The 72,089-nt window shown below is 42.0% G+C and overlaps 1 protein-coding gene across 5 annotated transcripts; it reads right to left on the bottom strand.

Annotated features, from left to right (window-relative positions):
• Positions 1 to 13,238: 13,238 nt before the first annotated feature.
• LOC123097412 (transportin MOS14) lies at positions 13,239 to 40,491 on the bottom strand. Of its 5 annotated transcripts, none has more exons than XM_044519125.1 (21): positions 39,775 to 40,491; positions 39,595 to 39,678; positions 39,449 to 39,508; positions 37,197 to 37,325; positions 28,686 to 28,747; positions 28,488 to 28,544; positions 27,969 to 28,089; positions 27,665 to 27,799; positions 24,417 to 24,497; positions 23,406 to 23,519; positions 23,030 to 23,109; positions 22,807 to 22,942; positions 22,418 to 22,567; positions 17,653 to 17,738; positions 16,607 to 16,794; positions 16,434 to 16,526; positions 15,800 to 15,987; positions 15,533 to 15,644; positions 14,635 to 14,792; positions 14,121 to 14,237; positions 13,239 to 13,601 (listed from the first exon to the last, which is right to left on the bottom strand). In XM_044519125.1, exons 1-21 carry the CDS (start codon positions 40,420 to 40,422, stop codon positions 13,410 to 13,412), a joined length of 2,991 nt encoding a protein of 996 aa, XP_044375060.1. In that variant the 5' UTR covers positions 40,423 to 40,491; the 3' UTR covers positions 13,239 to 13,409. The 5 variants fall into 5 exon arrangements, 4 of the variants coding, with proteins under 4 accessions (XP_044375060.1, XP_044375058.1, XP_044375061.1 ...); XM_044519123.1 differs by having other exon boundaries at positions 13,239 to 13,670; XM_044519127.1 differs by having other exon boundaries at positions 13,412 to 13,651.
• Between the last annotated feature and the right edge of the window lie 31,598 nt (positions 40,492 to 72,089).

The following is a 72,089-nucleotide window of genomic DNA, read 5'->3' on the forward strand; positions in this document are numbered from 1 at the left end:
GAGCTGGGGGGCCTACACACACCGTGGGTGAACGACCTAAAGTGAAAAGACGAATTTGCGCGATGGAGCTAGAGAATGCTGAGGGAGGGTGAGAGGGATGCGGGCGTGTGCATGCACAAGAGAAAGTTAGCACTAGCTACAAAGATAAGAGGGTTGTGTGGGTGTAAAAGACGAATAGAGATCATATATACTTCATTATAAAAAGCGAATTCAGATATTTGAAGAATTTATCATAGTGTTTCAAACCGACGCATGTGTGAATATATATAACGGTGATACACATGGTGTGGTTATGAACATGTTATACTACATTTAATATATTTTATCTCTACTCTTATAAAAAACAGAGTTATTGATGATGGTGTGCCTGCCATCCTGCATTACAGGTCGTCCGATTTATATCTGGCAGATAGCAAGGAAACTATGATGGTTGAAGTTGGCAACAATCATGATTGTAGATTCTTATTGAAATAGAGAAACGAATTCAAATTTAGTTCGAATTGCAGCGGTAGTATAGACATTTGGAATGCACTAAAATGTTGGTATGAGTAGGTTACATGCATTATACAGCAAGCGAAAAAAATTAATCGGACATAACATGGACTCATACTCCCTCCTTCCATCTATATAGGGCGTGATGAGATTTTTAAGACCGCCTTTGACTATTGACAAGATTAATAGTACATGACATGCACAATGTGAAAATTATATCATTGAAAGAACCTTTCATAGACGAATTTAACGGTGTGCTTTGTGTAAGTTGCATGTCATATATCATTGCTCTAATATTTGGTCAAAGTTAGCATCGAAAAACGCATTAGGCCCTATATAGATGGAAGGAGGGAGTAGCTTTGAATAGCATTTGTATAGTAAAACGGGGCAAGACTCTCTCTTTGTGTGGTGTAAAATGGGGCAAGACGCTGATAGTAGTGTTACTATCTACAAAGCTCTACTTGTCGAAAAGGGTTTTTGACAAATTCAAGATGTTGACTACGATGAGATTTTCTCACTCGTATCGATGCTTAAAGTCTGTCCGAATCATGTTAGGAATTGCCACATTTTATGAAATCTGACAAATGGATATCAAAATTGTATTCCTTATTAAAGAAGAGTTGTATATGATACAACCAGAAGGTTTTGTCAATCCTAAAGGTGCTAACAAAATGTGCAAGCTCCAGCGATCCATCTATGGACTGGTGCAAGCATCTCGGAGTTGGAATATACGCTTTCATAAGTTGATCAAAGCATATAGTTTTATACAGACTTGCGGTGAAGCCTGTATTTACAAGAAAGTGAGTGGGAGCACTACAGCCTTTCTGATAAGTATATGTGAATGACAAATTGTTGATCGGAATGATGTAGAGTTTTTTGAAAAGCATAAAGGAGTGTTTGAAAGGAGTTTTTCAAAGAAAGACCTTGGTGAAGTTGCTTACATATTGGGCATCAAGATCTATAGAGATAGATCAAGACACTTGATAAGATTTTTCAATAAATACATACCTTGACAAGATTTTTGAAGTAGTTCAAAATGGAACAGTCAAAGAAGGAATTCTTGCCTGTGTTGCAAGGTGTAAAGTTGAGTAAGACGCAAAACACGACCATGGCAGAAAATAGAAAGAGAATGAAAGTCATTCCCTATGCCTCAGCCATAGGTTCTATAAAGTATGCTATGTTGTGTACCTTTCCATGAGTTTGGCAAGGGGGTACGATATTGATCCAGGAGTGGATCACTTGACAGCGGTCAAAATTATCCTTAGAAGACTAAGGAGATATTTCTCGGTTATGGAGGTGATAAAGAGTTCGTCGTAAAGAGTTACGCCGATGCAAGCTTTTACACCGATCCGGATGACTCTGAGTCTCAATCTGGATGCATATTGAAAGTGGGAGCAATTAGCTAGAGTAGCTCCAAGCAAAGCATTGTAGACATAGAAAATTTGCAAAATACATACGGCTCTGAATGTGATAGACCCATTGACTAAGCTTCTCTCACAAGCAAAACATGATCACACCTTAGTACTCTTTGGGTGTTAATCACATAGCGATGTGAACTAGATTATTGACTCTAGTAAAACCCTTTGGGTATTAGTCACATGGCGATGTGAACTAATCACATGGTGATGTGAACTATTGGTGTTAAATCACATGACGATGTGAACTAGATTATTGACTCTAGTGCAAGTGGGAGACTAAAGGAAATATGCCCTAGAGGCAATAATAAAGTTGTTATTTATATTTCCTTATATCATGATAAATGTTTGTTATTCATGCTAGAATTGTATTAACCGGAAACTTAGTACATGTGTGAATACATAGACAAAATAGAGTGTCCCTAGTATGCCTCTACTTGACTAGCTCGTTAATCAAAGATGGTTATGTTTCCTGACCATAGACATGTGTTGTCATTTGATGAATGGGATCACATCATTAGAGAATGATGTGATGGACAAGACCCATCCGTTAGCTTAGCATAATGATCGTTTAGTTTTATTGCTATTGCTTTCCTCATGACTTATACATGTTCCTCTGACTATGAGATTTTGCAACTCCCGAATACCGGAGGAACACCTTGTGCTATCAAACATCACAACGTAACTGGGTGGTTATAAAGATGCTCTACAGGTGTCTCTGAAGGTGTTTGTTGGGTTGGCATAGATCGAGATTAGGATTTGTCACTCCAAGTATCGGAGAGGTATCTCTGGGCCCTCTCGGTAATGCACATCACTATAAGCCTTGCAAGAAATATGACTAATGAGTTAGTTGCGGGATGATGCATTACGGAACGAGTAAAGAGACTTGCCGGTAACGAGATTGAACTAGGTATGGTGATACCGATGATCGAATCTCGGGCAAGTAACATACCGATGACAAAGGGAACAACATATGTTGTTATGCGGTTTGACCGATAAAGATCTTCGTAGAATATGTAGGAGCCAATATGAGCATCCAGATTCCGCTATTGGTTATTGACCGGAGATGTGTCTCGGTCATGTCTACATAGTTCTCGAACCCGTAGGGTCCGCACGATTAACGTTCGATGACGATTTGTATTATGAATTATGTGATTTGACGTACCGAAGTTTGTTCGGAGTCCCGGATGAGATCACGAACATGATGAGGAGTCTTGAAATGGTCGAGAGGTAAAGATTCATATATTGGAAGGTTGCATTTGGACATCGGAATGGTTTCGAGTGGTTCGGGCATTTTTCCGGAGTACCGGGAGGTTACCGGGACCCCCCGGGAGAAGTTATGGGCCATAAGAGGGAAGCACACCAGCCCACAAGGGGCTGGTGCGCCCCCCTTGGGTAGGAGGCCGATTAGGACTAGGAGAAGGGGGCTGCCCCCCCCCCCTCTCCTTCTCCTTCTCCCTTCCCCCTTTCCTACTCCGTGTGGGGGTGGAATCCTACTAGGACTAGGGAGTCCTAGTAGGACTCCACACCTTGGCGCGCCCCCCTAGGGACGGCTGCCTCTCCCTCTCCCTCCTTTATATACGGAGGCAGGGGCACCCCAAAGACACACAAGTTAATCTTTTAGCCCTGTGCGGTGCCCCCTCCACAGATACACACCTCGGTCATATCGTCATAGTGCTTAGGCGAAGCCTTGCGCCGATAACTTCATCATCACCATCACCACGTCGTCATGCTGAAGAAACTCTCCCTCAGCCTCAACTGGATCAAGAGTTCGAGGGACGTCACTGAGCTGAACGTGTGCAGATCGCGGAGGTGCCGTACGTTCGGTACTTGGATCGGTTGGATCGCGAAGACGTTCGACTACATCAACCGCGTTAATAAACGCTTCCGCTTTCAGTCTACGAGGGTACGTGGACACACTCTCCCCGCTCATTGCTATAATTCTCCTAGATAGATCTTGCGTGATCGTAGGCAAAAAAAATTAAATACTACGTTCCCCAACAGTACACATCAGCATCTAGCTAACCATTCGTAGGCATAGGAGTTTTGTGGCGCTTATGACTGCAATCTTGCATTTTGAACTTCTTTAGATAGTCTCTCAGATATTTCTCTTGAGAGATGAAAATGCCATTGTCATGTTGATGAATTGCAGTCTGAGAAAGAACTTGAGTTCACCCCTCATAGACATTTGGTATTTCTCGGACATCATTCGCCTGAATTCCATGCCGGAAGCAATGTTAGTACAGCCAAAAATAATGTCATCCACATATATTTGACACACGAATAGATCACCATTAATAGCACATGTGAATAGAGGGAATCAATGGATCCTAGCTTGAACCCTTTTTCAAGAAGAAACTTCTTCAGAGTGTCATACCAGGCCCGAGGGGCTTGCTTGAGCCCATACAGAGCCTTTTTCAACCTGCAAACTTTGTTAGGAAACTGAGGGTTTTCAAAGCCAGGTGGCTGCCTCATATAAACTTCCTCATCAATTTCACCATTGAGGAAAGCACTTTTCACATCCATTTGATAAAGCAGAATATCATGGTAATTTGCATAAGCGAGAAGAATGCGAATTGCCTCAAGGCGAGCAATAGGAGCATAGATTTCACCAAAATCTATACCTTCTACCTACCCTTGAGCAACAAGACATGCTTTGTTTCTCACCACAATGCCACCTTCGTCTTGTTTGTTTTGAAAGATCCATTTGGTACCGATGATATTGTGCTTCTTAGGATTTGGTCGATCGACCAATTCCCATACATCATTCAATTCGAATTGCACCAACTCTTCTTGCATGGCACTCATCCAATTTGGATCATTCATGGTTGCTTCGTACTTGGTAGGGTCTGTTAATGAGGCAAAAGAGAAACTGCCACAACAGTTAGCCAAATGAGTGTGAGAATGAGTTGTGGGCCAATAACCTGGATTCTCTAGATCTTCGAGAATTAATGCAGGATCAACTCAATTTGCCACTCATGGGTGAGGATTTCCTTCTGGATGCTCATTTTCATTCTCCTCAGTATCAGCGTGTGGCTTTGCATTGCCATTGCCATTTTCATCAGGATTGCCATTAAGTTCGACCTTTGCATTCGGATTGCCATTTATGTTCGGAGTGGCATTTTCTTCGGCAGTAGCTTGACGAGTTCTTCTTCGAACAGTAGGAGCACCATCATCGGAGGAGTCATGAGCATTTACTTTGACTGGTCTGACATCGCCAATAGCCATTTGCCGAATAGTATCCGAAATCGGTGGTTCATCTATCACATTTGGTAGGTGCTCTTGTTGAGAGCTGTTAGATTCATCAAACCGCACATTCACCGTTTTCATAACTTTCCCATGGTGAGAGTTATAGACACGATAAGTATGCGAGTTCGAGCCGTAACCAAGAGAAATCCTTAATGTGCTTTAGGTGCAAACTTAGAATTGTGATTCATATCACGAATGTAGCAAGGTGCACCAAGAACACGTAAATAAGAAACATTCGGTTTCTTGCCAGTGATAAGCTCATATGAAGTTTTTTGAAGGAACTTGTGAATATAAACATGATTCACAACATGGCAAGCAGTGTTAATAGCATCAACCCAGAAGCGAATGGGAGTTTTGTACTCACTGAGCATTGTTCTCGCCATTTCAATGAGAGTTCTATTCTTCCGCTCAACAACTCCATTCTGTTGGGGAGTGTATGCAGCAGAGAACTCATGAGTGATACCATTTTCGTCGAGAAAATCCTCAATACAAGTATTTTTGAACTCAATACCATTGTCGCTTCTGACATGCTTAATGCACACATCATATTCATTCTGAGCTTTCTTGGCGAACCTTTTGAAGACGTCTTGGTTGCATGTCATGTCTTCGAGAAAGAACACCCAAGTGTAGTGAGAGAAATCGTCAAAAAGAACCAGACCATAATGACTGCCATCGAAGCTAGCATAGTTCTAAGGCTTGAATAAGTCCATATGAAGAATTTACAGAGGTCTTGTCGTGGTCATGATAGTTTGTGACGAATGGTCCTTCTTGGCCAATTTTTCGGCCTCACATGCACCACAGAGACGATCATTGTTGAATTTCACATTAGGAAGACCACGAAGATGATTTTTCTTCACAAGAGTCTACAAATTCCTCATACCTACATGACCAAGTCTTCGGTGCCACAGCCAACCTTCAGCTGCTTTTGCAAGCAAACAAGTTTGGACTGGGGGACCCTTAGAGAAATCCACAATATACAAATCACCTTTTCTATTTCCCTCGAAGACGAAGAAATTGTCAATGGCCATAAAGAACAATGCATTTGGTGATGGAAAATAGAACTAGCATGCCTAGATCACATAGCCTGCCAACTGACATAAGATCGAATCCAAGAGACTGAACGAGTAAAACATAATCAATGTTCTTGTCTTCGGATATAGCAATTTTACCTAGCCCAATTACCTTTCCGTTGTTGTTGTCGTCGAAAGTAATGTACTTCTGAGATGAAGCAGTTAAGTTGGGGTCGACAAACAATGACTTGTCTCCGGTCATATGACTAGTGCATCCACTATCCATGATCCATTCGGTACACCCAGAGACATAGTCCTGCAGGAGAATCAGACTTTCTTAACCACCCACATCTTTGCAGGTGGCTTCGAAGCATATGAGCGAACATGATATGATTTCTTTCGATAACCATAAGATTGTTTCTCGAAGAAGTGCGAGCATAATCAAAGTAATATGCATTGAAATTCTTCCCGGACAAATGAGGATAGTGATTTGAGGAGGTATGCATGTACTTATTTTGTTGAGCCTTCTCGAGTATGTATCGAGCATTTTTAGCTTGCATGGTTAGTAACATGGTAACAGGCAATGCCTCGATAGTTTTCTTAGGCACCTAGATGGTTTTCTTTGGGAGACCATTCCTACTGTTTGGTCCAACATAGCGAGCAACTGCCTCACCACGCTGGTTCTTGAACAACTTATGGTTATCCATAGAATCATCATACGAGTATTCAGGAATGGGACATTCATATCCCGAGAGTAAAGTAGGGTCGAGAGTTTTATTCTTGGGCAGGCACCCACATAGTGCGAGGATATTGATCAGGTTCCCAATAAGAACTGTTTTCATTCAGTTTCCTTTCGAAACCAACACCTTCTTTTCTGTGATTTTTTGTGAAGAATGGATTTCTTTAGGACGTCATAGAGGGTTTGATGACCTTTGAGACTTTTGAACATTCCTGTCTGAACGAGATCGTTCAACCTAGCATTGTCATCAGACACAGATACATTTTCCTCGACCGAGGGGTTAGCATTCACAGAGGATTCAACATTTCTGTGTTCAAGACACTTTAAGCAAGGTGGTAGAAACATTTCAGTTTTCTCCTTGAGTTGTTGGGTGAGAAGAGAATTTTCCCTGATCAAATCATCATGAGCCTCTCTCAGTGACTCAAGTTCCTATTTCCTTTTCAGGTAATCATAAGTTAGTCTCTGTGGTCGGCCGAGAGAAAACCATGATGATTTGTCAGTTCTTCCATTTGAGACTCGAGAGCATAGTGCTCTTCAGTCAATGACTAGTTTTTCTCCATCTCCTCAACCAACAACCCTTTGGATTTTCTGATGGTTTTCTCAATTTTCTCGAGGTTAGTTTGGCATGGTCATCCTCATTAGAAGAAAATTTATCACTAGTGTAAACCTTGTGATGTTTGGAGGGTACATTTCCTTTCGAGGCTTTGGACATAAAGCAGAAGGCAGGAGACTCGTTGTCGCATGAATGATTCTCTAAGAAGTTTGATGTTGGGGGTTGAGGCACATGCTATGCCGGCCATGCCAGAGTCAGAATAATCATCGGATTCAGCAACTTCTTCAGAGTCAGATGACTCCTCCTCATCAGAGTCCATCTCCTTGCCGATGTACACCTTGGCCTTGCAAAATGTATTTTTCTGGTTGGATGGGGACTTGGAGGGATTTCGTGAAGAAGATCTTGATGACGACTTGGAGGAGGAATTGTTCTTTTTTTTAAGAACTTCTTCATTTTCTTCTCATCATACGGGTCGTAGTTCTTGCTCTTCCCTTTTCCATGGTTACTATTTCCTGAGTTAAATCTTCCACTGGCACGAATCTCATCTTCCCAGAGAGGGCAATCCGAGATGAAATGTCCTGGTTTTTTGCACTTGAAACAGGTGTAATCTCAAGTAGGTTTTGGTGAAGACTTTGAGCTACCAGAATTGTTGGATCCTTTTCTATGAATAAGATTTTTCTTTTAGAAGCACTGGAATATTTGTGTGATCAATGTGAGAACCTTTCTGATCCTTTCTGGGTCAACAGAATTTTCCTCGGCAATATCTTCTAAGGAATAATCAGCCATAGCCTTGAGCGCGTGACTCTTTCGGTGAATAGAGACATAGAGATCTCTCTTTTCTTCTTCATGTTCCTCATGGGTATTCAGCCTTTCCATGATATCAGTAGAGTCAAGAACCTTGAAATCAGCTCATTCACGAATCATCAGAACCGGGATGTCGAAAGAACTATCTAGAGATCAGAGCAACTCCGGGATCAGTCATGTCTTTGGCGTCGAGACCTTCAGCTCATTAGCGATGTCACTCAGACGATCAAAGGTTTGCTGAAAGCTTTCATTGCCAATTCTCTTGAATCGGTTGAATTTGCACGAAGGGTATCAATGTGAGCTTCTTTCTGAGTTGAGACACCTTCTTTGATCTTCTCCAGAATGTCCCATAATTCCTTCGGAATTTTACACTAGCGATAGCGAAGAAATTGAGCACGAGAGAGATGGCCAGCAATTTCATCTTTGGCTTGAGCATCCATCTGGATAAGCTTCTTCTCGTGGTCCGTGGGAACTTGAGGAACTTCAACTGAGCACCCATTTTGCACCACATTCCACATCTCATCATCAATTGCTCAAAGACAGATCTTCATATTGTCCTTCTAGAAGGGGTAGTTCGTCCCATCGAACATGGGGATCTTCAGGTGCGACTTGTAACTCACTAAAGACATACTTAAACTCCAAGGTTGTTAGACCAAAATGAGCAGAGTTAAGGAGTACCTTGCTCTAATACCAATTGTAGGAACAAAGTATGTCTACCAAAGGGGGTGAATGGGAGTTTTAAAATTTCTACGAAAACTTCAAAACTATCGGAACCAGCAGCAGAGCGAATGAAAATAGATTACAGGGAGCGAAAACAAACTAGCGAACATGAACTAACCGCATGCATCTAAGAGAATCACGTGATCAAAATTTATCATACAACACAGACGAATGAAAACAAGTGTAGAGATAACCGGTGATGCTCGATGGCGACAAGGGATTTGGTAGACCAGTTCGCCCTTCTGCAAAAGGACTACGTCTAGTTAGAGGGGTTGTGACTTAACACGGAAGATAAACTCTCTTCGCCCTATTCTCCTCGACAATTGGTTCGTCAACCAATGTCGATCACTCATGGTAGATGCTTGAGGTGATCTTTGAACCTTTACATACTTCTTCTTCGAGAACCACAATTAATCTTGGTCTCTGAAGAAACTGACACCTAACAGTCTAGATAGTTCGCAGCTCTCAAGAGTAATAGGTGGAGCGTACTGGACTTAGATTCGAATGATGCTAAACCACTATCTAATTTTTTGGCTCTGGGGTTTTTCTCTCGATGGATTTTAAACTCAAATCACTCTTGAGAGAGGGTTGCTCAATATTCTTCTCGGAATCAAATGGAGCAGCCACCGGACAAAGCCGGTGCAGAGTGGCTATTTATAGTCGCAGCCTTCCCTGATGGGAAATGACCATTTTACACACACAGTCCAGCCAATGGCCAACCGACATGTTCTCAACGGTCGGATTTTGGATGCAACGGTAACATTACTTGAGGAACAAGTAATGCTAACTCTTCAGTCAGAGACAAGTCTCTCGCAGTGAAGAAGATCACAGTCACTTGCTAGCAAGTACTTGCTCGGAACACAAAGGTATTTCTCTCTCAACTCACATTGGATTGGGTTTAGCATCAGAGAATCAAAGTTTCAAACACTATACCCCTCTTCCTAGGACGGTGGTCCTATGACTCAATAGAGAGAAAGAAGAAGAACGAAATAAGTGCTTCATCTTCAACTTCTCGGTTGCAGACAATTCCTTCAAATGGCACCGAACCAATTGATTCATTTTTGGGGGGTCACTCTCGACAGCATAATCTTCGATGATAATCCTCGTTGCCACACTGGAGACTATCTTCGGAGTTTGTACCAAACTCCCCATGACTCCAGGGACCTGTTACTCTGTGTGCACTAGCAAACACATCAGTCCCTTACTGTTTATGTCAACAATCTCCAAAACATAAGGAGGCAAATTATTGCACCAACAAAAGACTTCGTTGTTAAGCTAACTAGACGAGGTAAGGGTCTTTGGAACCTACAATACGAAAAATACTTCTCGGGAAGAGCTCGTTTGGGGCTCCTCGGAAGTCCAAGGTATATAACTCCTCAAACACAAAGCCATGGTTGCATTGGAGGAAGTTGAACCAATTTGCAAGACCGGAGACCAATGAAGGAGAACAAATCATCTCAGGATTGTCCTCGGCTTGGAAGACCATTTCAGGGGCTACTGATGGTGTCCTAGATAAGGGGGTGCTAAGCACGTCGGTCCCCAAGCGCGGGTTGGGCCAAGGACCCCCAAACTATCAACCAAGTGGGCCACGTTTGACAGGCCCCACAGCATACTCAAGATGGAATCTTTCGAAGACTTGGCGCACACTCCAAGGCATGATGTAATCCTCAGCATATTTACCCCTCGATGTAACCGACTTAGGTGTAACCCTAGGTACTCGTGGTGTCTATATAAGCCAAGGTGTTTAGACCATAGAGGTAAATTCATTCACACATATAATCTCGAGGTAGATCAACCTGTACTCTGTACTCCATCCACAATCAATACAATACAAGTAGGACGTAGAGTTTTCCCTCTTTGAGAGGGACTAAACCTGGGTAAACATTGTGTCTTTTTTTCTTCATGTTACCATCTAGCCAAGATCACCAGCTCGGGGCCCCCTACCCGAGATCTTCCGATTTAGCTCCATCAACCGGACCGTCGCGACCCCAATGAGGCCACGACCGTTGTACCTCAGGATTTTCATCACTCTTGGTCAGGCCTCGACATCCGAGCCCAACAATATCATTTCATTTTTTTTATTCGTCTCCACCTGCTCCGATGAAGAATATTCACCGTTCTCCTATGTCCTTGGCTTCTTCTTATTCTTGTCCTTCTATGGAGTACTCACACCACCTTTTCCCGCAACGACCACTCTAAGCGGAGGTTCAAATTTAATTAACATATTTGCCGCAACCCCCACCCACTTCAAGTGTTTCTGTGGTTGAGCGTACAGTTGTTCTACCATCAGCTTGCCTTTTGCCCAACAAAGTTTGATTTTTTTGTCTATATCTTGGTACCATTGATGTACCATCATTCTTGTCCCCATCCTTTCCAGAGCCATCCAGGTCCATACCCTCCAGATCAGATGGGTTCTTTGCAGGTGCATAATTCCATTGGCAAGCTCTTTCACCAAATCTTCCATCCATGCCTCTGCTTGATAGTCCCCCCCCCCCTCATGTTCATATCTCCACGACCAGCACCCAATGACCGACCACCACTCACACCGCGACCACCGCCTCGCCCCCTTCTCGGAGCAAGAATAAAGGGACCCCATCCAAATTTTGATTCATCGTGTTCTCCCATACCACACTCCTCATGCCAATGTCCCATCTTCCCATAGGCGTGAAAAAGCATCGGGAACTTCTCAAATTTAACTTGGTAGAATTCGGTCTCACCCTTTACTGTGAACCCACAAAACATGAAGTTTTACTCCGATTCGGATATCAGGGAGTGTAATCTGAATTTCTTGCACTTCCCCTGTATGTTTCGCCAAGTTTTCCAAAAAAGGGTTTCTTCTTCAAGACTCCATTGGGGAGTTTATGGATCTAGCACCATGTCTCAAGTGGATTCAACTTGACTCTCAGGGTTTGTGAACCCGTCATATTCAACCAACAGAGCACAATCTTTGAAATCCCACGGTCCTTGATGCATGGCCTTGTTCCAGTCCGCCAGGTAGTAAAATTGTAATAAAAAGATGTTTGAATTTATCCTCCTCCACACTACCTCCTGAGTGGGTTCCATGCCGCACGCATGTCACCAATTAGCGCACTCTGACTGAAACTTTTCTTCGTCAAAAGTTTTTGCTAAGCTTCTCCTCCATCACATCAACCTCATCTTCCCAGGTTAGTTCATCAATCTCTTCATCCTGTAAATGCAATCTCTCTAGAAGCTTGCTTGGATCCTCCACTACTAGGCCCTTCGACCCTGATGCTTCCGTGGAGTTTGAGATCCCACTCAAAATCTTGGCTCGTCTCCCCAAAAACCTCCAATCTCAACAACCTGAGACACCACCTAGGGTGGTTCTAGATCAGAGAGAAGTCCACCAGTCGTCCTTGTCAACAAGGGGGGCTCACGACGTCCACCGCCGAGAGGACTGGAAAACCCTAGGGGATCCCGGCATCTGCTGGTTCTTAATCAATCCTACTCCTACGTAATCTTTACTACTTCACTATTTTAATGATCTAAACACTCTTATATTTCTTTAGAGAGGGAGTACTTCTAAAGTTCCAAATTGGTGATCATCTGGCCTTCCAATACCCCACCTCCCTCTCCCTCAATCCTAGATTTTTGCAACGTTTCAAATTAACACCTCCCAATAGTCGATCCGAGTCCACCGGAACATCTTGTTTGCTTGGTGTATTCTCTCCTTTAATCGATTATGGTGCAATCTTTTTTCTTTTCTTTTGCTCTTACCTATCGTAGGCTGCCCTGGTGCGCCATGAGGTGAAGATGGCACAGCTAGAGATGTCCGCATCATGCATTCCTCAACCTCTACTTAAATCGACTAAATAGTGATTTTATTAAATGCCACTTTGCCCCATGAAATTCAAAATTCGAGGTATACATATCAACATTGTGAGAACTCTCTTGGGTGTAGCGGTGCACGCACATGCATGTGCACATGGATGCCAACCTCCTTCTACCATAAATTCAGAAGTAAAAAATGCAGATAGATGTTTGGTAAAACGCCCCAACTGTAAAAGAATAATATGCACAACTATCACATCTACCTTCTTCACTTTCTTGTTTCAAAATTCTCAGCATAATTGTTGCCGTAGCTGCTCATCAGCACTAGGTTGCATGAGGCTATGGATTGCTTTTTTATTTTCTGAAACTTAAAGAACGGTCAACGGAACGACCATTCTTTATTGACCTCTCATACTTCACTACATTGGTATAGAACGCAGGACAGAGCTCCTAACCCAGTCATCACATCTGAATAACACATATCCTTAAAGTTAATAGAAGGATAATACAGAGACAAAACCTAGGGATCAACATTCTGTATTGTGCCACCAAAGCGAGCTGTTGCATTCCACACCAAAGCAAGGACCTTTATCGCATGGAAGCTATTCCAAACGGTTACGATTCAAACTTCAACAAATTTAACTTAACTGTTGACGGCAGCTCCACCTGCTATCAATATAGGGGGTGGGAACATTTCGATGGCTTTCTGCAAAATCTCGAATTACGCGTTTAAGGGTTCTTCCACCTTTTCCTTGCATGTAACCAGGATGGTTTCTGCAATTGTCGCCAGTCCTGCTGTGAAGATAGTCCGAGGCGGCATCCTGAAGCACCTTGAGCCATAATGGAATTATCAGCTCGGCTTCCCCTTGCCTTAGGTACTCTGAGGACAAAGAACTCACCTGATCAAGTTTTAAAACATTCAGCTAAATGAAACAGATATACAAAGTAAGCTTCAGCAGCAAATATACAAGTAAGAAGTATTATTACTACACATATAGCCTCTATATAACACAAGAACTCGGGAAGGTAGCAAAAAAATCTTCAGTGCCAAGTTGCAGCATGCAACTAGACTACCATGACCACATTCTATGACTACATCGACAGATTCTCCTTGCATCAGATGTCAAGTATTGAACACCCTTAGTTAGGTTTAAACAGTTACGAAAAATAGTCTGCAAGAATAGCGCTGCTAAACCTTTCCAATCTTGAAGAGACAAATGTACGGTAAGCGGATGGCACAGATTACAGCATATGATATTTTCAAAGTTATATAACTAAAATGTAGATGAGAAAAGCATGAAGGCATGCCTAGCATAATTACAGCAAAACAGTGATCATGGGAATGGTACCGTTGTCTGCAGCCACCCACAAAGGGAATCCCAACAAAGTATCCCCTTCCACATTGTTCTCTCACAGAGGCTACACAACGCCGCCAACTTCTGCAGCATTGTTGCAGATTTATGTACCTGTTGAAGAAAAAATTCAATACTCTGAAACATTTCTATTATCACCTAATTTATCTCTGGTTAGAGCAAAATTAAGAAATATGTAGTATGCAGAACAATTAAATCATTAGTATGGCTGTAGTACTAAAATAGAAGAACAGAAGCAAGTTATTATAAGTAGCATCATCAATATGCAAAGGAATTAATAGTCGACTTAGTAACAACAAGAGCATCAGCATGCTAGCTTATGCCACAGGAAAATGCAGATAAGCTCCAGATTCCAGAATTTATTGAAAGGCTTTGAGGCGCAAGCATAACACCATGGCCAGTTTTGACACCTCACATAACAAAATGGTGAGTTATAGCAAAAACTGTGCCAAAAAACAACTCAAAAAAGTATTCTTCAAAATCTACCTACCCTTGACAAGGCTGATACACCAAGTAGAGCATAAAATACGTTAAACATAAGACCTTCACCACAGCGTGCCAAAATTTGAACCAGCACCGCACCACGTGATTCATCAGAGGGGCATTCTGGAGATTCCAGCACATCAGTAAGGCTAGCATCAAAAAAACCTGCAGGTGTGTATTTCCAAATATTACTTTGAAGTGATCGAATTAGCAACAAAAAAAAGTGTTACGCCATGTTAAGAGCAATAGCATGTCATAAGGACTTCATCAGTCAATGATCCTCACTGAACACGAATAATTCAGCAAGTACAAATAGAATTTTGAAGTTCACACAAAAAAAGAAAACTACCCAAGGTGCTTTCCAAGCTCTAAGTGATATACCAACTTGCTTCGCAAAAATCCTGTGCATAGTTGAAAGTACTACGAAAAAATTACTAAATGTGATTAAATGATGCCCTACTGTTGCTATACAAATTGGCTGCGCTATCCAGAAGACAAGAGGGATAGAAACTAGATAGAAGTACATTTATGCACTTGAAGTAAAAAAACATTAACTTGACACAATTGTGCTACCAGCAGTCTGTCCCTTGCACTACTTCATTGGTCACAATTCCAAAAACACTCTCTGTCCCTACTTGTCTCTTGTACTCGTACATTCGCAGTAAATAAACTAACTTGTAAAGCTTATTCTTCTACCAGCAGTCGACACTCGACAGCCCACGCTCTAGTTTATTGTGCACAAAGCATCAACCCTCCCTCATTCTGCGTATCTCTCACTCTTCTTTTGAATGCAACCCGCAAGTTTACTCATTGTACACCTATCTAACGAACTATGGGAGTAATACGAACATTCAACTGATATATAGCAGAAGGCCATATGCAAAAAGTGGTCAAGTGGGACTCACATGACATATATGAAATTGCTACAAGTGCTGCTCCTTGGTGCATTGCTGTAGAGCATATAGCTGCCTTTTGAAATGACAGCTCAAGCAGCGAGCGAGATGCGACAATAGCTTCCTTGATTAATCATGCAATCAACAGAAGAATTAGTGTCATGTGACGACAGCTTCCTTAATTAATCATGCAATCAACATAAGAATCAGTGCCGTACTGTCAATCCATATTGTGCGACAATAATGAACGAAGAACCTTAACATAATATAAAATGGAACCTTTGGACAGCAGCGGATAAATGCAGATGTGAAGTTTGCATAGGCTTCGATTAGATCGGGTTCTTGATCACATGTGTAAGAAGAATTCAAATTTGATAGTGAAGCTGCAGAGCTAAACGTTTCAATAGTTCTGACACATACAACACTGTATTCTTCCTTGTGGCCAAATTCTTCAATCATGTTGGCAGCTGAAAATGTCAATAATGTCAATGTAGAGTAGACTTTCGAGATACTCCCTCCGTCCCAAAATAAGTGTCTCAGCTTTGTACTAACTCTAGTACAAAGTTGTACTAAGCTTGAGACACTTATTTTGGAACGGAGGGAGTATACTGGAAGAAGGTGCTGCGGTAGTAAGTACACTTCGGTGCTATCAGTCTATTGTATGGCACCGTTATTTCTTTTACAATGCAAAACTATAAAGTAGGTCAAAAATGAAGTCCTATGAGCATGGCATGTCGTTTAAGTAATCAAGAGAACATAGGTAGGGGCATAAGGAAGTACTAAGTGGTAGCCATTGATCTTCATGGATGCTCTAACTAAACACAGGATTATGCAGGACAGCTAAGTTTATTCTTGTAGTTGTAGGTGCAAATTGCAGGCCAAACCCCCTTGTGAATAAAGTATCAACCGTTACCTGTTCTTAAGAAGCAGTCATGCCTTTGATACAGCAAGAAATTCATAGATAAGCATTCAAGAATTTTAGGTAATAAAATTTGGAAATGTTGTCCTGCAAAATGCTTGATCAGCATAATGATCTATATACCATACAGCTTGAAATTTAGCATTTTAGAGATCAGTTGAACTTACCACAAGAATGTATGGCCGAAGAAAGAGAACGACAAGCAGCAGTAGATAAACTAGTGTTCTCCATATGAGATGACTGCGTAAGTTTTTCAAGGAGTGGCCAGAATATACCGAAAAGAACCGAAATCGTATCATCATCAATTAGACCAGATGTAATTGACATCGCCAAATGACTGAACAATGCACCCATTCTGAAAACATAAAAGTATATTTGCTTATACTGTAGATCATATCGAATTTACAAAAAGAGGACTTGGAGAGAGCATGCAAAAGATTTGCATGAAATTTCTGTTAAGAGAACCAATAGAACCTACAACATATTGCCAACAAGTGGTAAAAAATATGTTAGATTAGTAGCAAGTAACTTTAACTGTAATACCCCTTCTCATGTTCGATCTAGTCAAATTATATCAATACTGCCTCTGATAGTTATCAATGACCATTAGTTGAATATGCCCACTTTCCCATGATACAAATTTTAGCTATGGTCACTAGCGGAGATTCTATCTCTGCATTTCAACAATTTCACTTCAATGAATGACCGAGCATACATTCTTGACCATCACGAGATGCCTGCTACCATGCTTTTGCTCTTCCACTTTCTTGTTCTGTTCTTCACTTGTTAATCTCAACTGGTTTTAGTTTCTACAAACAAAGTTGCCCGCATATCTACAGTAACTTTTCTTTTGATGATAGCCAGAAAAAACACTACTCCTTTATGTACACACCAATGTCCACCATATATTTTCAATCATCTAGATCTTACCAACGTGTGCCATTTGCACAACTTATAAGTACATTAGTCTATAACTCGTTGATGCAAACCATAATTGTACCCACATAATATGATTTTCGTTTCTTCAAACTAGAAAAAAATTACTTTGAAATGGCAAACAAACTCGACCCACCATTAACTGGACCATGCTCGAAATAATACATCAAACTTGTAGCAGGAGCGCTGGAAAGTGTGGCACGCTTGAAGTATCATTTCTATTAAATCTAAAAAGAACACCAGGGTGGAGCATACAAGAGTCAAACATTGTAAGCACCTGTGAAGTCCACGAACTGCGATGTTCAAGGCTTGTGCGTAAGCACTAGAATTTTGCCTTAGCAATTCATCTCTGTCTATGTCAATCTGCATAAGACGAAAACAAATGCATTGTGATTTTAGATAAGGACTTTAATAGAGAGCAAACATGAGCCCTACAGCACTGTGCGACCACAAAATCTCCTTCTCAATTGCATGCATGTGAGGAGGACAAGGCAGATGATGTCATCATGTGACCCCAAACTTGAAATTTCAAAACAAAACAAAAAACTCCCAAACCACAAATCTAATTTACGATCCGTGAAGAGATCCGTCTTCACGGTTGGGTTTTCCACGACGAGGGCTTCGATACTAGATCACATGTGTATGTTTTAGCGAAAAAATTCAATTTAAAAGTTGCAGCCCAATGATTTTAAAGCTGCCACCCAATGATTTATAAAGTTGCCACTGTAAAAAGGGCAGCCCGGTGCACGTAGCTCCCACTTGGAAAGGGTCTGGGGGAGGGTCCGACCACTTAAAAAGGTTGTCACTGTATTGGTGGTAAAGTCGCCACATGGTAACTTGTTGCAAAATAGGTTGCACTATTGCTTGGTAACAAAAGAGTCCAAAAAATATTCATAGAAAGATTGCAAATCGAACATACGGTTTAGCCTACAACAGGGTCGTGGCCCATATATCCCAGTTCATTGTTGTTTATCCCCAATCTTTACAATATCTTGAACTTCATTTTGCTTGATTTTTGCCTACATATATATGCCTTGTGTTAGGTGTGTGAGCTCTCATACAAGGTTCATAACCAAGCCCCGCTCATTTCCATGACAATTGAGGTATTGGTCCTTCAAATACATCGGAAAGAAGTAACTAAGCATATTTCATTTCCATTTAGCTGCTCACACCTTGCTTAGTGTCACAATGTCTAGGGAAAATGGATCTCATCCGGGCCTTCGCGACCAACTGCGTCTTCAAAGCCGTCAAAGATTGGGAACTCCAGCTTGTGAAATTTGGGTTTCCATTGTGGGAAGGTCATTTTGTGGTGTCCATCTTCATGCTCGTCCATGTACTAGCCCTTGCCGAAGTCACCCTGCTCCAGACACTCGATGGCCAGGCGATTGACTGCTGCTTGCTCCCAAACTTCTTCAATGTCCTCTTCAAATTTCTTGAAGACAGCGCCCTTCAAAGTTCTTTCTGGTGGGCAGACAGCTTCTCATCTAAAAGATTGTTGGTCTCTGCAATGGTGGCCATGGAGGATGGTTGCGGAGATTGGCCAAGGATCAGTACGTCGATAGCAAGTTGTCACGACCTAGATTACATAGGGTATAGTCGTTGTTGGAATTTCGCCCTCAGGATCGATCACATCAAAAACATGACGAACGCGCGCACGCAAAACTTGTAGCCAAGGGCCCTTGTCATGTCCTTTTTTTCTTTTTTTTCCTTTACTCTTTTCCACGATACAATATTGGAGCCCTATGCATATGTATATATAAACGCACGTAGCCAGACTACCAATGAGACACAGACCGACTCAAATAACCTAGACGTACACGGACTCTAACTTAAAGCCTACCTGGACTAGTACTCGTACATACACAACTTTGCTTCCCTAATCTAATCACCAACAACGCTGATCAACTACTAATCCTAACTGGACTCAATACATATGTGCTGCAAGATGGCATGCAAGCCAATCAAAGCACGTATGCCTAAACTTACCTAATCATAACTAGCACATGTTTGAATTATTCTAACAGTCATGGGTGGTAGGAAGGCGAGGGGGGGTTAGGCTTGGGCGTCGTGGCGGCTGGGGAATAAACTGGTTCTGGAGGTAAACATCCCATTTTCTTTGTTTATTGCTTTGATGCCTGATTACATGTGAACTGCCTTTGCTTTATAAGGCAGCTTGGCAGTAATTTAGGGAAGACTTGAACTGACTCCACTAACAAGGAAAGGCCTAAACAGAAAGGGAAGTCCCTAAACAGAATCCAAACTAACAAGACTAGGAAACCAAGGAAACATATTCGGCTGGGTCCAATACCCTATGACGTGACATAGATGACCATAGTGGTGCCACTAGTTTCTTCAAGATTGAGTTGAAGAGTGGTCCATATGCAATTCGGCGATGAATGGAAAATGACTTTGAAAACCAATTTTGGGCTTTTTGGGTTTGCTTAATGCGCACTTTCATGTGTCTCATGAATCATGTGCTTAGACACCTTACAAGAAAATTAGTTGTTGTGTACTTTGATGGCATCTTGATATATAGCAAGTCTACTAATGATCATCCTATGCATGTTGCCTAAGTTCTTGAGGTGCTAAGAAATAAGAAACTTTGTGATAATCTTGAAAATGCACATTTTGCACAACTCAACTCATTTTCTTAGGATCCGTTGTTTCCTCAAATGGCATTGAAGACAATGAGTCTAAACTCGACGCGACTAAAAGTTGGCCTCAATCCACTAATGTTACACAAGTCCGTAGTTTCCTTGGGTTCGCCGGATTTTACCATTGTTTAGTCAAAGACTTTATCACTATTGCTTTAACTTTGCATCCTCTTTCAAACAAGGATACACCTTTTACTTGGGTCCATTGCAAGACAAAGCTCTTTTCTTGAACTTTAGCACAACTTAAACTTTAGAGAGCTTTGCTCATCTATCTCCCTAAGGGGGGCAAGGCCTCCCTCTTATGTGAGAAGACTTCATTGGAGTTCAAGACCTCCCTTGTGGAGAAGATTGATGAGTCTCGTCCCTTCTACCCACGCCCTGGTGGCTGCATGTACACCTCCTCACGCAGCTCACCATTAAGAAAGGCATTCTTAACATCAAGCTGAGATATAGACCAATGGCGTGCAGAGGCAACGGCAAGAAGTGTACGAATAGTGGTCATATGGGCCACAGGAGCAAAAGTCTCGTCATAATCACGACCATGCTCCTGCTGAAAACCACGAGCCACAAGACGAGCTTTGTGACGCTCAAGAGAACCATCGGAGCGAGTCTTAACCTTGTAGACCCACTTACAAGTGATGGGACGGACTCCGGGAGGAAGAGAAACAAGATCCCAGGTACCAGTGCGTTCAAGAGCAGCAATCTCCTCTGCCATCGCAAACTGCCATTCAGGATGAACAACAGCCTGACGGTAAGAAGTCGGCTCAAGAACAGCAGCACCAGCGGTGGGAAATCCAAAGCGATCAACAGGCGGACGAGGACGAGAACGCAAGCCATAAGTAGGCTGAGAGGAAGAGGACGACTCATCCAATGAGGCATCCACAGGTCGTGAACGACGAGTGTAATGCTGAGGAAAAGAGGGAACAATAGAAGGAGGAATCGCCAAGGTAGAATCAGGGGGTGGCGACGAAGAAGTCACCGGAGATGAAGGTGTAGAATCCGGTGACATGCTAGGCGAGGAGACCGGAGAAGATGGTGGCTGCAAATCGACTAGAGGTGGAGAAGCAGAGGGAGTGGAACGAATAGGCACAGGCACGACGGGGGTGATTGGTGAGTCAGGAAAAGTCATGTCGATTGAATAATGGTCCCTAGTAGTTTGATTTCCATGCCATTATATGAAGAACTTTGATGGGGCAACGAAACCGTCCGCGACGATGTTTGATTACTTGGAAGTATGGGTGCGGCTTAAGGACCTGCTGTTGAATAAAATAACATACATAAGGATGGTTCGACATGAAATAAAACGCATGTGCATGAGTCATTGGTGCGAGGATTCATGCTCAAATCTTCAACAAAAGGTCTTGAAGGAACTTGTATGACTTTTAGTATGAGAAGGTTACACACTTATGGTTTGACTACAGTCGGTTAGCTCATGTTAATGATCGATGGGAGGCCCCAAAAGCGGTCATTGTACAATGCACAGGGAGTGTTGCGTGCTTCCTCCGGAAGAAATAAGAAGCCTGTCGATGCAGCACACAAGCCATCTTTATCCGACGGCTATAGCTTTAGTAGTTCGCGATTTAGGGAGAGTGATGGTTAAGGCAAAGCAAGGGCGACTATGTGCGATCTCCTTTTGAGCCATAACTTGTTTCGAGACCAAGCGACTTCGAGTGGCTCTCGCACTGGCAGGGGTAGCACCGAGGAGTTTAAGGGTTTGCTACGTGGCTTTCAGGAGATCGCTGTCAAATCAGTTAGGAGAGCGGCGAATGAGGTAGCTCATTAAGTTAGCAAAGTATGGCTACATAAATAAAAGGTATACCACTTGGCTTAGGTTCCCACCAGATTGTATTGCCGACATGCTAGGCACGGAATGTATGTCCATGGAGTCTTAATAAATTCCCAGCATGTTCTCTCATAAAATAGCAGTTCAAACTTTTTGGCTTTTGGATTGGGAAAATATGCTGCTCAAATAGTCAAATTCAAAAAGAAATTGTTCGGATTACTTCACAAGAGTGAGTATAGAGAAGATATGCTCAACATATATAAGTAAATCTATTCATGAACATGTCACTAGTTATCATAATGTACACAACTACACATTCACCAACACAAACTAGCAGGCGCAAACAAAGACTAGCATCTGGTGGGATCCGCCAACATAGGATATGGTTATAAGATTATGATCCTCCAAATGAAGAAGATATAACTGAAAATATAAGATTTCAGACAACACTCCAAGAAAGGCTGCACTAGGGAAAGAAAACAAAGAATCTTGTATGTGGTAATAAGATTATGAGCCCATAAATGAACACAATGTGACAAGATATAATTGAAAATATAAATTCCAGACAACCATCCAAGAAAGGCTGCTAGGGGAAGAAAACATACAATCTTTTCAACTGCTGAGTAGCTTGAACAAAGTAGTCTGGCCAGTGAAGTTTTCCTCAATTCTTTGTCGAGAATAGAACATAGAGCATGTGTAATTGCACTAATGATCTCTTCCTCATCCTCTATCCGCAGGTTCCCCTCGCCCATACCCTAAAGAACACTGTTCTTTGAATACTACATTGGATACATTATACAAAGCCCAAATTGAATGTATATGCTAAATTGATAAGGCAGTGTGTCATGGCAAGTGGTAGACCACATTCATGGAACTAAATTAAATTAAACAGAGCTAAAACATAGAACTGCAGGCATTTTGCATGAACTGCATTTGCCCCTAGCCATCAAAGTATCATGCCAGATTAAATTCACTATGATAAAAGTATGTTTACCTCACTAATCCAGAAAAGAATGTCTAGAATCGGAGGCTCGTGGATGAATGACGAAGCATCCTCACAAAGTTTACGTAAAGCTACAGAGCAAGAATTTGATGATATGGATTTTGAAATCCCTGAAGCGCAGAATAGGCTGTCCATGGTGGCAAAACATATTCAAGTATGTATGGAAAATAAATAAAATTGATGTTAAACTTCAGTACATACTGAACATACTTACAGTAATGGCTTAATATTACTTTTGGAAGATGATAACCACTTTGAATAAGAACCAATGACATCACCAAACGATTTGTATACCTAGAACAAATAGGAAAACACACAAGAGAACATTAGCTTCACAAGATACAATCAAGAAATATCCGATCATCTTAAGGCCTTGTACAATGCAAGGTGCTTAGGGAGGTGCTTAGAAAAATAAACCGGGTTTTTCTGAAGCACCAGTGCCTATTTCTACAGAAGAGACGCCTAATTAAGCGTCTGCCCTGTACAAATAAGCACCGGTGCTTAAGGAAAGCCTGGTTTATTTCTCCAAGCACCTCTCCTAAGCACCTTGCATTGTACAAGGCCTAAGAAGCATATTGAGGAAGTCTTACCAAGAACTGGCATCCATTCAGTTCAGCAGGTGTTCTGCTGGACAGAATGTTCACAAAGTGCATTACAACTGAAAAATCGAAGGGGCTTCCATCTTGTAAAATTGTGTCAGCAACCTGAAATTTGGCAACTTATGAGAATGCCATGTAGATCCAGCAGACTAGTATACAGTTCTGTATGCTTATATCTAGCACCACAGGGCGGTGCATATGCCAACCAACAAAAATGGAAAAGGTAAGGCATTTTAACTCATAAATGAATCGATAGCACAAGAGTCCAAAACAGAACACGAGGAAGCAAGTAGAAGAATTTACTCAAGATGGGATCACAAGATTGATATGATCATTATTCATGTACTCCCTCCGTCCTAAAATTCTTGTCTTAGATTTGTCTAAATACGGATGTATCAAGTCATGTTTTAGTATTAGGTACATCCGTATCTAGACAAATGTAAGACAAGAATTTTGGGACGGAGGGAGTACATCACCAGTAGAGCTAAAAGCTAAAAAGACAGATCATAGTAGTAGTAGTAGTAGTAGTATTGGTTATTTTCAAAGCATGTGGATTTTCCTGCCTAATGCCTATTTCTTATGACACTGTTTCAGTAGGAGAAAAATCAGGCATCCCCAAAGTAGACCGCTTTTCTAGCGGTGCTCTGAAAAAGCCTAATAAACCCCCAGCAAGATTATTATTTGCTTCTTGCAGATTAAAATCATTTGTATTTGTAGTGAGAAGCTTAAAGGGGGCTATTTGCCAATGGACTAATAGACTTCTGAAACAACCATAAGCACCTCCGAACAGATCATATCATCCTAGAGACCAACTTAATGGTAAGCGATCAAGACTACTCCACATTTGAACCAAGTAAACAGAAGGACCGTGGATAAGCATATCAAGGTCAGCATAATCAACGTCAGGATCAAATTACATTACAATCTATAAGAACAAAATGATCATGTGCATTCTGTAGAAACTTATAAATCGAGTTAACCAAATAGATGTGGCCCACTTACCATGCTAAGTGCGTACATTCTAACTTCTACCTCTTTCCAAGGTATTGATTGGCTAGCCAGTCCCCATCCGCTAGAAAGAAGCTACGCAAAATGCAAAGGTATGAGAATGAAAGTAATCCACATAATGAACACACAAAAAGGAGTAGAGTATAGGAAAAAAACATTAAAACAATTGTCACAGAACAGATTCAGTGCTCCCACATGACAGAAACATTGTCTCTACTATCTAAAAGAACGTAAGGTTCCCTTTCCTGCCAGACAGAACGCGGTCTTCCCAACATTCGTCCACCCTCCCTTCTCCCACCGTTTTTTTGTTCGTCCGCCCCACCACGGTTTAATTCCCTTGCGTGATCCCTCAGAACAGCCCGTCTCCCATGTTAGAGAAACAAGAACAACCCATCTCTTCCTCCCTGCCCATCTTGGCCTCGCGAACCCTAGCCGCCGGCGGAAGTGCTTCTGCATAAGTCATATCGCACGACTACGTCGTGGACTACCACCACAAACAACCATGCATCCTCTCCCACCACCAGCCCTCGCGACCACGGTACACAAACCGTCTCTCTTCCTCCCTGCCCATCTTGGCCTCACGAACCCTAGCCGCCAGCAGAAGTGCTTCGGCATGAGTCATATCGCTCGACTACACCATGGACTACCACCACAAACAACCATGCATCCTCCCCCACCACCAGACATGGCGATCGCGGTGCACACTGTGTGTCGCCTCCCTCTCAACCTCACGCCCACGCTCGTCCGTGCCTTCTGCGCCGCTGCCTCCGCCCAGGTCGCCAAATGCATCGAGCCCGTTCTCGCCATCGCCCTGGACAGCAGGCACCGCGAGGTGATCAGGCCCTCCGCGCGCTCACCAACCACACGGTCGGTCAAGCAGTGCTGTGCACGCCAAGGCAGTCTGCAGAGCAGAGGCCCCGGACGCCCGACACATCCAGCTGCCCCCCCCCCCCCCCCCGGCGGACGGTGATGAGATGCCCTACAAATGTGTATGCATCTTGTCAATCCCCTTCCTATTCTGCTGGTTTTATCTCACAGCCCAACACATATGAGGCAGGAACCACAGCCACTCGCTGTCTTCTATCTCACTGCATTAACTTCAACTACTTGTAGACAGTGGGACCTATGCTGCAAGGGAACGGACATGCGTGTATTACTATTCTTTTTCTGTTGGTTCTGGTCTTCTTGATCCTTTTCATGAGAGTACTGTGCATGTTTCACTGTGTGTTTGTAGTGCTCCTATCTATTCTCAGCATTTGCTGTTTTTTGCACATCAGGATCTTTGTTTTTGTCCAAACTGCTGTGGAAAGATAGACCAATATCAAAGATAATGAAGTGTTTAATTTTAGGGGATTAGTGTGCTATTATGAAGTTGCATAGGAGAATCGGCTGTGTAAGTGGAATATATACTCTGGTATTTTTGTTAGTTGGTATGGCATCCTTGATACTACATATAGTTTATTTCTTTAACAAGACATGAACAATAGCATATACCACATATACAGATATACTTTGATATTTTCGGTAACACATGATCATGGTGATGATTGAACTGCAATAGTATATGAAAAAGAATGGCTTAACAATACTGTTATTAATGCGAGTAAAGATTTAAAACTATATCTCTATAATCTGAACTGAGCTAAGCTTTCATTTCAATCAGCTATATCTCGTATCTTTGTATGTCCAAATCTCCATGTGTATAGAAATAATTCCGATCAATGCATTAACTTGCAAATTCTCTGCTTGTATAACCTATTATGTTGTTCATATTTGGGCAGGCAACTCTGGATACTCACCCAGACAGCCTTGCTGGCTCGCATGACTCTGGGTGAATGGCCCGCACCAAATATCAGCCCATTTGCTTTTCATCCATCAGTCACAGGTACATGACCTTTTTAATTTTGTGGTTTCCCACAATATAATAGAATTGCGCTCTCTTCAGATGTACTGTGATATCATACTCCCTCCGATCCATATTAATTGTCGCCGATTTAGTAATTGTGTCACCAATCGGCGACAATTAATATGGATCGGAGGGGGTATCATGTTTGGGATAGATACTTTTAAATGACACCAATTTATTTTACAGAGGAATCATGAATACAGTTGAGCTAAGGAAATAGAAATGAAGCAGTGGCAGTGTGCAGTCCACAACTGGACAGACATATGACTCGCAGCGATCACATACACATGCTTATGGAATCTTCTCACTTATAGTGGGCTATAAGAGATATGATTTAATTACCACACTGCCTGATTTGGTTATGGAAGCACCACATGGATGTTGTGCTTGATGTGTGGGTTGATAAGAAAGAACAAAAATTCGATCAACGGAAATACTACATGTTGTTTTGTACCAATGCACGGGCGCCTTTTCCTCAGAGATATGGTCAAGATCGGGCTACACTTTTTCTTAGACTGAATCATGATAATAAACATGTCACTCGACATTTAAGTATTGAGTCACCTAAATTGTACTCCCTCTAAAGAAATATAAGAGTGTTGGGAGTACTTAATATGAGTATAATGTGATATTTATCGCAACACAATCATAAGCCCCATGTGACGTGCAACATTGTAAATTGAGATCTCTTGTAAATTGTAACGATGTATTGATCATTGTCTTTATTTCTAATTTTGTTATTCCATGGCAATGCACTGGCAATCACCTATATACTATAAAAAAGGATAATGTTCTCGTTTCCCTCCTTCATTCCTCTTAAAATCCTTACATACAGACCGCCAAATATTGTGCTCCCTCCGTCCCATAATATAAGAGCGTTTTTGACACTACACTAGTGTCAAAAACGCTCTTATATTATGGGACGGAGGGAGTAGATACTATGCCGGTGGATACTGATTTAGGAAATAGCAGAAGGTTCTTCCTTCTCCCCATCCCCCCCCCCCCCCCCCCTCCATTGGTTTTTTCCAGCAGTTTTTCCAACCACCCAACCAAACATAATCATGTTTTTGTTAAGTCAATAAGTGATGATTCAATTGGCCGTTAAAACCCATTTTTTGTCTATACAATCACATTAACTCAGTAAGTATTTGTACTGAAGAAAAACCAGTAAAATATCTGTGCCTCCCGTTGCAACGACCATGAGCGGGGCACATTATCTGGACATTACAAGACGATCTTTTTTTCAGGAAAATGCAAAAACTTTGTGTTTTGATGCATTGCTAGAAGAAGAGAGTAGCCATGGGAGGTAATGCCACCTTTAGCAAAACAGACATACCTTATTAATGTATGCAGGAGCACCTAGAAGCAAACAAATATCAACAAGAAGCTCCTCCAGGTTCAGCCTGAACTGTACTAGTCCATCAGGTATGGAAGATACTCGGCCAGTGCAATGCTCATCGATATCAATAATCTGTGAATTACCAGAATTTAAAAGGCATAAGAAAATAGTTGGATCTCTAGAACTTCTGTACAAAAACGCCGGATATAGGAGAAATGTCGAATATATGAGAGGCAATAGGAAATTTTCTAGTATAACGATAGGTCAAACTGGAAATGATATTGAGGGAAAAGAGACAAACCTGAGCACGAAAAAGAAGAGCATCTAGCAGTGAAGAAAAAACAGGGAGAAACAACTCTTGTGTGGCATTCCTTTTGGATGTTTGCTCATCGATTCCAAGAATACAATGTGCCAAACTGCACCTACAAAATTTCGGTACTGTGTGTATAAATAATTCATTGATTAAGAACTTGGCTTCACTTCAGAAAAACAGTTGTGGAAATGATATTCAAATCTGAACACAAATACAAGCTAACACTTTGCCTACTAATCGATGCTCATATAAGCAACAGTAAGCCACAGCTAGAGCAACCAGCAGGTGTTTCATTCCATGTGTGTGTGTGTGCGTGCACACACACCAGAGAGAGAGAGAGAGAGATGTTCCAAAGTACATGTGTATTACTTGCTCGCACACACCAGAGAGAGAGAGAGAGAGAGAGAGAGAGAGAGAGAGATGTTCCGAAGTAAATGTGTATTACTTACTAACCCCAACCCAGGAAAGGAAGACATTTGTGATTCATGAAAATATGTGGGAATTTACCAAAATTGCAAGGTGGATTCTGCGATCTCCCAGTCTTCACTAGAAAAAGCTACACATCTGCAATTGAGAGTAAAGTCCTTCAGGATCATAAGAGGTAATGAGTGAACTAAACTACAGTGTAGCATTAGCATCAAGTGTTAAAACCAATAATTTCAAAACTCAGGGAAAAGTACCACATTGGCAGTGCAATAGATTGACCTCAAAAGTGCATCTGAAAGAGAAAGTGCTTCATTACTCCCTTCTGCAACCAAACCAGGTGCCTAGAAAATCGAATAATTATCAGCTTCTGTTCAACAAAGTCTCAAACAAAAACAAACTGCACTTTGGAGATGAATAAAAAAACATGACCATATGCACGTTGGAGTTATTTTTTCCTCGAGCAACTGGGACGAGCTCTGCCTTTTCATGAAGGAGAAGAATGTTTCCAAAGTGGACATGTTCTGAAACAGGGACACACCAAAACCCCTAATAACAACTCCTCATGCCAAGTACTCCTGGTTCTGGTTAACTCTTGGCTGGAAAGCCTTGCATGGCCCTCTGCACGATATCCTCAAATCCAAGGTGTGCCACCTTGATGTACATCAATCTTGTACCGTTGAAGATGTGGCGGTTTCTCAATCCAGGCGTTCCACATGATGTAGATAAGTAACCCACTACACGCCACCGCTTGTGGTTGTTGTCTATACCTCTTGAGGCCCCATTCCATCATGTGTCAATCGACGGGAAGGTGATTGTGGAGCCCGAAGTAATGTGGTCATCCACCCAAGCACCACTGTAGGAACAGTCTAGCTGTTTATTCAGTTAGAAAGTGCAATAGGCGCAGTTTCTGTTTTCGTGCCATGGCAACCGTTTTAGGCTCGCATTCGTTGCCATGGCAGCACTGTGGTTGTTAGCGGTTGTTCAGGGTTTTAGTTTGAGCTGGCCACAAGACGCGGTCTGTGCGGTCCATGGCAAAGTTGTAGGCACTCCGTGGCTGCATGCTCATGGTCATGGGATGGCACGACCCAATAGATGGGGCAGGCATCACGGCACATTCGTTTTTCTTCAGAATAAATAGAGGAAGAAACAGAAAAGCAGCACACATTACACTGCGCAAATTCCTTTGTCTCTGAGCTCGTTCATCGCCACTAGAGGCTACAACCACGAGCAGCCAAACCGCAGAGTTGAAAGGACAGTACTTGCAAAGGTGAAGCATGGTCTTGGGGGACCTAAGGAAAAGTTGGCGGACAGGGTCATGAGGCCAACCCCTTCTGGGGCAGCCAATCCGCAGAATCTTCCCGTGATGGACAAGCTAGGAGAATAACCTGCATTTCAGCTCCGCACTAGCTTTCCAAATTTTCTCCACCAAGAACTTATGATGGGAACCGATGAATTGGGTCATGTAGGCCGAGGTCGAGGGGTACTGTCTGCTAGAGTTCCATAGCCAAGTGATGGTGTCCGGCTTTGGGGGTGAAGGGTCACCGAGCCAATGATGGACGCCAAGGCAATGAATTCTCGTAACTACCCGGTGAGTTTAGACCTGCCACTGAACGAATCTAGTTTTCATCGTGCCGCTTGTTGTGCACCGTCTTGTGCTTACGTGTCACAATGCCGGAAAGCCGAGGGCAATGATGGCAAAGGGATCTCATGTCGAACCAGTTGTCGTGCAAGGAGGCATTTTTTTTCCGCCGCCGATGGAGATAGTCATGGAAGTACGGAGGAGGTCCATGTCCACCACGTCGTAAGGTAAGAGCTTTTAAGGAGTGTTAGTATTGGTCTAGGAATCCGTATTAGTCTACATTTTCATCCTTGTACCCCCAGTCTTGTGCAATATATATTGCCCTTGAGTTATGCAATAGAGATAAGTTGCATCCATAACATGGTATCATGAGCCTAGGTTTAGAGATTATTTCGGATGCCGCCGCTCGTCCTCACGATCGGATTTTTTTCCCGGTCTCGTTCAATCGAGTTCCACGGTCTCCTCTTTCCTTGATCGATTGATGACACCATCAGTGGGATTTTTCAGATCGACACATCCTCCGGACTGAGCGCCCGCTACTCGACCTCTGTGCAGCCTGGGCCGTTCCTGCATCTCTAGCCTGCGCAAATCGCTTCGCTCCACCCGACTGGATTAGGTCGTGCTGCTCCCAACTGATCGTTGCTTGAGACTTTACGCATGCATGTCATAGCACCCCATTTGTCGTTGCGCCTCCACGACGGATGCCTCTGCCACCCAACCAGCTGCCATCTCGCCTCCCAGAAGCCACACGCCTCTTCCCACCTGATGAAGCTAAGCTTGCCGACTGCCGCTCACTTCGACCACCACCCAGGCGTCGACTCCTAGCAAACTCCCTTCCCACAACCCGCGACGCCTCGACGTTGCTTTGCCAGCTCAGATCGAGCCTACACCTGGACGCTGCCTCCCCGCCTGCTTCGCCGCTCCCTATTTGCCGAAGATCCAACAACCTGTCACCATTTGTCGAGCGCTTGTTCCTCACCACCATCCGGCGGCTCCGTTCATGGTTCCCACATCTACTTGCTTGATGCTTCTCGTGCGCGTGTTTGCTTGTGCACTACTGCAGCGAGCCTGCTGCTCTCGCTACCACAAGCACTTGGCTTACCCATGCTTGGTTCGTGCTAGTACAAGGAGCTTTGTTTGACGCAAGCTCTGTGATTAGGCTTCCTCAGTGATTCTATAAAAAAACAATGTCGTTTGCCTCATGTGTCTTCCGCTCATGCACCATCTTCTCATTATCCCCTTTGGCTTGACTTGGCAAGTTTTGAAGACTCCATGCCATGACAACACTCTCAAGACGCAGATTTTGAATTATTTTTATTTGCTCTGTTACAGTTCTTGAAATGCAATGATGCGCATTTGGAGGGAGGGGGTGTTAAGGGGTACTAGTATTGGTCTACTAGTCCATATTGCACACGCAACGGCCATTTAACTTGACCTCCTTAAGCTAAAGAAAATCAAGGGCAACGCAAAATTTACCTACAAGACGTTTAATGTTGAGCTTGTTCTTGTAGCTTGTAGGTGACCTTGGTGATCAAGATGAAGTCACCCGGAAGCAACCAGTCCTGGCGGACAAAAGGTTGGAGAGTTCTAAGCTCTACAATGAAAAGCAACTTGTTCACTTTACTTTGGGCCAAGTCCTGAACACAGGTTATACATGCCATTGCATGGTACTCCATGGGAGGATGTATCTTTGGATTTCGTCTTGGGTTTGCTAAGAACAAGACATGGGAGTGATGTTGTGTTTGTGGTCCTGGACAGATTCTCTAAAACGGCTCATTTCGTTTCATGCCGCAAGACAACGGATGCTCATCATGTGGCAAACCTATTCTTTCAAGAAGTGGTCAGACTTCATGGCCTTCCAAGGTCCATCGACTCAGAACATGATAGCAAGTTTCTTGCTGGATTTTGGCTTACTTTGTGCAAGCAATTCAACACTGAATTAAAAAATTCTAGCACTGCCGATCTACAAACAGATGGACAAACGAAAGTAGTGAACAAATTTTTGGGTAATCTGGTCCGTTGCATTTGTGGTGAAAGAAAGGTACAATGGGATTTGGTTTTATCTCTTGCAGAGTTCTCCTACAATAACTCCAAGCATAGATCCACAGGAAGTAGTCCTTTTTCCATTGTCTACACTAAAGGTCCAACACATGTGGTGGACCTGGTGAAGCTACCATCAAGGGGAAACTCAAAATCAGCATTGTCCTTTGCTGATAATTACACTGTTATTGAAGAAATTCGTGGTATTCTGGATGCACAAAATCAGAAATATAAACAACTTGCTGACATCAAAAGAAGGATGAAATCATTCCAAGTTGGTGATAAGGTGATGGTCTACCTCTGAAAAGAAAGATTGCCTATTATGAGGGAGATAAATGATAATGGTTATTTGATAGGTTTTCCAAGCGAGATGGGTATATCCAACACATTCAATGTTGCGGACTTGACTCTATCACCCATAAGAAGCACTCTATGAAGATAATTTGAGGTCGAGTTCCAAACAGCCAGGGGAGAATGATGAGGAACAATAGAGGGGGGAAAACATATGTCAAATCTGTTTAGCTACTTCCAGATACTTCTACTCTAGTAGTATTTCTTTTCTTTTCTTAACCCTAGCTAGTGTTTTCTAGAGTCTTCTGGCTATGAGTAGAAAGGTGAATCTTGAGTAATGTTTTCTAGAGTGTTCAAGCTATAAGTAGAAGTGGGATGTGAAGGCTTCCAAAGCCCTATAAATACAGGCCATCACCTCTAATTTGTAACCAGACTACGTACCCCACTACCTATAATAGAACTTGGTGTTCTTATCTAAGATTTTGGACTAGATCTTGTGCTCTAGGAGTTTCGGATTGAACTCCTGCTGCCATATCGGCCTATATTCGCCTCTAAAGCGATATCTAGCGCAATACATTTAAGTAGTTCCTTCAACACTTGTGTTGTACACTTTGTAGCAACAAGGTAGAGTTGCTCCTCCACGACCTTGTGCTGCTTTAGTCGCCTCCAAATCTCCAATCTCAGTAGTAGTGGTCTCTTTGTACCTCAGTCCAATTTACGCTCTCCAACTCAGTAGTAGTGGTCTCTTTGTCTCTCAGTCCAATTTACGCTTCCAAATTTCTCCAGCATTCAACCAGAGTGGAGATCAATAGACCAACTATAGTTGCCTGCTTATTAGTAGTTGCATCATAGCTCGATTTAACTACGTATGACAAATCTATGAATTTTGTCATTCCATCTGGAGATTTAATTTATCTTGCATAAGGTGTTGATCCAACTCAATTTTTTGTCCCATTCACTTTTTAGATGATTTTCATCGCATTCATCATCTAGGAAAGACTAAAAGATCTCTAGAGGTTGCTATCACTAGTGGCTGTGAACTACATTCAGTGGGTAGCCTAAAAATCTCATTTGTGATCACCAGTTAGTTAGGTCAAGAAAATGTGATTATATATGATAATAATTTTTTCACCCAAAAGTCACAAGCTAGAATTAGTAGCTTGTTTTGGTTTGTTTGTGCCTGCTTGCAATAACACTTTTTGAAGCAATATTAAGAAGTTGGTCCATCACTAGAAACTAATTTCATTTGCTTGATGCATCTACCCTTCTGCACTATTTACTGAATGACAATTGTTACTTCAATCTTCAGTTTGCGAAATTAAATGCCTCTTATGAAAAACGCTCATGTTTAGCAATTCATCTTTAGTATTCTTGTATATAGAACGGATGTCCGATGGCATATGGCAATATGATCAATCTTCACAATACAAATTGCATAGGTTCTCTCCTAGTTAGTGCATACTTGACCACATGCCAGATTTTTATAGCAATATCAAATTAGATTAGAATGCGGACAATCCAAAATATATCAGTACTCCATTAGTACAAAAACATTTTAATGATTCCATTGAAACCAAGGCGCTCATAGCATTTAGAAATCTACTCGATGTCCCGCTGCAATGCTATGTTGTCTCAACATAGCCGGTCCCAAGCCCGGGTGGAGGAGGAGGGTTGTGATAGGCTTGGCGAGCCAACGTCAAAACTCAGCCACTCTTATGGAGATGAAACCCAGAAGAACACTCAGCCACTCCTATATGATACATCGTTTGGGGCATAACCCTCTTAGCGACGCGCCATATCGAAACCGGGTGTGGTGTTAAATGGGCAAGGGACGGGTATCACGCCCTTGGTGGCGCGCCGTATCTTGATTTGGATATGGTGATGAGTGAACAAGGATCGGGTTGATGCATCCTTAGTGGCGCGCTACATCAACGCCTGGGTCTAGTGAAAAATGAGCTAGGGTCTTCGCATTTGACTCACGAGTGCGAAGGGTAAGGAAGCTAGCCGAGCCTAGCAGGATCCGCTTAGGTAGTTGGAACAAAGGGTCCGTGACAGGTAAGTTACGGGAGCTAGTTGATATAGCTGTAAGGAGAGGTGTTGATATCCCATGCGTCCAAGAAACCAAATGGAGGGGACAAAAGGCGAAGAAGGTGGAGTATACCGGCTTCAAGTTGTGTGGTACACAAGGACAACTACAAACAGAAATGGAGTAGGCATCTTGATCAACAAGAGCCTCGAGTATGAAGTGGTAGACGTCAAGTGGCAAGGGGGCTAGATTGTCCTGGTCAAGCTAGTAGTTGCGGACTTAGTTCTCAATGTTATCAGCACGAGAGCACCCAGGGGGAGTTCTGGGAAGGCCTGGAGGACATGGTTAGGAGTGTACCTATTGGCGAGACACTCTTCATAGGAGAAGACCTCGAAGGCCACGTGGGTACATCTAACACGGGTTTTGAAGGGGCGCATGGGGGCTTCGACTATGGCATCAGGAATCAAGGAGAAGATGATTGAGCTTTACTCTAGCCTATGACATGATTGTAGATAACACCCTCTTTTAAAAGAGAGAATTCCATCTACTGAATTTTAGTAGTGGTCAACTCTAGCAAGATTGATTTCGTCCTCTCGAGAAGAGAAGACATGCGTGCTTGCCTAGATTGTAAGGTGATACCAAGAGAGAGTGTTGTCACTCAACATAAGCTTGTGGTGGCTGACTTCCACTTTCGGATTCGTGTCAGCGGGATAGGCGCGCCAAAGACGCTAGAACGAAGTGGTGGAAGCTCAAGGGGGAGGGTTATTAAGGAGGGCCCTTGGGAGGAAGGAGGTGATGCAAATAATATGTGGATGAAGATGGCGATTTGCATTCCTAAGGTGGCTTCAAAGTTTGGGGTGAACAGGGGAAGTAGAATCGAAGCTAACGATACTTGGTGGTGGAAATAGATGTCCAGAAGGCTATTAACGGTTTCAGACGCCTACACTTGGATAGGAGTGCAAACAACATAAATAAGTACAAGGTGGCAAAGAAGGCCGCAAAGCGAGCTGTGAGTGAAGCAAGGGGTTGGGCATACGAGGACCTCTACCAGCGCTTAGACACGATCACACGAATGAAGGCCAAAGGGACATCTATAAGATAGCCAAGATCCAAGAGAGCAAGACGAGGGATGTCAACCAAGTCAAATGCATGAAGGACGGAGCAGATCAGCTCCTGGTGAAGGACGAGGAGATCACATAGATGGCGGGCGTACTTCGACAAGCTATTCAATGGAGAGAATGAGAGCTCTACCATTGAGTTGGACAACTCCTTTGATGGTACCAGTAGGCATTTTGTGCGACGAATCCAGGAATTTGAGGTTAGTGGGGCTTTAAAAATGATGAAAGGAGGCAAGGCGATGGGCCCTATTTGTATCCCCATTGAGGTTGGAGAGGCCTCAAAGACATAGCAATAGTATGGCTACTAAGCTTTTAAAACCTCATTTTCCGGGCAAACAAGATGCGACAAGAATGGAGGTGGAGTATATTAGTACCAATCTTCAAGAAGAAGGGGGTGTTCAAAGTTGTAGTAATTACCGTGGAATTAAGCTGATGAGCCATACAATAAAGCTATGGAAGAGTCATTGAGCGCCGCTTAAGAAGAATGGCCGGCGTGACCAAAAATCAGTTTGGTTTCATGTCTCGAAGGTCGACCATGGAAGCCATTTTCTTGGTACGACAACTTATGGAGAGATACAGGGACCAAAAGAAGGACCTGCATATAGTGTTCATTGACTTGGAGAAGGCCTACAATAAGATACCGCGGAATGTCATAAGATGGGCCTTGGAGAAACACACAGTCTCAACAAAGTACATTACCCTCATCAAGGACATGTAAGTGTCCAAACAAGTGATGGCGACACTGATGACTTTCCAATTAAAATAGGTGCACCAAGGGTCACCTTTGAGCCCTTATCTTTTTTGCTTTGGTGATGGATGAGGTCACAAGATGGGCCTTGGAGAAACACACAGTCTCAACAAAGTACATTACCCTCATCAAGGACATGTAAGTGTCCAAACAAGTGATGGCGACACTGATGACTTTCCAATTAAAATAGGTGCACCAAGGGTCACCTTTGAGCCCTTATCTTTTTTGCTTTGGTGATGGATGAGGTCACAAGGGATACACAAGGAGATATCCCATGGTGTATGCTCTTTGCGGATGATGTGCTGCTGGTCGATGATAGTCGGGCAGGGATCAATAGAAAGTTAGAGCTATAGAGACAAACTCTGGAATCGAAAGGCTTTAAGCTTAGTAGAACAAAAATTGAGTACATGAGGTGCAGTTTCAATACAACTAGGCATGAGGGGGGAGGTTAGCCTTGATGGACAGGCGGTACCTCATAAGGACACCTTTCGATATTTGGGGTCGATGCTGCAAAAGGATGGTAATATCGATGAAGATGTGAGCCATCGAATCAAAGTCGTATGGATGAAGTGGCGGCAAGCTTCTAGCGTTCTCTGTGACAAGAGAGTGCCACAAAAGCTAAAAGGCAGAATCCAATATATTGTCCATCCAAAGCAAACCCTAACTGGGAAACTAATTTTGACTAGACATGTGTGAGTAACTAGACTACGGCTCTGTTTGTTTCAGCTTTAGGCAGCAGCTTCTCATAGGAAAAATCAGAAGCCAAAACAAACAGCTATTTGAAATCAGCTTTGCCAGTGAAGCTGAATCTGGATTCGGGCCATTTTCAGTGCAATTGCCTGAAGCACGTCCAGGTGTACTTCAGTGGCAAAGTTGATTCCCAATGAAGCGAATTCACAGGTGATTTGAAGCCAATTGAAGCTGAAACAAACAAGGCCTGACCATCATGCTAAAACACACAAAACTTTACAAGTAAGAAAAAACTTACTGCTTGACCAACTTCGCACATCAAACTAGTAAGACCAGCAATAATCTTCTCACTTCTGTTGGCTAGAGCTGGTAAAAGAAGAACCTCTCTGATGTATGGCATCTTGCTCAGAAATGCCTGCGGTAATTCCTACAACCATACCAGCATACGTGAGAATTCTCATTCATTATGAGTTGGAAGCACATTTGCTGAACGGTGCTTTGCTAGTCAGCAACCTCAACAGAAGGACAGTGGCTTTTTCTAAGTAACAGAAACAAAAGGGGGCACAACATCCGCCATTTTATAACTTTACAGTACCATTGCATAGTCAACAACACTGCATGATACTTGACTGGGCAATACATAGGCAAAACAACACATAATTGAACAGGAAAAAAGGAACATTCAATTCATCAACTCAGGCTATGTGCTCCTACAACGGCAGAGCTTCGTGGGGGCGAACCTGGGCCATCGCCCCCCAGCGAAAATGATTTTTTTTTTACTACCGCTATGTATTACATACAGCCCATAGGCCCACTTATCAACTAGTACGATGCCTGGATACGAACGAATCCAGCCACCAGACCAGGCAGCGACCAACTCCAGAAACTCCTTTTCCCCACCGCGGACGGCTGAGCATGGAGGTGGCGACGTGGGCCACCGGCGTCAAGGTGGCAACTGTGGCTTGCCGGCATGGGGGCGACTGCTGGCGGGTGGCCGGCTAGGGATTGGTCGGCTCCTTCCTCCTCCGCTCAGGTTCATCCACTTCTGCCTCGGCTGCGGCTGTCCGCGACACGGCGACAACATCAAGCCCCGTCGACGCCGCGCAGTGCCTCGGTGAGCCGTGTGAGCAGACTGCCGTCCCTGTATCTCTCTTAATCTCTCCCATATGGAAATTGTGGAAAGTTGAAATATTGTGATTCTGTAGTTTTGTTACCTTGGTGGAGGAAAATTCTAATTAGGTCATCTGGTATTGATTTTGTCAATTAGATTTTGTCAATTGGATTTTGTACTGAAATAGAAAATGTCCTTTACAGGTTATAAGAGGGACCGAGGGAGGCAGTGATGCTTAAGGGGAAAACAATTGATGCATTTCACAAAAGAAAGAGAGGTGATTCAACTGAATGTGAAGCTGATGAACCAACATCAACGGAAGCAATACATGTTCAGCCTCCTCTGTTGTTGCTCGAATTTGAGCAACACGGACCACATCCTTCAATGCTGATGATATTTGCGAGCTAGTGAAGAAATATTATCCAGCAGATTTCACCCAACAGGAAATCTATGGATTGGAGCAGCAACTAAAACACTTTGTTGTGGATGCCCCCCATGATAAATAATTGAAAAATGTGTCAACCTTAACAAATCGTTGTCGATATCTCTTTGAGAGAGGGAGACATTCTATCTACAATTTGGTTGATCGATTGTTCCGATTGCTTCTAACTATTCCAGTTTCTACAGCAAGTGCCGCGCGGGCATTCTCTACTTTGAAGATCATTAAGACAAGGCTACGTAATACTATGGAAGATGATTATCTAGCCAATAGCTTGCTAGTAAACATAAAGAGTGAAATCGCGGAGAAGCACAGCTATGAAGATGTTCTTATGCACTTTAAGGGTGTAAAGAAACGAAGAGCTGATCTGTAGTGAACTGAATGCCCCATGATTAAATAGTATTTTGGGTATAGTTTCTTTTGTTCTGGAACTGATCTATAGTCAACTGAATGCTCCATGGTTAAATAGCACTTTGTAGTGAACTGAATTCTCTGCTGATTAGAAATGTATTTTGTAAGCTAGTGTGGAGAAGATCAATATAATTATCTGAGTTACTTGATATTTGCAATATCTAAATTGTTGTATTCGTATGATTTCGTATTCGGGTTCTTTTACAGCTTCGCCCCTTCAAAGATTTCTTTCAAGCTCCGCCGCTGTACTCCTTCATACCATGACACGGAGCTTCTTAGCCCACCAACCACACAGAAGCAGCAAAAATGCAGTTGGTTGCACGTGCAAAGAGAAGCAAAAATGCATGTGTTGCACGTGAAAAGAGAACAGAACTGGAATCAACTGACATGTCCAGACCCAGATTATTTCATGATGCTTCATAAAGATAACTACGGTTTAACTGAAAGAAATGCACTGCACGAAAAGTAAGTAGTACACTGAGAAGTTGGTACAGGGTCCATTTCAAGCACTATTTCATACAACAATTAAACAGTAGATGTTACTCAATGAGTCGATTGCACTAATGCAGTACAGAAGAACAGAACTTACTTGATACTGGCTGACAAGTTCGGTCATAACCTCTATGGCCACTTCAAACGAGAAGAACGCCTTTATCAGCCACACAGGAACGAAACAACATGTGAGGACGTGATGAGTGAACAACCAATTGGTCGAAGTGCGTACACTGTTCGCACCTGCAGGGAGTTGAACGCGAACGTCAGAAGTGGGTGTGCGGCGAGGGCGGACGCCGGCGCTCCCGAGAAGCATCCCGCGCGAACCTACAACATTGCCGTTTCTCTTAGCACAGGGAGAGCGAGAGACGAACGCAATTGAAATATTGAGTTGAGGGTGAAGCAAGCAAAGACCGTACATACCCAGCTCAGTAGGCATCGCAGGATTCTATGGTTGCGCTCGTGGAGGGGCACCCCGTCCGCGGCGGCCGGCTTCTCAGACTGCGCTAGCAGGAACTCAAGCACGGCGGGCGCGTGCATGAGCAGCTCACGCGCGAACCTGCACCGCGTGGCGGAGTCGACCCCCGTGTCGCCGCTCTCATCCTGCGCCACCTCCTCGGGGAGCACGGTGAGCAGCTCCAGCAAGGCGGGGTCGGGTAGGTGCGGCATTCGAGCGAAAAGCCCGTCTACCCCTCCCTCCGCACGGAGCGCTAGCGCCGCGAGGGCCAGGCAGATCTGCGTGAGCAGCCGGGGAGGGGCAAGGCAGAAACGGCGGGCCGCGACAAGGAGCGCGTCGAGGAGCTGCGCGGCGTTGTCCGGGAGCGAGTAGTCGGGTGACTGGATCTTCCGGCGAAGCATCTGGGCGGCGAAGAAGAGTAGATCGGCGGAAGGGGACGGATGATCCGCGGACGCGAGGAGCGAGACCGCCAGCGCCCACGCATGCGGCGAGCGCTGCAGGCCGAGGAGCCACTGGTTGGCGGCTAGACGTGCGGAGGGATGCGAGGCGTGATTAAGTGCGTGCACGGCCGCGGCCAGCTGCGCCTGGAGGTCCGGTGACTCGGCGACGTCCATCGCGGCCGCTCCGGCGGCGGGGAGGTGGGCGCGTGCGTGGGTGGATGGATTCGGGTTGGGAAGCGAGGGGGCAGAGGGGATTGAGTGGGCCTATACCTGGCCATACCTCGGGCCGGGCCGGGCTTCGGGCCGGGCCTAGCCAAGCCTGACGCAAAAAACCCAGGCCCAAGCCCGGCCCGGCCGTCGGGCCTGTTTTTTGGGCCCGAGCCTGGCCCGAACACGTAAAAGCCCGTCGGGCTTCGGGCTGGCCCGGCCCGTCCTTCAGGAAAACGTGAAAACGATGGGCCCGCGCCCGGCCCGGCCCGGCCTTCAGGCTCAAAATCTAGACCCGAGCCCGGCCCGGGAGCGGCGTCGGGCCGGGCCGGGTCGGTCTTTTTCGGGTCGGGTCGGGCCGGGCTGTTCAGGCCGGGCTGCCCATGGCCAAGACTACTAGGCCGAGTGGCACGCACGGCATGAGAAGATTTTTGGCCGCCTCGAAAAGTTTTCGCTTTTTCAACAGAAGACAAAAACTGGTGCCTTGAGATTTGGTCTTCTTCTCTATTTCATAATTACATTATATGCATATTTAAGGACTAGTATATAACTATACGATTTTCTATCAATTGTCTAATAATGATTTATTTATCCATTGTATGTTATATTCAAGAGAGAATTCTCTAGTGAAAATTAAGGCCCCCGGGTCTATTTTAATCATATATTAAAATCCAAAAATACCTTACTGCAATTTATTTATTTTTAAATTTTTTTTATTTTTATTTATCTATCTATCGCTACAAGATTTGATCCTTGTAATTAACCGCCAAGGGATTCACAACCCCTTATTTGTGTTGGGTGCAACTATTCGTTATTTTGTGTGTAGGTGTTGTTAATAAGGTGTTGCGTGGTTCTCCTACTGGATTTATAACCTTGGTTCTTAACTGATAGAAATAATTATCTCTACTGTACTGCATCATTCTCTCCTTTTTGAGGAAATCCCAACACAAGTCATAAAGTAGCAGAAAGAATTTCTAGTGCCGTTGCTGGGAGACATCATCAACATCTATCAAGTATCATCGCATAAACTTTCATCTCATTGCATTTACTTTTATTTGACATTTGCCTCTCGTTTTCATCTCCCCTAGTTCTAAAATGTTTTCACAAAAACACAAAAATATTTTTCGTTTGCTTTTTTGCTTGTTTGATTGCTTTGTCACGATGTCTCAAGAAAATACAAAGTTGTGTGACTTTTCCAATATTAATAATAATGATTTTATTAGTACTTCAATTGATCCTCCCGCCACTAGTGCGGAGTCTTGTGATATTAATGTCGCTTTGCTAAATCTTGTTATGAAAGGACAATTTTCTAGTAGTCCTATTAAAGACGTTGCATCCCATCTTAACATTTTCGTTGAATTGTATGATATGCAAAAGAAAAAATATGGATAATGATATTGTCAAATTAAAATTATTTCTGTTCTCACTACGAGATCGTGCTACACGAAATAGTATTGATTCTTGGGATAAGTGTAAGGATGTTTTTATTTTCAAGTATTTTTCTCCTGCGAAAATTATTTCTCTTAGAAATCAAATTATGAATTTTAAGCAACTTGAGCATGAGCATGATGCCCAATCTTGGGAGAGGATAAAATTAATGATAAGAAATTGCCCTACTCATGACTTAAGTTTATGGTTGATCATACAAAAAATTACGCGGGGTTGAACTTTGTTTCTAGAAAAAAAAATAGATTCCACGGCGGGTGGTACTTTTATTGAAAACACATTAGGATAAGCTACAAAATTGTTTGATAGTATTATGGTAAACTATTTACAATGGCATACTAGAAGAACTCCCACTAGCAAAAATGCACGTACGTTGCAAGGGGAGAATGCAAGCTGTGAGAATCAAGCTAGTGGCATAGACATTGTATTGGTGCAAATACTTAGCATGTATTTTTTTACCATTAAATCACTCTTCTTTCTTAATTACAATATACCATGAATAATATTTGCTCTCCTCCGTAGCTCAGAAATAAATGGTTCAAATTAGCGATTTAGTTTGGGAAATCAGCCAAATAAGTTAATAGTACTCCCTCTGTTTCCTTACGTTTTGGTGGTTTAAATTAAACTACCAAAACGTCATATATTTAAAAATGGAGGGAGTACTTCTGTAATTATGTATAGAAAAACTTGCGCCCTTGTTAACATGTTTGTTACCACAAATTATTTTACAATATAAGATTATACAAACAACAATATATGTCCCAGCCTTTTCTCAACACATGACAGAGTAGAGGCCATGTACACATTGTTAAAGAATGAGAATATCAGACTTATATATGGTTGGATGGACTGTGCCTGCAAAAATTCCCTACAAATAAACATATCTTCTCTGCTGAATGTAACTTCACCAATCAAACCTGAAGAATCCCAAAAAAATCAATCATAGACTTCACATGGAATCAAACTTCATATGCTGCCTAAAACTGCTAGAACAAACATGTTCAACTGGAAAAAAAATCGGCACTGGATCAACTCATAATCTTACTTATACATTAAAACGTATGATGCTTATAAACCGAGATAATTTTTTAGAGCAGATAAAAAATAATGTACAGGGACTGCCAGTAGCATAATTGATGGTTACATGAAACATCTAAAAATTTAAGAATCAAACATGATCCAAGGAAGTGACACACATATGCAAGTATCTAATAATAAAATCCATATGAAAGATAACCTCCACTCATTGAAAAATTGCGAGTTCCACTCCTTTGCTTCAATAGCAACGGCCACTTAGTCCAGCACATCCCCATTGTCATATATCAGTAGAAGGGAAAAATGGATACACATCTATATGGGACTACTCCTATCATAGTTTATACATAGCAACAAATTGAGATTACATATGGCTACATAATAAGATTCCTTTGCATCATAGTGTTCTTACTTTGAAATATGGTAGCACCAAATTGGAAGATTCTAATGTGTTAGTTTTGGCACAACGAAAAATTCAATGCATATACCTACTCAACACCAGCTATCATGGTCACACTCGGCCTGATTGAGTACTAATCAAGCAGCAGCAAGTTGAGTAAAACTAACAAATTTCAGTCACTATCTGCTGGATTTTTTAGCCATAAGAGTAAGGAAAGCATCTGAATAGATCTCAGTATTCAAAATTAAAATTAACAGACCTACAACATGCATGTTTATGTATAACCTAACTGCAAGCAATATCTTTTTCGAGGATTACATCAAGACTTAGGCCGACGTCAAGGCTGCATTGTTTTCCTTCCAGAGCTGATTAGGTAGTTGGTCCGGGACACCATACGCAAACACAAGGTCTCCGTGAGCTTTAGCATCATTTATTAGTGAAAGATTACATGCATATATAAGGACCAGCATGCCTTGGGTATCGTTATAACTATGCGATTTTCTATCAATTGCCTAATAGGAATTTATTTATCCACTGTATGTTATATTCAAGAGGGAATTCTCTAGTGAAAATTAAGGCCCCCGGGTCAATTTTAATCATATATTAAAATCCAAAAATACCTTACTGCAATTTATTTATTTTTTACTTTTTTGTGATTTTTATTTATCTATCTATCACTACAAGATTTGATCCTTGTAATTACCCGCCAAGAGATTCACAGCCCCTTGTTTGCGTTGGTGCAACTATTCGTTATTTTGTGTGTAGGTGTTGTTAATGAGGTGTTGCGTGGTTCTCCTACTGGATTTATAACCTTGTTTCTTAACTGAGAGAAATAATTATTTCTACTGTACTGCATCATTCTCTCCTCTTAGAGGAAATCCCAACACAGGTCACAAAGTAGTAGAAAGAATTTCTGGTGCCGTTGCTGGGGAGACATCATCAACATCTATCAAGTATTATCGCATAAACTTTCATCTCATTGCATTTACTTTTATTTGATATCTGCCTCTCGTTTTCATCTCCCCCACTTCTAAAATGTTTTCACAAAAACACAAAAATATTTTTCGTTTGCTTTTTTGCTTGTTTGATTGCTTTGTCACGATGTCTCAAGAAAATACAAAGTTGTGTAACTTTTCCAATACTAATAATAAGGATTTTATTAGTACTTCAATTGATCCTCCCGCCGCTAGTGCGGAGTCTTGTGATACTAATGTCGCTTTGCTAAATTTGTTATGAAAGGACAATTTTCTAGTAGTCCTATTGAAGACGTTGCATCCCATCTTAACATTTTCGTTGAATTGTGTGATATGCAAAAGAAAAAAAATTGGATAATGATATTGTTAAATTAAAATTATTTATGTTCTCACTACGAGATCGCGCTACACGAAATAGTATTGATTCTTGGGATAAGTGTAAGGATGTTTTTATTTACAAGTATTTTCTCGCGCGAAAATTATTTCTCTTAGAAATCAAATTATGAATTTTAAGCAACTTGCGCATGAACATGTTGCCCAATCTTGGGAGAGGATAAAATTAATGATAAGAAATTGTCCTACTCATGGCTTAAGTTTATGGTTGATCATACAAAAAAATTACGCGGGGTTGAACTTTGTTTCTAGAAAAAAAATAGATTCCGCGGCGGGTGGTACTTTTATGAAAATCACATTAGGATAAGCTACAATTTTTTTGATAATATTATGGCAAATTAGTCACAATGGCATACTGAAAGAACTCCCACTAGTAAAAAAAGTGAATTTTATTGAAGAAATTAGTACTTTGAGTGATAAAGTAGATGCGTTTATGAAAATGGTTGCTAGTATGAGTGCTCATATTGATCTTAATGATGTGTAATTGTCTACTTTGATTGAGCAAAATAATGATCCTGTAGATGTGAATTATGTCTCTTAAACAACTTCGAAAGTAATGCTTATAGAGGTAATTTTAATCCTAGACCGTTTCCTGAAAATTCCTCTAATAATTGTGGCAATTCCTATGGTAATTCTTATAATAATAATAATAATAATAATATGCCCTCTGATCTTGAAACTAATATTAAAGAATTTATTAATTCTCAAAAGGTTTTCAATACTACGATAGAGGAAAAAATGAGTAAACTTGATGATATGTGTAGGAGCATGGATAGAATTGTCCATGATGTGAAAAATCTCAAAACTAGTAAAAAGTAATGCTTATCCCGTACATGTGAATTCTGTCTTGTTAAACAACTTCAAAAGTAATGCTTATAGAGGTAATTTTAATCCTAGGCCGTTTCCTGAAAATTCCTCTAATAATGGCAATTCCTATGGTAATTCTTATAATAATAATAATAATAGGATGCCCTCTGATCTTGAAACTGATATTAAAGAATTTATTAATTCTCAAAAGGTTTTCAATACTATGATAGAGGAAAAATTGAGTAAACTTGATGATATGTGTAGGAGAATGGATAGAATTGTCCATGATGTGATAAATCTCAAAACTAAACTTTTGCCACCCAAGCTTGATATTAGCAAGTCTATTAAAGCTCTTTATGTTTCAATTGATGAAAGTAAAGAAAGAACCGCTAGGTTGAGGGCTAAGCAAGAATTCTTAGAGAAAACGATTCCGCACGGTTTTTATTGCAATTATGATGAAGAGATTAATATGATTGGCATTACACGCATTCAATCTTTGTTTAGCAGTATAAAACTTGATGAAAAGGGGGCTGGTGATGAGCCAACTTTAGCTAGAAGGCGTCCCCATTGTTCGGAGGGTGAAAATCTTAATGAAAAAATTGATAAAAGTGGGTTTGAAGAGGTCAAAACTTTAAATAGTGATGTGCCACTTCTTTGGATTTCAAGGATTTTAATTATGATAGTTGTTCTTTAATTGAGTGTATTTCCTTGTTGTAATACATGCTAAATTCACCCAATGCTTCTGAACAAAATAAGCCTTTTACTGAACATATCGTAGAAACTATGATGAAAGCTTTAGAAGAAAGGCTAGAATTGGAGGTTTCAATACCTAGGGAATTATATGATGAATGGGAACTTACCATTAAAGTTAACATTAAAAATTATGAGTGCAATGTTTTATGTGATTTGGGTGCTAGCGTTTCCATAATACCCAAATCTCTATGTGATGTGCTAGGTTTTACTAATATGGATGAATGTTCTCTTAATTTGGACTTAGCGGATTCCACCATTAAGAAACCTTTGGGTAGAATAAATGATGTTCTTATTCTTGCAAATAGGAATTATGCGCCCATTGATTTCATTGTGCTTGATATTTGTTGCAATCCGTCTTGTCTCATAATACTTGGTAAGCCTTTCCTATGAACCATGTGTTATTATTGATATGAAAGAAGGCAATATAAATTTTCAGTTTCCATTAAAGAAGGGTATGGAAAACTTCCCTAGAAACAAATTAAGCCACCATATGAATCTATTATGAGCGCCACCTACAGAATTAATTTGAAAGATGACAACACTTGAAACTATGCATTACACCTGGCTAGGGGCGTAAAACAATGGCGCTTGTTGGGAGGTAATCCAATAGCTATCTTTATTTTTCTTGTTTATTTCCTGTTTTTTGGTGTGCACATAATTATTCTACTATTATGGTTGTGTTGTTTTGTTTGTATTAGTGTTTATGCCAAGAGCTATAAGTGTATGAAAGCTCAAACTGAAAAATAAGTGGGTGTGCATCCAACTTGCTTGCTCATGAAGACCTCGAGCATTTGAGGAAGCCCATCATCAGAATATACAAGCCAAGTTATATACTAAAAAATTACCACCAGTATATGAAAGTGACAACAAAGGAGACTCTTTATATGAAAAACATGGTGCTACTCTGAAGCACAATTGTGGAAAAGGATAGTAACATTGCCCATTCTCTCATTTTCTCTCCTTTTTTTTGTTGGGCTCTTTTTGGCCTCTCCTTTTTCCTTTTATTTATTTATTTCCTCACGGGGACAATGCTCTAATAATGATGATTATCACACTTATATTTACTTATAACTCAAATTTACAACTCAATAAAATAGAAACATATGACTCTATATGAATGTCACTGGCAGTGTACCAGGATGTGCAATGATGCTAGCGTAACATGTATGATAATGATGAACGATGGTTGAGCCACAAATACTATGTCAGCTATATGATCATGCAAATTAATATAAAAATGATGATGTGTGTCATAATAACGGAACGGTGGAAGTTGCATGGCAATATATCTCGGAATGGTTATGGAAACGCCATGATAGATAGGTATGGTGGATGTTTTGAGGAAGATATAAGGAGACTGATGTGTGATAGAGTGTATCTTATCATGGGGTTTGGATGCACCAGCGAAGTTTGCACCAACTCTCGAGGTGAGAAAGGGAAATCACGGTACCGAAGAGGCTAGCAAATTGCAGAAAGATGAGAGTGCGTATAATCCATGGACTCACATTAGTCATAAAGAACTCACATACTTATTGCGGAAGTTTTTTAGCCCTCAAAGCAAAGTACTACTACGCATGCCCCTGGGGGAGGTTGGTAGGAGTTAATCATCGCGTGCCCCGACCTTCATGCAAAGGAAGACACTCAATAATAAATCATGCTCTAACTTCTTAGCGTAACGAGAGACTATACGTGCATGCTTCGGGAATCATAAACCTTAACACCAATATTCTTACTAAACCACAATTATTCACTAGTACAACCCACATATTACCATCTCTATATCGCAAGACTACTGCAAGGAGTTAAACTTATCATATTCAGTGATCTACATCAAAGTTTTTATTATATCCCTCTTAAATACCTATCATATTAGGACCAATTTCATAACACGTGCATATTGTCATTACTATTTATTAGACTCTCAAAAGATAAAAGTGAAGCATGAGAGTGCTACTATTTCTTTAAAATATATCCACCATCGTGCTCTAAAAGATATAAGTGAAGCACTAGAGCAACTGCCTAGCTCAAAAGATATATGTGAAGCACATAGAGTATTCTAATAAATCGCGAATAAATGTGTGTCCCTCTCAAAAAGTGTGTGCATCAAAGATGATTGTGGCAAACTAAAAAGCAAAAAAAAGTAAAGACTCATATAATACACGGCGCCCCAAGCAAAACTCATATCATGTGATGAATAAAAATATAGCTCCAAGTGATATACCGATGGTTTGTAGACAAAAGAGGGGATGCCTTCTGGAGAATCCCCAAGCTTACACGCTTGGCTCTCCTTGAATATTACCTTGGGATGCCTTGGGCATCCCCAATATTAGGTTCTTTCCACTCCTTATTTCTTAATCCATCGCGATCTCACCCAAAACTTGAAAACTTCAGTACACAAAACACAACAGAAACCTCGTGAGACCCGTTAATATAATAAGAAATCATAAACTTTAGGTACTGTTGTAAACCCATTCATATTTTATTATTGCCTAATACCTATTGTATTCTAACTTCTCCATGACTTATACCCCCGATACAATTCAGAGATTCATTAAAACAAGCAAACTATGCAACAGAAACAAAATCTGTAAAAAAAATAGAACAATCTGTAATGATCTGAACAAATGCAATACTTCTGTAAATGCGAACATTCTGGAAAATTAGGACAACATGGGAAATTTATATATCCATCATGTGTAAAAAAATCAAAATTTTATCGCATTTCACTAAATCTAAACAATTTCAATACCGGGTGCAAAAGTTTTTGTTTTTTCACTGAATCAAGTCAACTGTCAACCAAATCATCCCAAAGGCTTTACTTCGCACAAACACTAATTAAAACACAAGAACACAATCATAACAGTAGCATAGTTGTGTGGACACAAGAAAATAGAAAATAACCAAGAAAAATAAGATAACTGTTGGGTTGCCTCCCAACAAGCGCTATTGTTTTATGCCCCTAGCTAGGCGTAATGCATAGTTTCAAGTATTGTCATCTTTAGTTCCCAAGTCCTTTTTGATCAAGTCATCCATAACTTTCCTCGTTAGTTCTATACCCTCATGTTCTTCTTTTCTAGTAGGAGAACTTAAATATTTAAAGGAACTTTATTCAGTAATTTTAACATTCGTTACTTCAAACTCTCAATCTTCACCATAGACATCTTCATACAGAACATTGATACGTCTCCGACGTATCTACTTTTCCTAACGTTTTTTCTCTTGTTTTGGACTCTAATTTGCATGATTTGAATGAAACTAACCCCGGACTGACGCTGTTTTCAGGAGAACTACCATGGTGTTGTTTTTGTGCAGAAATAAAAGTTCTCGTAATGGAACGAAACTTCATGAGGAATTTTTATATAATATATAAGAATTTCTGGAGCCAAGACCTACTGGGTAGGGGCCCCTGGGTGGGCACAACCCACCAGGGGGCGCCCCCCTCTCCTAGCGCGCCCAGGTGCGTTGTCCCCACCTGGTGGCCCCGCTGACCCTGAAACCGACTCTATAAAATCCTATTTTTTCAGAAAAAAGATGAGGGAGAAAGAATTATCGTGATCCACGAGACAGAGCCGCCGTCACCTCCTGTTCTTCATCGGGAGGCCATATCTGGAGTCCGTTTGGGGCTCCGGAGAGGGGGATCTTCGTTCTCGTGCGACGCGTGCGGGGCAGGTAGCGAGCTAGCGGCGGGGTGGGGCGCGGCGCTAGCGGGATCAAGCGGCTGGCGGGGCGTGGCGCTAGCGGGAGCGCAGCCGGGAGGGGAGACGCAGCGCAGGGAGGCGGCGGCGGCCCGAGGAGGCAGCGGCGGCTAGGGTTAGACAAAAGCGGAAGAAGATCGACTTGCGATAGATACCATGTGGAGAATGATTTGGTGCATCAATATTGATTGATCGTGCACTAGGCACATATATATAGGTAAAGGGGTGCGACCGGTATCTTGTCTCCTAAGATACACGTACATACAAAGGGAGACAGACACTACAGGTACTGCATACGAAACCCAAACCTACGTACATGTACACATGTTCAACACATCGGAGTCAACCGACTACCTTAATTTATCCTAGTAGCATATATAGAAACCATAAAATCTGAAATGTAGTAGCATATGTTTTGTGCCTATGCAAATTTTCTTCTTGTATATGAAAGAATTCATTGCCAAATTTCTGCTTCGCAGAAGGATTACTCCGTTTGCGAGAAGATCGGTTTTGTTCCATCATGTAGCCGTTACATCGCCTCTTATATATAACTTTGTTACATGGTAAATGTATCAAGGACTTTGATATAGCATTATTCAGATATCGTATAAAGTTAAATGGAACAAAACATCAACCAGGTATCACTTACCATCTCGGATCAATAGTACAAGGGAAGCTAACCTAGCTAATTAAGATGCTAGTTTGTACTTAAATTACCTAGACTCGTGCAACGTAGAATCTAGTTTTGTTCCATCAAGAACCCCAGAAACGGTTCAATGTGTGTGTTCAAAAAATAGTGTGGCTATATATAAAAAAATTAGTAGCTCGGCAAAAAGAAGTTTAACCGATTCAGTGCAAGTTTTGCTTCTGAAAACGGACATTGTTCATCATGTACTGATCCATTTCAACCGTGGATGTGTTTAAAAAAAACGGATGCTCAGCATGTACTGAAAATGCCTTAAAAAATGAGTAAATAGCATCAGTGAGTTCTAGTACCTATATTGCAAAAGTTCATTGACAAAAGAAATATCTGTACAGTATGATGCTTTAGTTAGAAGATCACGGATGTTATTTCCTTCATTGTTTCCCTGTTGTTTCAACTTTTGTTTTAACCTTCTCGTCTGTAAATTCCGCATCTTCTTTTCGTGTACGGACTATATGCATGATACTTCCATGCAAGTTCAATTGAAAAAACACTTTAAGTTTCAGGAATTGAAGAATTCTTTTAGGAAGAAATAGCCTTTTGAGCTACTGCTGATGGCTGACATTTGTGCCCCGAAGGTATTTTTGCTTATTCCTAAAAGAGAAAAATTGCATTTCATAATTCACCTATCTAAATCTGATTTCACTCACTTATGTTACTATGTTCTTTCTAGCACACAAGATGGTGTGTTAATCTCTATGAGAGCATAGGATGTCTAAATGCAGAAGTAGTTCCATAAAATGTCATTGTGTCAAAAAATGCACAAACTACTCTGTTTTTGGGTACCTCATGGCAGTGTGTAGCTCTAATATGTCTTCTGAATACTGGTGCATGATGTTCTTTGGTACATGTTTACAGTACGAGTTTGGAAGGGCAGGAAGTTCTATTGCTGGCAAAACATACACTATGTACAAAAGAAAAACACACTAGGTCTACCAGTTCACAGTGTATTTATATTATCAGTTCATAAATAAGCACATATAGAAGTTTGATTTGTGTTATTGCACCAATTCGGTTCATCGGTTTTATATTGTATGACAATTTGCTACATGGGGGATTTTTGCATCAGTTAGACAAAAAAGTGTACAATAGTTCAAACACTGAGAGCTATTAAGTTCTAGTCCCTCCGTCCCATAGTGCAGGACGTTTTGGACACTAGTCTAGTGTCAAAAATGTCTTATATTATGGGACAGAGGGAGTATTTTTTAGAATGGGAGTTGTATGTTTACTTTCTACCTGTATAGTGCATTTTGTATTCCTGGTCGTTGTAGTTATTTTTTTGTGTTAATAAAAATGAATTTATGTATTTTGTTAGCATGTTGCTTGATGGTGCTTGACATGAACTGAACGCATCTCCTGAATGTGCCTGATGATGCTTGACAGATACATGCAAGTCGGCAATACGGAGGCATTCCCAGTTTCCTGGCCAGTGGGATACGCGCTGGCCCAGGTGTACCTACGTAAGACGGACATGAGCAACGACAATCCTCTGATCATGTTGTTCGGTAACTTCTCCGATGTCGCGGTGAGGAGAGCGAAGCCAAGGGCATCGTCGTCTGCTCTACCAAGGCTGAGGAGTTGGATGGCTACTGATCTCTATAAAACCTTGGAAGAAGTGCTTGCATTACTAGTCCAACCATACCAGGTAAAACTCAATGTACCTAGCCAGTTCAATAACATCATCTCCTTGTGCAAAAAATAGTTAAAAATGTCCGACTGACATATGCTTCAGAATGTCGCACAAAAAAATATTTATCTCTATTTGTCTTCTTCATGATGAATTATTTAAAGTAAAACAAAAATAGCTCACTTTTTTGACTTTCATCATCTGAAAATCTACATGCCTCATGTTCGAACTTTCAATTTGTTTAAAACTAAACTGATGATGATCTTGTTTCAGGGCCGGGGGAGAAGGCAGAACCTCTGGGTGCATGATGGAAAAAATTGCAAGTTCTTGTTTAGATGTGGATACCCTTCTCTCATTTCATTCATGTTCAGGATAGCAGGTGCATGATGGAAAATTGTGTATCATGTAGTTCTTGTTTAGATGTCGTGCAAGTTAAAAAATTGTGGATTTTGCCATTGGGGAGAACCCGTTGGTTGCATTGTTTTTCCAGTGTGACGTCCCTTGGTATGTTTGGAGTTTTGTTATTGTTGCTCTGCATGCGAATGAATTAGCTTGTCCTGCTAAGATGATGATGTTTGTGCCTGAGTCTTGAATTTTAAGAGGTCAGGGGAGATGAATAATTTCTGTCATATGAAAGGACAAAAAGGTTTGAATTAAAAATATTGATCAGTACGAGTTAAAAACGATGATCAGTTCGGAATAAAAAGAAATGGTCAGTTTGAATTAAAAAAGAAACACACATAGAAATTCAAATTGTAAAAGTTCAAACAAAAAAGAAACCCCACAAAAATTCAAACGGTAAATGTACAAGTCGTAAAATGAGAGAAGTCCAAAACATGCAAAACATTTTATTTTTGAAAAGAATAGCATTCAGTTCAATGATATAAACCATGCATGTTCGGGGACGATAATATAGTAAACCGTTGAAAGGTTACAAGCAAACCTCTAACGAAAAAACATAGTAAAGTCGAGTATGTGAAAACATACGTTCAGCACAAACCCATACGGAGATCAGTTCGAGTACTATGTTTCCAAAACAGAAAAATAGCACAGCCGGTATCATCGTATTCAAAAGTACTCTGTGAAAAATACCTCAGTACAAACATAGACATAGATCAGTACGAGTACTGTGTTTTTTAGACAGGACAAACAACACTATGGCTTTCACCTTATTCAAAATTACTCTTAAATGGTTGCGAAGTAGAGAAAACGTTCAACATGACCAAATTTCGCATTTTCGATAGCTATCCTATGGTATATTATTTGCCCCATTTCGACAAACTTAAAAAAAATCACATTCGAAATCGAATTTGACCGTATTTGAATTCGAGTTTAAACCGTAAGGAATTAGGAAAATATTTCTATACGGAAAAGTTGCGCATTTTCCATAGCTTTCCAACGCCGTATCATTTGCGTTAATCCGACAAACCGTTTGCAAAAAAAGAGAAAATACGTTTCGCCCAGAATTTCACTGTTTTCCAAATTAATTTTAAATCGTATAGAATTTGAAAAAACATTAGATATATGGAATAAGCGTATTTTCATCAGCTTTCCAGCGCCGTCTTATTTGCTCAATTCCGATAAACCATTTGAAAATTAAGTCCAAAATACGATTCACGTTTTCGGTTTTGAAAAAACAGTTTTTTCAAAACTGCTCTTAAACCATAATTTTTTTGCAAAAACAAATTATATGATTGTAATATAGATGTCAAGAGCTTTCCAACGATATATTACATGCTCCGTTTCGATAAACAAAATTACAAAAAAAATTGAACTAAAAAAGACGATTTTTAAGGGAAAATGAAAGCATCAGTTCAACCGCTCGAATTCATCAGTACAACCGCCTGAAATCATCAGTTCAAGTAGGGTAACAGAACAATATATTCTATTACGCGAAATAGAATAGCCCAGATGTATACACACACAAGGTAAAATGTTGGGGGCACCTTGATCGGGTCCAACCCGTTAATGCGTTTTCTAGAAATTCTGATTCGTTTCCTACTATTTACATGCAAGACTTTCCATGTATGACATATAATTAAGTGTTTAAAATTCTCTCAATTAGTACATCTCCTTTTATTGTTTTCCTCCTCTCATAACATTTTCATGCAGAAGTTGTACACTATGTATTTGCGACTATATACTTAAATTTATTTGGTACCATGCCCTCATATTTGCGTAGGCAAAAGTTAGGTATCATACCCACTTTGCAACTACATATATTACCTATGTATTATTGGGTATATACTCATAATTTTCAAGTGAGGGTATGTACTTGTTTATAAATATGATGAGTATGCATGTACCTAGAAATATATTGAGCACTCTTAATTTCTCATATCGGTAATTGTATTGGGTGCTATCAATTTCATATCATTGGGTGATTATATACCAGTAACCGGTGACATACCCAAAATATAATACTTTTTTGAATACATACCCGTAATTGGTATGGGAGACATACCCGTAAATAATATTCTCAAAAATAAAATACACATATACGTCTTGAAGACATACCCGTAAATGATATTGGAGACATACCCGTAAATAATATACCAATATAAAATGCACGTACTATGTTCTAAAAAAAATTACACGCACTATGTTCTGAAAATTAAAATGATGTAATATTAATGGTGACATACCTAAACATAATATACCTTTTTTGAATACATACTCGTAAATGGTATTTGAAGGCATACCCATAAAATAATATACCCAAAAATAAAATACACTGTATATACCTTGAACACATACCCATAAATGATATAAGAGACATACCCCTAAATAATATATCAAAAATTAAAATAAACGTACTGTGTTCTACAAAAATTACACGTATATTGAAGACATACCCGTAAATGATTTTCAAGACATACCAGAAAATGAAATAAGTGCACGTATAAGAAACAAAGAAGGGCACGTAATGGAGCATGCATGGCCTTAATGGATCATTAATTGCTGATTTTCTCTCTCCTTCTAATGTGGGCATTAAATGTCCATATCAAGCAATAACTTTTTTCTAATAAAAGAGGTAATGGGACATCCGTCAGTGTTAATAGTAGTTACACATGCACACATCTCAATGTAATGCAACGGTCAATAGGTAAGGTGCCCAGGCACCTAGCTGTCCCATATGGTCGTCCTAAATTATATATATAGACACACACACACACACACACACACATAAACGCTATTCTGATCATGGGATCAGAATAATATTCTGATCCTTGGTTGAACTTCCTGAGTTGTTCAAACTGAACTGGCCATGTAAGAACTAGACCTTCCTTCTATCTTCGCATCTGTGGCTTCCCTAGACATTTTGCCTGGTGCTTCCTGTTCTTTGTGATGTAAGTGTAATCCAGACACACTTTCTAGCATCTCAATGTTTCTTTTCGATTCGTAATCTAGCTCGTTGGCGGATGTGCTATTGAGACATGAGGAACATGTGTCTGCTACAAGTTTGATGCATGCGCTGGATGTTCTATAACCTCTAACACGATGGGAATTGGGTTTAGGTATGAGTTTAGTGGACATTTTGTTGTTATTTTCAAACGAATTTGATTTCGTTTTTTGTTCTTCGTTCGCGGGAGTGGTTTCCGCTGCTTTCTGTCGATTTGTAGTTTTGCTGTGAAGATTGGTGGCGGATTTGCGTCCGTTAGAGTGACTGAATCCTTCCCATGTTGTTAATTTGATTTGGCGGACTTATACACTCCGAACTCGGGCTATTGGATCTATTGCCTCCCATCATGGTTTGTTCTTCGAGCGGACATCATGATCGCGGATCATTTTGATGTTTATCTAGAGCATGATGACATTCGAAATGGCGGCTGACACGTTGGAGTCGACCCAAACAATTAAATCTGGGAACCAAATTCGATTGGGGTTGTTTTTTCAATCATTTCACGTTCCGTTGTACAAGTTTGACTTCTATAACATTTGTACTTGAACTTCTATAGTTTTTACACACGTTTTGAGGTGATGTGGCAGTAACGATCTGCTCTGTTGCTATTGTTATATAAAAAATCGAGTATGTTTTTTGTTGTTTGACAGTCCTCATGTGTGTAACGATGGAGCTGGTCCATAGACACATGCATACTCTTTGCCTTTAATCCACGGTCTTTAGTAGAAGCTGGACTTCTTTGTTATTACTGGTTGAACTTCTGGTTTTGCACATTGCAAGACAAAGGTGCATCGCGCTCCAAAATTTCTTTGTTTGTTTTTCTGGTAATTTTAATTCTTTAGTTGTTTTTGTTTTTTGGACTTTGTCCCTTGAGCAACCATGGGATTAGCCCAAGTATGCACGCACTTTTTCTTCTTCTTGTAAAATGTTTTCGTACTTCGAACAGTGGTAGAACTTCAGTACGTAGATAACCTAAACTTTCTAGTTTTTTGGTAGTGCACAATTTGTTTTTGTAAACATGTTCATCTGATGTGTTTTCAAAACCATGAACTTATGTGTCTTTACTTTTTGAACTTTCTTATTTACATTTTCATTTTTTTGGATTTAAATATCTTAATCACTGAAACCAGAGAAGTTCCCCCTCGCCTGCTCCGGCGTTGCGCCTGTCAACCAAGCGTGCACTGTCGCGTTAGCGCGAGGCCGAGCCGGGGGACCCCCCCTCCCCACCCCCTGCGAGGCCGAGTCAAGAAACGGCGCTGCATGCCGCGGCGTCGCATGCGGAGGCGAGTCAGTCACATCAGTGACCACACTATGTATCTTAGGCGTGTGGCTCTGGGTTGCGTGCATGGGGGGTGGGGTGGAAACAGAATAACTGCATTGGGCCTGTCAACCAAGCGCGCACTACCGCGTTAGTGCGAGGCCGATCCAGGAATGAGCCAGAGCGGGCGACGACGCGGCGTGCCGCGTCATCGCATGCGGAGGCGAGTCCGTCACATAAGTGACCCCACTATCTATCTTAGGGGTGTGGCTCTGGGTTGCGTGCGTGGGGGGTGGAAACAGAATAACCGCATTGCGCCTGTCAACCAATCACGCACTATCGCATTAGCGCGAGGCCGAGCCGGGGGAGGGGGAAGGGACCCCTCCCCTCCCCCTGCGAGGCCAAGCTAGGAACGAGCCGGAGCAGGCGACGACGCGGCACGCCGCGTCGTCGCATGCGGAGGCGAGTCCGTCACATAAGTGACCCTACTATCTATCTTAGGGGCATGGCTCTGGGTTGCGTGCGTGGGGGGGGGGTGGAAACAGAATAACTGCATTGCGCCTGTCAACCAAGCACGCATTGCCGCGTTAGCATGAGGCCAAGCCGGGGGGAGGGGGGTCGGGATGCCCCCTCCCTGTAACGCCCACGATGCGGCTATATCTCCCACGTGTCGAGGCACGACTTAGAGGCATAACCGCATAGTGGTTTTGTCGCAAGAAGGGTCATCTTAACACAATCCCATGTAATGAACAAGAATGGGATAAAGAGTTGGCTTACAATCGCCACTTCACACAATACATAAATATTATTCATACATCATCCAAAATACAAGCATATAGGCCGGCTACGGCCAAAATCCAGATGTAAATAAGACAACCCCAAATGCTAGATCCCCGATCGTCCCAACTGGGCTCCACTACTGAACATCAGGAAAAGACACATAGTAACGTCCACGTTCCTCGTCGAACCCCCACTTGAGATCGACCCCATCATCTGCACTGGCATCGTCGGCACCTGCAACTGTTTGGTAGAATCTGTGAGTCACGGGGACTCAGCAATCTCACACCCGCGAGATCAAGACTATTTAAGCTTGTAGGGAAAGGAGGAGTAGTGAGGTGGAGCTGCGGCGGCAAAAGCATATATGGTGGCTAACTTGCGCATATGAGAGCGAGAAGAGAAGCAACGGAACGGACGTCATCTAGAAATGACCAAGAAGAGGTCCTGAACACCTACTTACGTCATACATAACACAGACCGTGTTCACTTCCCGGACTCCGCCGAGAAGAGACCATCATGGCTACTCACGCAGTTGATGTATTTTACTTGGGTCAAGTGACAAGTTATCTACAACCGGACATTAACAAATTCCCATCTGCCTCATAACCGCGGGCACGGCTTTCGAAAGATAATACCCTGCAGGGGTGTCCCAACTTAGCCCATCATAAGCTCTCACGGTCAACGAAGGATAAACCTTCTTCCGGAAAGACCCGATCAGTCTCGGAATCCCGGTTTACAAGACATTTCGACAATGGTAAAACAAGACCAGCAAAGCCACCTGAATGTGCCGACAAATCCCGATAGGAGCTGCACATATCTCATTCTCAGGGCACACCGGATGAGACATCCTACGAGTAAAACCAGACCTCGAGTTTCCAGGAGGGGGCCCCGCAGTCTGCTTAGTTCGGACCAACACTCGAAGGAGCACTGGCCCCGGGGGGGGGGGGGGGGTAAAATAAGATGACCCTCGGGCTCGCGAAAACCCGGGGGAAAAGGCTTAGGTGGCAAAAGGTAAAACCAAAGTTGGGCCTTGCTGGAGGAGTTTTATTCAAGGCGAACTATCAAGGGGGTCCCATAAATCACCCGACCGTGTAAGGAACGCAAACTCAAGGAACATAATCCCGGTATAACAGTAACTAGGGCGGCAAGAGTGGAACAAAACACCAGGCAAAAGGCCGAGCCTTCCACCCTTTACCAATATATAGATGCATTAATTAAATAAGATATATTGTGATATCCCAACATATCCATGTTCCGACATGGAACAAACTTCAACCTCACCTGCAACTAGCAACGCTATAAGAGGGGCTGAGCAAAAGCGGTAACTTAGCCAAACAATGGTTTGCTAGGGAAGGATGGTTAGGGCTGACATGGCTAAAATGGGAGACATGATATAGCAAGTGATAGGTAGCGAGCATGGCAATAGAGCGAACAACTAGCATAGCAAAGATAGAAGTGATTTCGAGGGGTGGTCATCTTGCCTGCAAGGTTCTCAGAGTTGTCAAAAGCTTGATCCTCGTAAGCGTACTCGACAGGTTCCTCATTCACAAACTCGTCTCCCGGCTCTACCCAAGACAAGAACACAAACAAACGGAACCACAATCAACAACGAGAAATGCACAAGCAACATGATGCAAAACATGTGTGATATGCAAGATATGATATGCGATGCATATGCGACCTCCGGAAGGAAAATGATGAACATGGCAGTAACTTGGCAAACGAAGTATGCCACTGGAAAGATGAGATGATTTCGGTCGAAATCGATATAAAGATCACCGGAATCGGATGCACGGTTTGCAAATGGCAAGCAAAACAAGAATGACACTAATCTGCGATAAACAGCAAGATAGCACATAAAATGCAACAAACAACAATGCTACAGCACCCCAACATAGCAAAAAAGAACATGGCAGTACTCTACAGGAGATGCTTGACAAAATATGAACACTGAGCTACGGCTAGTTCACAACACATCAAGCTCAAACAAGTATGGCAAAAGTGCAAAAGATTACAGGTTCACAGACTTAGTGAAAAACTGGACATGGCAGTAAACAGCATCAGGTAGAAATGTTCAGAGGACGAAATAAACATGCTACAGGAACTTAACATAGCAAAACAAGGCATGGCAGTGTTCTACTAAATGCACATGACAAAAGTCCCTTACTGACCATAAGCCAAAAAGGAGCAGAAGATATGATGGCAAGCATGTAAACATAGCAAGTTTCGTTATCAGGTTTCAGACTTAGCAGAAAACAGAGCATGGCAGAAATATTAATATGTAGGCCACTTTGTTAGCTTGATGCGCTCACTACAGAGCAATTCATGACAAACCAAGCATACCTACAGCAAGATGGCATGTTTATGAAGCTAACCATGGCAAGAACAAAAGCATAGCATGTATAAATCAACTACAATAAGCTTGGCAATATTGCAAATCATGTCAAGAATCTGCCAGAAATATATTATAGCAAAAGTAGAGCAAGATTGAGTCATGCTATGGCACTCCATAATTGCGAACAATTGCAGGAATGGATCAATTACAACTATTTCTACAAAACATCCTTAATGAACATCTCCAAAATATGCATGTATCTCTCTGTAGCATCAAGTTTACATGGCAACAAAATTACAGCAGACAAGGACTTAGAGAAATCACTGTCCCTGAAATCAGAAATATTACGGGGCCTACTTTGCATGCTTGTGCTAGTCACCACAGAGATCATAAAAATACATAGACTATATCACTGGAAAGATGGCATGGCATACTTCAAAACACATATAGAGCTCATGCTCAAAAGATGCACAGATTAAATGATACAAAAATGACAAATCTCCAAGTTCTGATAAGAACCAGAGAATAACAGCAACTAGCCCTTTTCCAACGAAGATTTGGGCATCAAGATGACCTCTAATGAACATGGTGCAATTGAACAAAATGAAGAGCATCACGAGATGAACAATTTGACAACAGTTATCCGATTAAAAAAATCCGATTAAAAAAATCTGAGCTCATTCTCCACCTTCAACTTTTTATCCCGCATCTTGAAATATTCTTCAGCGTTGACAACAGTTTCTCTAAGCCTACGTCTGTTCTCTTCGTCATACATGCTCCAGAGCTTCACTAGGCACATCTTTAAAGACTGTGGCCACTCTCGATCAACCCACTCCAAGTAAGAACAATTCCGTTCATCCTACAATATTTAAAACTAGATCAGTAACAATTGTAGGGGAAATGGGTTTGTAGCAACATAGAAAATCACCAATGCTTATTTTGAAAAACTGAAGAAACATGTTAATTATGACATATCTTCTCAAAAAGAGCAATGTGCAAATGAATTAATTGCTACTGAGACAGCAACCAAATTCTGGAACATCAGAAGCTATAATTAACTACAACAACGCTACAAGTTCTTACTCATGTACAATAAATAACAAATTGAACATTTTATGAGGAAGGTAAATATAACTGCAACAGCATAGCGACAGTGTTTGGATGACAGCAAATTGATACTAACAGGTGTGTACATGCACAAATTTAGTAACATAGAACTAATAGCACTAAGGCCGTCCACTATGTATGTCAAAACTGGGGTAAAGACAACTGTTGCTACATCTCGCATCGGTGCCCTGCACTGGCGAGCCAATGCAGCGGGAAAAAATCAGGGACCCTGATACGTCCATTTTGCATCATGCTTTTATATCGATATTTATTGCATTATGGGCTATTATTACACGTTATGTCACAATACTTATGCCTTTTCTATCTTATTTTTCAAGGTTTACATGAAGAGGGAGAATGCCGGCAGCTGGAATTCTGGGCTGGAAAAGGAGCAAATATTAGAGACCTATTCTCCACAACTCCAAAAGTCCTGAAACTTCATGGAGGCACGTTTTGGAATATATATAAAATACTGGAGAAAGAATCAACCAGAGGGGGCCCACACCCTGGCCACGAGGGTGGGGGGCGCGCCCCCCTGCCTCGTGGGCAACTTGTTATTGGTAGAAAGGGAGCTGAGAACCCGTTACAGACAACTTGTCTAGGTTAGAGAATGTTCTTGATGACCCACTACCTATTGATGATAGCTTCCCTGATGAACAATTAGCTGTCATATATGCTTCTCGTACTGCTCCATGGTATGCTGATTATGCTAATTACATTGTTGCTAAATTATTACCACCTAGTTTCACATACCAACAAAAGAAAACGTTTTTCTATGATTTAAGACGTTACTTCTGGGATGACCCACACCTTTATAAAGAAGGAGTAGATGGTGTTATTAGACGTTGTGTACCTGAGCATGAACAGGAACAGGAACAGATCCTACGCAAGTGTCACTCCGAAGCTTATGGAGGACACCACGCTGGAGATAGAAGTGCACATAAGGTATTGCAATCCGGTTTTTATTGGCCTACTCTTTTCAAAGATGCCAGTAAGTTTGTCTTGTCTTGTGATGAATGTCAAAGAATTGGTAATATTAGTAGACGTCAAGAAATGTCTACGAACTATTCACTTGTTATTGAACCATTTGATGTTTGGGGCTTTGATTATATGGGACCGTTTCCTTCCTCTAATGGGTATACACATATTTTAGTTGCTGTTGATTACGTTACTAAGTGGGTAGAAGCTATTCCAACTAGTAGTGTTGATCATAACACCTCTATTAAGATGCTTTAAGAAGTTATTTTTTCGAGGTTTGGAGTCCCTAGATACTTAATGACTGATGGTGGTTCACATTTTATTCATGCTGTTTTTCGTAAAATGCTTGCTAAGTATGATGTTAATCATAGAATTGCATCTCCGTACCATCCACAATCTAGTGGTCAAGTAGAACTTAGTAATAGAGAGCTCAAATTAATTTTGCAAAAGACTGTTAATAGATCTAGAAAGAATTGGTCCAAGAAACTTGATGATGCATTATGGGCCTATAGAACTGCATATAAAAATCCTATGGGTATGTCTGCGTATAAAATGGTTTATGGAAAAGCATGTCACTTACCTCTCGAACTGGAACATAAGGCATATTGGGCCTTTAAAGAGCTCAATTATGACTTCAAACTTGCCGCTGAGAAGAGACTATTTGACATTAGCTCACTTGATGAATGGAGAACCCAGGCCTATGAGAATGCCAAACTGTTTAAAGAAAAAGTTAAAAGATGGCATGTCAAAAGGATGCAAAAGCGTGAGTTTAATGTAGGTGATTATGTGTTGCTATTCAACTCTTGTTTAAGATTTTTTGCAGGAAAACTTCTCTCTAAATGGGAAGGTCCTTAAGTTATCGAGGAGGTCTATCGTTCCGGTGCCATAAAAATCAACAACTTCGAAGGCACAAATCCAAAGGTGGTGAACGGTCAAAGAATCAAACATTACATCTCAGGTAATCCTATAAATGTTGAAACCAATGTTATTGAAACCGTAACCCCGGAGGAATACATAAGGGACACTTTCCAGAATGTTTCAGACTCCGAAAAGGAATAGGTATGTGGTACGGTAAGTAAACCGACTCCAAAATAGTTCTAATGGTAATTTTCTCCGTTTTGGAATATTTAAGAAAATAGGAAAATAAGAAGTAGTCCGGGAAGGACACGAGGCGTCCACGAGGGTGGAGGGCGCGCCCTACCCCCCTGGGCGCGCCCCCTGCCTCGTGGGCACCTCGTGTGCTCTCCGAACTCCGTTTTCTTGCCCGATACTTCTTTTGGTCGGTAAAAATTCATTATATAATCTCCCGAAGTTTTGACCACCGTACCACGCAAATATCCTCTGTTTTTGTTTCGAGCTATTTTTCTGACAGATCTTGATCACCATGACGTCTCCAAGTGCCCCCAAGGACAAGTTCTTCGAGAAGGTCATCAACCCCTACCTCGCGGAAGTGCTGCAACATCCTCAAACCATTGAGATGCGTGAGGGGTTACTACACATCCGCGATGTTGAGGGACCAAGGAGGACCGGAAGCATGGAGACAAGGCTCGAGGCAATGGAGTAACAAGTTTTCAAGTGCCATGAGATGGTGGAACGTGGACTCGACGCCAATCATATAATGATCACGGAGTTCACCAACAATCACAAGCTGGATGCCAAGAACATTGGGGAGGCCATCTTCAAGCTTCACGAGAAAATTGAGCGTCTCCAAGCCCAGGTCTATGACCTGCAAAACCAAAACCGTGAGTATGAATATAGATTCAAGAGGATGAGTTTGGCTGCAGATTTGAGGATTCCGGAGACTCGATCATCCTTCTATGATGGTGAGCCTATGCCTTGGAAGATGGACGACAAGCCTACATCATCAACAACTCCATCATCACCACCCCCGAGGAAAGAGATATAATCACATGGGTATGGGCACTCCCCTTGGCAACTGCCAAGCTTGGGGGAGGTGCTCTGGTATCGTATCACCATCACACCCCTATCTTTACCGTTTTTCTTAGTTCGATCCTTTTGGTAATATCTTGATCTAGTAGAATAAAGTTTTAGTATGATTTAGTTTTGAGTTTTGCCTTATGATCCTTCTATGTAATCGAGTCCGTGAGCTATATATAATAAAGATTTGTGTTGAGTCAAGGGCTTGATTATCTTGCTATGATCTTGAGGGAATTAAAGAAAAAGAAAGAATAAAGAAATAAAGAGATCATATTGATCTTATGGAGAGTAATGACTTCACATATAAAGAGTATGATGAATAAAAGTTGTTGAAGGTTGACAAACATAGTTTTGGTCATCGTTGCAATTAATAAGAAGTAATAAAGAAAGAGAGGTTTTCACATATAAATATACTATCTTGGACATCTTTTATGATTGTGAGCACTCATTAAAATGTGACATGCTAAAGAGTTGATATTGGACAAGGAAGACAATGTAATGGGTTATGTTTTCTTATATCCGAAATAAAGTATATTGTCATGGATCATCCAACATGTTGAGCTTGCCTTTCTCCCTCATGCTAGCCAAATTCTTTGCACCAAGTAGAGATACTACTTGTGCTTCCGAATATCCTGAAACCCAATTTTGCCGTGAGAGTCCACCATATCTACCTATGGATTGAGTAAGATCCTTCAAGTAAGTTGTCATTGTTGCATGCAATAAAAATTGCTCTCTAAGTATGTATGATTTATTAGTGTGGAGAAAATAAGCTTTATACGATCTTGCGATGTGGAAGAAATAAAAGCGATGGACTGCATAATAAAGGTCCATATCACAAGTGGCAATATAAAGTGATGTTCTTTCGCATTAAGATTTTGTGCATCCAACCGTAAAAGCACATGACAACCTCTGCTTCCCTTTGCGAAGGGCCTATCTTTTATTCTTGTCTCATACCTTATATAAGAGTCATGGTGATCTTCACCTTTCCTTTTTACATTTTATCCTTTGGTAAGCACATTGTGTTGGAAAGATCCAGATATATATATCCAATTGGATGTAAGTTATCATGAACTATTATTGTTGACATTACCCTTGAGGTAAAAGGTTGGGAGGCAAAATTATAAGCCCCTATCTTTCTCGGTGTCCGATTAAAACTCCGTAACCATAAGTATTGCGTGAGTGTTAGCAATTGTGAAAGACTAAATGATAGTTGAGTATGTGGACTTGCTGAAAAACTCTTATATTGACTCTTTCCGATGTTATGATAAATTGCAATTGCTTCAATGACTGAGATTATAGTTTGTTGGTTCTCAATGAAGTTTCTGATTCATACTTTACATTGTGAATAGATTGTTACTTTAGCATAAGAAATCATACGACAATATATATGTTGCTGTTATAAGAATGATCATGATGCCCTCATGTCCGTATTTTATTTTATCGACACCTCTATCTCTAAACATGTGGACATGTTTTTCGATATCAGCTTCCGCTTGAGGACAAGCGAGGTCTAAGCTTGGGGGAGTTGATACGTCCATTTTGCATCATGCTTTTATATCGATATTTATTGCATTATGGGCTGTTATTACACGTTATGTCACAATACTTATGCCTTTTCTCTCTTATTTTACAAGGTTTACATGAAGAGGGAGAATGCCGGCAGCTGGAATTCTGGGCTGGAAAAGGAGCAAATATTAGAGACCTATTCTGCACAACTCCAAAAGTCCCGAAACTTCACGGAGGCATGTTTTGGAATATATAAAAAATACTGGAGAAAGAATCAACTAGAGGTGGCCCACACCCTGGCCACGAGGGTGGGGGGCGCGCCCCCTTCCTCGTGGGCCCCCTGGCAGGCCTTCGGTGCCCATCTTCTGCTATATGAAGTCTTTTACCCTGGAAAAAAAATCGTAAGCAAGCTTTCGGGACGAAACACCGCCGCCACGAGGCGGAACCTTGGCGGAACCAATCTAGGGCTCCGGCGGAGCTGTTCTACCGGGGAAACATCCCTCCGAGAGGGGGAAATCATCTCCATCGTCATCACCAACGATCCTCTCATCGGGAGGGGGTCAATCTCCATCAACATCTTCACCAGCACCATCTCCTCTCAAACCCTAGTTCATCTTTTGTATCCAATCTTTGTCCCAAAACCTCAGATTGGTACCTGTGGGTTGCTAGTAGTGTTGATTACTCCTTGTAGTTGATGCTAGTTGGTTTATTTGGTGGAAGATCATATGTTCAGATCCTTTATGCATATTAATATCCCTCTGATTATGAACATGAATATGATTTGTGAGTAGTTACGTTTGTTCCTGAGGACATGGGAGAAGTCTTGCTATAAGTAGTCATGTGAATTTGGTATTCGTTCGATATTTTGATGAGATGTATGTTGTCTCTCCTTTAGTGGTGTTATGTGAACGTCGACTACATGACTCTTCACCATTATTTGGGCCTAGAGGAAGGCATTGTGAAGTAATAAGTAGATGATGGGTTGCTAGAGTGACAGAAGCTTAAACCCTAGTTTATGCGTTGCTTCGTAAGGGGCTGATTTGGATCCATATGTTTCATGCTATGGTTAGGTTTACCTTAATACTTGTTTTGTAGTTGTGGATGCTTGCAAGAGGGGTTAATCATAAGTGGGATGCTTGTCCAAGAAAGGGCAGTACCCAAGCACCGGTCACCCACATACCAAATTATCAAAGTAACGAACACGAATCATATGAGCGTGATGAAAATTAGCTTGACGATAATTCCCATGTGTCCTCGGGAGCGTTTTCCTTCATATAAGAGTTTGTACAGGCTTGTCCTTTGCTACAAAAAGGATTGGGCCATCTTGCTGCACCTTGTTTACTTTTATTACTTGTTACCCGTTACAAATTACCTTATCACAAAACTATCTGTTACCGATAATTTCAGTGTTGCAGAGAATACCTTACTGAAAACCGCTTGCCATTTCCTTCTGCTCCTCGTTGGGTTCGACACTCTTACTTATTGAAAGGACTACGATAGATCCCCTACACTTGTGGGTCATCAGACCCGGACTCCAGAGCACGTAGTTGCGCCGATGCCCAGTTCCTTCGTGCCATAAAGATTTAGTATTTTACTGCTTGGCTGCTCGGATGAGTGGACGAAAGTTGGCTGCACAAACTGCTGAAGTGGTGCCAAATAATTTTCTAATGGCACCGCTGATGAGATGGCAACAATTTAAGATACTAGGTACAAACTGTGACACTGTCTTAGGATGTGTTGTTTGAAGGTGTGGTATGAATGGGTTGGGACCGTGACAGTGTTTGAATCACATCTAACAAATGATTTGTAACAACGAAAGAGGGTCTAACCTTCTCTGCACATGCCAGAAACTTCCTCCCACTGTCCACAGATTCAAACGCAACTAGCTTCACGCATGGAGATTGATGGTGACAACGAGCAGATAGATCTTCAGCCACCCCGCTCCATTCGTTGCCACTGATGGTCCTAGGGAGCTACAAGAGGAAGAAATGACTCAAATCGACCACCAGGTAAAAATCCTTCATTCCAAGTCATAGACCGAGAGAGAGAGAGAGAGAAGAGGGGCATACCCGAGTGGTGAAGGAGTCGTCGCCGGAGGAGGAACCGCTGGAGAGGTCTTTGAAGAAGACCATGACGACCCCGGCGGTAGGATGCGAGACGGCAAGAGCGAGGAAGCGGCTATAGCTTAGGAAGGAAGGAAGGAGGAAACATGGGAAATTTGACTTGTGGTCGGGAGAAAAGGGGGTGGGGAAGGGGGGAGGGGGCGGGGGTAGATATTTTGGCGGTAGGCCAAAATTTTGGAAATGTGGGGGGAAACTTTGCGCGCAGTGCCGCCGAACCATTCACTTTGAACGATTGTGTGCATCGCAAATGATTCTTCTGCTTTACGCGCATGGGATGAGTTTGATAATTAAAATTTTGGTGGAAATTTCCCCGGGTACGTCATTGCATAATTTAACATCGCTTGCTAATTTGGGCGCACAAAAGAGCGTACAACAGACAGACCACACTTACTGAATCGAGCAATTTTAGTAATTAAACAAAGCCAGTTGACCTAAACATTGCTCTAACAAAAGACCAGCATTAAAAACAAAGCCTAAGTACGCATAATTTTAACAAATCCACCGCCGCGCCGGCCTATGCATCGCTGGTGTGAGATGAGACGTCGATGACTTGTCCTGGCGACATGCCACCGTTGGTGGACTCCGCGTCCCCCTGCTGAAGTCGATCGCGTCCTCGTCCTCATCCTCGTCCTCGTCCTCGGCGCCGCCCTCAAGCTTGTTGTAGTACTCGTAGTAGTGGTTGCGCCAGAGCTCGCGTTGGTACTCCACCACCGATTCCTCGATGGACAGACTCTTCTCTACCTCGACCTCGGCCACGCGCAACTCCTCCACCCGGCGCTGCTCGATCTCCGCCGCCTCCTGCATCTCCATCTCCTACTCGACGACCTCATGAGGAAGCAGGTGCTCCATGGCCACCGCCGCCTTTTCGGACGTGGGTTGCATGCTGGAGTCCGAGGTGGCCTGGAATATCTTGGCGTGGATGGCCTCGACCCGGGCCAGGGCGACATCGGCGGCACAGACGACAGCTCGAGCGCTCTTGGTGTTTGCAGCCGCCGTCGTAGCAGCAGCTGCAGCCATCTCGGCTGCTGCAGCTGCCCTGTTGGCTGCCGCAGACGCCCTCTCGGTGGAAGCGCCCACGCTCAATGCGGATGCGGCGGCACTCTCAGCGTAGGCGGCCACACTCTCGGCGCAGGCGGCGGCGCTCGGGGGGGGGGGACGCGGGCACCGTACGGGCCTTCACGAAGCATTTCCACGGCGTCATCTTTGCAAGAAGGGGGTGCGGGAATGGGGATCGAGATTCGTGGACTCGTGGGTTGCCGTCACTGGAGCAGACAAGCCGGCGAAGTTTAAGGAGGGAGACTTAAATAGACCCAGATATTTTCATCGCAAACGGTTCCTATAAAACAACTGTGTGTGATGTTGTAGATATTTTTTATTAGCTGCAAAAGACGAATTTGGAGTAAAGTGGCAACGGATGGTGTTTTAAATCAACGAGAAATTTTGTAGTACTAATACAACTGTCATGTCAAAATTTGGAAAATTTCAGGGGTCATTTGACCTTTTAAGACATTTAAGTGATTTTCTAGCCATTTAATGACCGTAATTGAAATTTGAACTACATGTACATGCAATAGCTAACCATAATGGTTTGAAAACTCATATTTTGTGTACTTGTGTGTGATTTAATTTCATGTGCAGTAAACTGGAAGTAATTTTCAAACATATTGGTCTAACGGCTATGACACAATTAAGCATGGAGTGACATGGCATTTGAATTCCAAAAAATTAAAAAAAATCAGAAACACATGAAACCTTGGTTGATGTAATGTCATGCCACCAAGATGATGTGGTAAAAAATTTGGCATGTTTGACGAAAGTTTGGACACACACCCCTCACAAACCGGAGCAACTCACTAGAAGGCTCGTGGTTCCGAGAGGGAACAATGCGTGTTTGATGACGAACGGGAGATAGCTTCCTCTTACGGCCTTCAATTTTTTTCTACGTTTAACATGCACTACTACAACTGTAATGTGAAATTTAGGAAATTTCTAGGGGTCATTTGACCTTTTAAATACATTTAAGTGATTTTCTAGCTAGTTAATGACCGTAATTCAAATTTGAAGTACATCTACATGCAACGGCTAACCATAACGGTTTGAAAAATCATATTTGTGTACTTTTGTGCGAGTTAATTCCATGTGCAGTAAATTAGAAGGAATTTTCAAACATATTTTTCTCACGACATGGACACATGCATACGTATGCATGGAGTGCCATGGCATTTTAATTCCAAAAAATTAAAAAATGATCAGAAAAACATGAAACCTTGCTTGATGTAATGTCATGCCACCAATATGATGTGGTAAAATAATTGGCATGTTTGAAGAAAGTTTGGACACACACACCTCACAAACCGGAGCAACTCACTAGAAGGCTCGTGGTTCCGAGAGGGAACAATGCATGTTTGATGACGAACAGGAGATAGCTTCCTCTTACGGTCTTCAAAATTTATTCTACGTCTAACGTGCACTACTACAACTGTACTATGAAAATTCTAGGGGTCATTTGACCTTTTAAAGACATTTAAGTGATTTTCTACCCATTTAATGATCGTAATTCAAATTTGAACTACATCTACATGCAACGCCTAACCATAACGGTTTGAAAAATTATATTTGTGTACTTGTGTGTGAGTTCATTCCATGTGCGGTAAATTAGAAGGAATTTTCAAACATATTGGTCTCACGGCATGGGCACATGCATGGAGTGCCATGGCATTTTAATTCCAAAAATTTTAAAAATGATCAGAAAACATGAAACCTTGCTTGATTTAATGTCATGCCACCAAGATGACGTGGTAAAAAAATTGGCATGTTTGACAAAAGTTTGGACACACACCCCTCACAAACCGGAGCAACTCACTAGAAGGTTTGTGGTTCCGAGAGGGAACAATGCATGTTTGATGACGAACGGGAGATAGCTTCCTCTTACGGCCTTCAAATTTTTTTCTACGTTTAACGTGCACTAATACAACTGTCATGTGAAAATTTGGAAAATTTCAGGGGTCATTTGACCTTTTAAAGACATTACAGTGATTTTTTAGCCATTTAATGACCGTAATTCAAATTTTAACTACATCTACATGCAACGCGTAACCATAACGGTTTGAAAAATCATATTTTTGTGTACTTGTGTGCGAGTTAAAAAATCACCAGACGATGTAAATATCTGGTGTTCAAAAAAGAAATGTAAAGATCTGGCAAGACAATCGGCCCCCACACGATTGGCACTCTATCTCGCGGCTCGAGGTTTGGTAGGTGAGTGGCGGGGATCATTAATCAGACACGGTTCTGTATTGGAAACCGTCAGCTATTATGTTCACACACGGATTTTGCTGCGGGAATCGTGTGTAATTCAAACTACATTACTCGTAAATTCCGGCGACCGGCGTGTGTACTTTCCTGTCGATTTAGATTCCGACCGGCAATAAATACTACCTTGCTCATGTCGTTCTGCCTACATTCTCATCTACATCCTCCCCTCGCTCGTCCTCTCTCTCTCTCTCTCTCTCTCTCTCTCTCAAATCTCTGCCATGGCGCCGTCGGTCTGCCCACGCGCCGACGAGGAGTTGGCGCCCCCCGAGGACGCTCACTCGAATAGCAGTGACGAGGACCCCTACGCACCGCCGGACGAGGTTGCACCGGACCCCCCAATTTTGGATTGGTTTTGGGGCCAGTACAATCTTTGTATGTGGAAGTCGCTGCCGCCGGCTGAGAAAGCCAGGCAAGTGGCGTTCAAGAAGGAGATTGCAGAGGAGGAAGCCAGGTACCAGGCGGCCTTTGAAGCCCGTGATGCCGCCTGGAAAAAGGAGGCGGCGGAGCTTTGGGGGCGGGCGCGTCATCGTGCCGAGGAGGTGTACGAAGATGGGTACTTCGCGAGGAAGGTCATAGGCGCTGGGTGCCTCATCGCTGCATGGAGGTGGGCTTATAAGCTCCAACGTGCCACCGACGAGGAGCTCTGGTGGGCGGCCAACGAAATGGCAAGATCGTTCGCGCGCGTCCACCGGCAAGAGGCAGATCAGTACGTCAAGCGCTGCGAGGTGGAGGAGGCGGAGTACTGCCTCCGCACCAGGAAGACGCCGCGCACCAGGGAGCTGCTGGTGAGGGGCTGCCGGAATACTGGCCCCAGGAGGGATTATTAGTTTTAGTATTGTTCGTTTTCAATTTTATGCATTGTACCTAGTAGTTAAGTATCATCACGTATATGTGATGATATTATTATATATATATATTCTGTGATGAACTAATGAACAATTAATATATATATATATATATATTATGAATTCCATTTTTTATCTATTTTTGTATACTAATTTGAATCTAGCTGTTATCATCCACATATACAGAATGAAAAGCGTATATACACACATTGAAAC

Source organism: Triticum aestivum, chromosome 4D (assembly GCF_018294505.1).
Source record: "Triticum aestivum cultivar Chinese Spring chromosome 4D, IWGSC CS RefSeq v2.1, whole genome shotgun sequence".
NCBI classification, from domain to species: domain Eukaryota; kingdom Viridiplantae; phylum Streptophyta; class Magnoliopsida; order Poales; family Poaceae; genus Triticum; species Triticum aestivum.

Bases quoted from the DNA above. Each gene is read 5' to 3' on its own strand.
- LOC123097412 (XM_044519123.1), bottom strand. From the start codon at position 40,422: ATGGACGTCGCCGAGTCACCGGACCTCCAGGCGCAGCTGGCCGCGGCC. The intron at 28,748-37,196 runs GTAAGTTTTTTC...TCGATTTTCTAG, and splicing joins TGTGCGAAGTTGGTCAAGCA to GCACCTGGTTTGGTTGCAGA. The intron at 23,110-23,405 runs GTAAGACTTCCT...TATTTGTTCTAG, and splicing joins TGAATGGATGCCAGTTCTTG to GTATACAAATCGTTTGGTGA.